At 43.1% G+C, this 72,089-nt stretch overlaps 1 protein-coding gene and 2 pseudogenes across 2 annotated transcripts; 2 read left to right on the top strand and 1 right to left on the bottom strand.

The window, feature by feature from the left end:
* Window positions 1-26,744: 26,744 nt before the first annotated feature.
* Window positions 26,745-71,622, bottom strand: CHMP3 (charged multivesicular body protein 3). Of its 2 annotated transcripts, XM_059659223.1 has the most exons (6): window positions 71,465-71,622; window positions 54,012-54,072; window positions 45,332-45,511; window positions 33,127-33,248; window positions 31,767-31,881; window positions 26,745-27,259 (listed from the first exon to the last, which is right to left on the bottom strand). In XM_059659223.1, exons 1-6 carry the CDS (start codon window positions 71,507-71,509, stop codon window positions 27,114-27,116), a joined length of 669 nt encoding a protein of 222 aa, XP_059515206.1. In that variant the 5' UTR covers window positions 71,510-71,622; the 3' UTR covers window positions 26,745-27,113. The 2 variants fall into 2 exon arrangements, with proteins under 2 accessions (XP_059515206.1, XP_059515207.1); XM_059659224.1 differs by lacking the exon at window positions 54,012-54,072 and having other exon boundaries at window positions 71,465-71,602.
* Window positions 54,923-55,677, top strand: LOC132213123 (small ribosomal subunit protein uS9-like; annotated as a pseudogene).
* LOC132213871 (zinc finger CCHC-type and RNA-binding motif-containing protein 1-like) lies at window positions 57,603-63,077 on the top strand (annotated as a pseudogene).
* Window positions 71,623-72,089: the final 467 nt, after the last annotated feature.

The following is a 72,089-nucleotide window of genomic DNA, read 5'->3' as shown; positions in this document are numbered from 1 at the left end:
GGATTCCTTTTGTTTGGGGCTCTCTGCGCTTCGTAGACTTGTAAGTCTCTTTCTTTCACCAGGTAGGGGAAGTTTTCTGTCATTATTTCTTCAAATAGGTTTTCAAAATCTTGCTCTCTCTCATCTTCTGGCACCCCTATAATTCGGATGTTGGTACGCTTGAAGTTGTCCCAGAGGCTCCTTACACTATCTTCATATTTTTGGATTCTTTTTTCTTTTTGTTTTTCCACTTGGGTGTTTTTTGCTTATTCGTATTTCAAATCTTTGATGTGATTCTTGTGATCCTCTAGTCTGCTGTTGGGAGTCTGTATAATATTCTTTATTTCAGTCAGTGTATGCTTAATTTCTAGTTGGTCCTTTTTCATAACCTCAAGGGTCTCACTAGATTTCTCGAGGGTCTCACTAAATTTATCGGCAGTCTCACTAGACTTATTGAGGGTCTTACTAAATTTATTGGCGGTTTCTAGAAAATTCTTGAAAAACCTTAAAAGTGTGGTTTTGAACTCTATATCCAGTAGTTTGCTTTCCTCCATTTCTGCCATTTGTGACCTGTTTCTTTGTCTCCGCATTTTGGCTGCTTCCCTGTGTTGATAGAGTGGCTTTCTGTGCTAGGTGTCCTATAGGGCCCAGTGGCTCAGCCTCCCCAATTACTGGAGGTAGACACTCTTGGTGCACCTCTTTGTGGGCTTTGTGCATAGTCTTGTTGTAGTTAAGCCTTAATTATTGTAGGTATCACTGAGAGGAATTGCCCTCCAGGCCAATTGGCTGTGAGGCTCAGCTGTGTCTGCAGTGGGAGAACTTCTGTGCTGGAGACACCCTTCTAGGGCAAGACTTGCTTCAGTGGGGCTTTGGTGCTCACTGAGTCTGCCCCCTGAAGTGTCCCTTATGGATCTGAGGAGTTGTAATCTCGATGGTCCCACTCTGACCACTGGGTACACTGGCTCTTGGATCACTAAGGAGGTGCTAATTTAGCCTCTGCCTGAGGCTTCCCAGCAGGAGCCCAGCTGTGAAGCAGTGCAAGCTGCTGTGGGGCCTTGGGCCTTCTTTTGGATGTTCTGGGTTTCTCTGACCCAGCTGCAGTTTGTTAGGTAATTTTCAGATTGCAAAGGACCAGGCCTTTCATACGCAAAAGCTTCTGCGCACAGCTTGGATGGGGCGGGGTCTCGGGCTCAACAGGGCAGAGCAAACAGCTATGGCTGCTCCTCAGTCCTGCCCTAAGAGATCCCGCTTCTCAGTGTCCCGGTAATCGCTGCAAGCACCTCTGAGAGAAAGCCGCCTTCGAGTTCTGACCAATGCCAGACAGTCCAGTTTCTCCCGTATGAGTCTGGGTTCCCAGAGACTCGCCCGGGACTGGAGCTCAGAGCCTGAGACTCCCTCCCCATTGAAAAAGACAACCGCGTCCCCAGTTGCCAGTGCTTTCCACATGCGCCTCAGTACCTCTGCACTTTACTTCCGTACCTCCTCTGAGTCTCACTGTGCTTTTCTCTTTCCTTCTAGTTGTAGAATTTCCACTCAGCCAGCCTTCCTGTGGTTCTTGATGATGTCCATTCTCTCTTAGTTGTATTTTTGAAGTGGTTGTGCAAGGCAGTAATTTCTGGTGTTTACCTATGCCGCCATCTTGGTTTCTCAGGAAGCCACCTTTTTATAGCTCACAGGTTCTCATAGTTTCTCTGTCTACACTAAAAGAAAGTACATTGAAATCAAGTAGTATAGACAAGGCTGAGAGCCTGGATTTTTACCTTTGGGAGGTCAAATATAAATAAAATTCCCTGAAAATAAGTAGATTTATCTGCCTAACTCAGTAGAAAAAATAATCCCCTTTTAAGTATACAATTTAGTGGTAGTACGAAGCTCTTCTATATAGGGTTTCATCTAGAATTGGCACCATTGCTTAGAAATCTCCCTAAGTCAAAGAAAGCTTATATCTTCTTTAGAGTAAACCCCCCTTCAAGTCAGATCTCAAAAGAGTCAGAAGTCCAAGGACTGTTATATAATCAAATACTTTGTAATAACAAATATAAAAACAGAAAGCCACCATGAGCAAGAATCAAAAGAATCTTCATATGTATCATTAAATTTGCGAAGTTTGCAGATTCTGGAACAATCCGATATTTATTTTGTATTATGAAATGTTAAGTTTAAAGAAATGAGAGTATAGGAAATCTGATAAAAGAATGAAATTGCCTGAAATGATCAGACTTGGAAAGTCAGTAAGTAGAATTTACAGAGTGAATTCTGTTCATGTAAATGCTGGCATGATGGTTAAAATTGGAAATTTAGCAGATGAATTAACAGAAAAATGTTCTTTTACAAACTGGAAGAGTGGTAAAAATACACAATACATCACTGAAAAACAGATAGAGATGTCAACTTAAAAGCAAGACACAGAAAAATATAGGTTTGGTAACAAAGAACCAAGACAATGGTGGGGTGATGTTCAGAGACTGAACCTTTTCCAGTATTGATGACAGACACCATCGGACTGAAGAAGCCCAAGCAAGATGGATGGGTGGATGAATGAATGAATGACTAAATACAGCAAGATAAATAAAAAACACACCTATGTGATGTATGGTAATAGAAAAATACCTCACGAAACAGGTTCTTAGAAGCAGCCAGGGGGAGAAAAACATGATCTTCAAAAAAGTGACAGCTTAACACTTGCCTTTCAACAGCAACAGTGGGAACCAGAAGAAAGTAGATGCCATTCTTAATTATCAGATTTGAGAACATATCTGAAAACAAAAGTCTAGACACAGCAAATTCTCTTCCATGTTTTTTACAGACATCTCTAAACAAACAAACAAAAAAGCACAAGTTTATTTTCAGGCTCTTGCTGAAGAAACTTTTAAAGATATTCTTAGAGCCAGAACCGGTTTGGCTCAGTGGATAGAGCGTCGGCCTGCGGACTGAAAGGTCCCAGGTTCGATTCCGGTCAAGGGCATGTACCTTGGTTGCGGGCACATCCCCAGTAGGGGGCGTGCAGGAGGCAGCTGATTGATGTTTCTCTCTCATCAATGTTTCTGGCTCTCTATCCCTCTCCCTTCCTCTCTGTAAAAAATCAATAAAATGTATTTTAAAAAATAAATAAATAAAAATAAATAAAGATATTCTTAGAGCCCAGCCAGTGTTGAACCATGAATCGGGAGGTTATGGTTCAATTCCCAATCAGGGCACATGCGTGGGTTGCTGGGTTCAATCCCCAGTAGCAGGCATGCAGGAGACAGCTGATCGGTAATTCTCTCTTCTCATTGATGTTTCTCTCTCCCTCTCCCTGAAACCAATAAAAACATTTTTTAAAAAACGATATACTTAGGGAAGAAAATTAAGCCACATAATGCAAGGGGAAAAAATGGTATACAAGGGACATTGTAAACTCTTGGGTAAAATTAAACAAAAGTGGTATGAAAAAGTATTTTTTAGAAGTCTAGGTAAAGCTCCTCCAAAAGTTAAACAGGATTAACATATGACCCAGCAGTTTCACTCCTAGGTATATACTAAAAAAGAACTGAAAGCAAGAATTCCAACAGATACTTGTACACCTTTGTGAAACAACCCAAAAGTCCTTCAAGAGATGAATGAAAAAACAAAATAGCATATACATACAATGGAATATTTTTCAAAAAAAGGAAATTTTGACTCAGGATATAAAATTGGATGAATCTTGAAAATAGGCTAAGTATGCCCCCATACAAAAGCACAAATTCTGTATAATTCTACTATGAATAATCATATTCCCAGAATAGTCATGTTTCATAGAGCCAGAAAGAAAAATGATGGCCCTAGCTGCTTTGGCTCAGTGGACAGTGTTAGCCTGTGGACTGAAGGGTCCCAAGTTCGATTCCAGTCAAGGGCACATGCCCGTTGACAGGCTCAATCCCAAGTAGAGGGTGTGCAGGAGGCAGCTGATCAATGATTCTCAGCTCATCATTGATGTTTTTATCTTTATCACTCTCCGTTCCTCTCTGAAATCAATTTTAAAAAAAGAAAGTAGAATGATGGTTACTGGAACAGGAGGAAGGGGAACTGGGAATTATTTTTTAATGGGTACAGAGTTTATGTTTGGGATGATGAAAAAGTTCTACAGATAGATGGTGGTGATGGTTGAACAGTGTACACTGTAAATGTACTACCACTGAAATATATATTTTAAAAAATGGTTAAAATAGTCAATTTTATGCATGATTTACCAAAACAAAAATTAAGTAGGAAAAGGATTTGGAGTTGAATGAGAAAATGACATTTAAAAAAAAATTTTTTTTCTTTATTGATTAAGGTATTACATATGTGTCCTTACTGCCCCATTGCCCACTCACCCCTCCAACCCCCACTTATGCCCTCACCTCCGTTGTCTGTGTCCATTGGTTGGGCTTATATGCATGCATACAAATCCTTTGGTTGATCTTTTCCCCTTACCCCAACCCTTCCCTACCTTCCCTCTGAGGTTTGACAGTCTGATCGATGCTTCTGTTTCTGGATCTGTTTTTGTTCATCAGTTTATGTTGTTCATTATACTATACTATTGGACCAGCACTCGATATCACACGCAATAGGCCACCCACCAGTTCCGTGGGAGCCGGCGGGAGCCACAGTGTGCCTGGGGGAGCGGGCGGGAGCCACAGTGCACCCGCGGGAGCTGGCAGGAGCCATGCTGCTTCTGCGGAGCCGGAAGGGAGCCACACAACTTCCGTGGGAGCTGGGAGGGACTCGCGCTGCTTCCACGGGAGTCAGGAATGAGCTGCGACACTTCTGCAGGAGGTGGGAACAAGCCACCGCCACCACCCATGGGAGCGGGTGTGGGGGGTGGGGAGGGAACCTGGAGGTGCTCTGGCATCTCCTGGTGACCGGTTGTGCACACAGCCCCGCCCCTCGCCACGCACAGCCTGTTGAATAGTCATTACTGTGACGCTGTAACAGACAACTTGCATATTACCTCTATACCATATATATATAGATTCCATAAATGAGTGAGATCATGTGATATTTATCTTTTTCTGACTGGCTTATTTCGCTCAGCATAATGCTCTCCAGGTCCATCCATGCTGTTGCAAATGGTAAGAATTCCTTTTTTACAGCAGCGTCGTATTCCATTGTGTAGATGTACCAGTTTGTTAATCCACCCATTTGCTGATGGGCATTTAGGCTGTTTCCAAATCTTAGCTATTGTAAATTGTGCTGCTATGAACATAGGGGTGCATATATCCTTTCTGATTGGCGTTTCTGGTTTCTTGGGATATATTCCTAGAAATGGGATCATTGGGTCAAATGGGAGTTCCATTTCTAGTTTTTTGAGGAAACCCCATACTGTTCTCCACAGTGGCTGCACCAGTCTGCATTCCCACCAGCAGTGCATGAGGGTTCCTTTTTCTCTACATCCTCGCCAGCACTTATCATTTGTTGATTTGTTGATGATAGCCATTCTGACAGGTGTGAGATGATACAGCATTGTCGTTTTGATTTGTATCTCTCAGATGATTATTGACTTTGAGCATGTTTTCATATGTCTCTTGACCTTCCTTATGTCCTCTTTCAAAAAATATATATTTAGGTCTGTTGCCCATTTTTTGATTGGGTTGTTTATCTTCCTTTAGTAAGTTGTATGAGTTCCCTGTAAATGTTGGAGATTAAACCCTTATCGGTGATACATTGGCAAATATGTTCTCCCATGCAGTGGGCTTTCTTGTTGTTTTGTTGATGGTTTCTTTTGCAATCCTTTGTATTTTTTAAAAAATATTTTTATTGACTTCAGAGAGGAAGGGAGAGGGAGAAAGAGATAGAAATATCAATGATGAGCATCATTGATCGGCTGTCTCCTGCATGCTCCCTACTGGGGATCAAACCCACAACCCGGCATGTGCCCTGACTGTGAATAAAAGCAAAAGCTTTTTATTTTGATGTAGTCCCATTTCTTTATTTTCTCTTTAGTTTCCATTGCCCTAGGAGCTGTATCGGTGAAGAAATTGCTTTGGCATATGTCTGAGATTTTGCTGCCTATGGATTCGTCTAGTATTTTTATGGTTTCCCGTGTTATGTTGAAGGCCTTTATCCATTTTGAGATTTTGTCTATGGTGTAAGCTGCCTGGTTCTGGCACAAGAACAGACATATAGATCAATGGAATAGAATAGAGAACCCAGAAATCAACCCAAACCACTATGCTCAATTAATATTTGACAAATGAGACAAGAACATACAATGGAGTCAAGACAATCGCTTCAATAAATGGTGTTGGGAAAATTGGACAGATACATGCAAAAAATGAGACATTCTTATTAATTGATTTAAAAGCAGAAAAGAATGAACAAATGGGATTTTTCCATTCCAGTTATAATGTAAAGGCTGGATTATACAAAAGACTTGACTATATGATATTTATAAAAGATACAGTTTGACTATCGGTTAACAATAAAAAGAGTTGTTCCTCACACAGCCAGTGTGGCACAATGGTTGAGCATCAAACTATGAACCAGGAGTTCATAGTTCAATTCACAGTCAGGGCACATGCCGGGTTGTGGGTTTGATCCCCAGTAGGGAGCATGCAGGAGACAGCCGATCAATGATTCTCATCATTGATATTTCTATCTCTTTCTCCCTCTCCCTTCCTCTCTGAAGTCAATAAAAATATTTTTTAAAAAATACAAAGGATTGTAAGAAAATACTATGAGCAACTATATGCCAACAAGCTAGACAATGGATGAAATGGACAAATTTCTAGAATAATACAATCTTCCAAAACTGAATCAGGAAGAATGAGAAAACATGAGTAGGCCGATACAATTAAGGAAATTGAAGCAATAATCAAAAACCTCCCACTCAGCAAACAAAAGCCTTGGTCCAAATGGCTTCACAGGGAAGTTTAACCAAACATTTAAAGAAGAATTAACACCTATCCTCCTCAAACGATTCCAAAAAATCCAAGAGGAAGAAACACTTTCAAACTCTTTTTATGAGGCCAGCATTATCCTAATTCCAAACGCAGATAAAGACACTACAAAGAAAGAGAAATACAGGTAAATATCCCTGATGAACATAGATGCTAAAACCCTCAACAAAATATTAGCAAATTGGATATGGCAATATATTAAAAAGATCATACACCATGACCAAGTGGGATTTATTCCAGGGATGCAAGGTTGGTACAATATTCAAAAACCAATAAATGTGATATATCACATAAACAAGTTGAAAGACAAAAATCACATGATCATATTAATAAATGCAGAAAGAACATTTGACAAAATCCAACACCCATCTATATGTATAAAAGCCTAATATGCAAATTGTCCCCATGGGATTTTGACTGGGAGACTGATCGCTTGCTATGATATGCGCTGACCACCAGGGGGCAGCGCAGAACGAAGGAAGGCCCTGGCCGACAGCTGGCAGTCAGGGAAGGAAGGCCCCAGCTGGCAGCTGGAAGGCCCTGATGAGCCCTGATTGCCGGCCAGGCCTAGGGACCCTACCAGGACATGAATATCATACACTGGGCCTCTAGGTTTTTATAAAAACTCAGCAAAGTGGGAATAGAGGGATCATACCTCAACATAATAAAGGCCATATTTGACAAACCTACAGCCAACAACATACTTAATGGGCAAAAACTAAAACCATTTCCCGTAAGGACAGAAATAAGACAGGGATGTCCACTCTCACCACTCTTATTCAACACAGTATTGGAAGTCCTAGCAACAGAGATCAGACAAGAAGAAAACATATAAGGCACACAAATTGGAAAGGAGGAAGTAAAACTCATTATTCGCAGACGACATGATGCTATACATAGAGAACTCTAAAGACTCCACAAAAAAACTAGATTTTAATAAATGATTTTGGCAATGTAGCAGGATACAAAATCAATACCCAGAAATCAATGGCATTTCCATAAACCAATGATGAATCTCAGAAAGAGAACTAAAAAAAAAAAAAATTCAATTTACCAGTGCAACAAAAAAATTAATATACCTAGCCTTAGCTGGTTTGGCTCAGTGGATAGAGCATCAGCCTGTGGACTGAAGGATCCAGGGTTTGATTCCCGCCAAGGGCACATGTCCAGGTTGCAGGCTCAATCCCCAGTAGGGGGCCTGCAGGAGGCAGCCAATCAATTATTCCCTCTCATCATTGATGTTTCTATCTCTCTCTTCCTCTCCCTACCTCTCCCTTCCTCTCTGAAATCAATAAAGATATATTTTTTAAAAAAAGAAAGAAAAAGAAAAAAATTAAGATACCTAGGAATAAATTTAACCAAGGAGGCAAAAGACTTATACTTGGAGAACTACAGGATGTTGAAAAAAGAGACAGAGGAAGATATAAACAAGTGGAACAGTATATCGTGTTCATGGATTGGTAGAATTAACATTAAAATGTCCATACTTCCCAAAGCAATCTAGTGTCAATGCAATTCCTATTAAAATACCAACAGCATATTTCACAAATCTAGAACAAATACTCCAAAAATGTATATAGAACCAAAAAGGAGCCTGAATAGCTGCATCAATCTTAAGAAAAAAAGAACAGCCCTAACAGGTTTGGCTCAGCGGATAGAGCGTCGGCCTGCAGACTCAAGGGTCCCAGGTTCAATTCCGGTCAAGGGCATGTACCTTGGTTGTGGGCACATCCCCAGTAGTGGGTGTGCAGGAGGCAGCTGATCAATGTTTCTCTCTCATCGATGTTTCTAACTCTCTATCCCTCTGCCTTCCTCTCTATAAAAAATCAATAAAATATATTAAAAAGAAAAAAGAACAAAGCTGGAGGAATCACAATACCAGATATCAAGTTATACTTCAAAGCCACTGTAATCAAAACAGCCTGGTACTGCCCTAGCTGGTTTGGCTCAGTGGATAGAGTGTCGGCCTACAGACTGAAGGGTCCTGGGTTCGATTCCATTCAAGGGCACATGCCCCAGTGGCAGGCTCAGTCCCCAGTGGGGGACATGCAGGAGGCAGCCAATCAATGATTCTCTCTCATTATTGATGTTTCTATCTCTCCTCCCTTCCTCTCTGAAATCCATAAAAATATATTTTAAAAAACCAAACAAACAAAAAAACAGATTGGTACTGGCACAAGAACAGGCATATAAGATCAATGGAACAGAACAGAGACCCCAGAAATCAACCCAAGCCATTACACTCAATTAATATCTGACAAAGGAGGCAAGAGCATACAATGGAGTCAAGACAGTCTCTTCAATAAATGATGTTAGGAAAATTGGACAGATACATGCAAGAAAATGAAACTAGACCACCAACTCACACCATACACAAGAATAAACTCAAAATCGATAAAAGACTTAACTGTAAGTCATGAAACCATAAAAATCCTAGAAAAAAACCATAGGCAGCAAAATCTCAGAAATCTTTCGTAACAATATGTTTACATATACTTCTCCTAAAGCAAAGGAAACTAAGGAGAAAATAAACAAATGGGATGACATCAAAATAAAAGCTCCTGCACAGCAAAGGAAACCATCAACAAAATGAAAAGGGAGCCCACTGCATGGGAGAACATATTTGGCAATGACACATCTGATAAAGGGTTAATATCCCAAATATAAGGAACTCATACAACTTAACAAAAGGAAGACAAACAACCCAATTAAAAAAGGGGCAAAGGACCTAAATAGACACATCTCCAAAATGGACATACAGATGGCCAAGGATATAAGAAAAAATGCTTAAAGTCACTGATCATGAGAGATGCGAATTAAAATGACAATAAGGTATCACCTCACACCTGTCCGAATGGCTACCATCAACAAATCAACAAACAAGTGCTGGAGAGGATGTGGAGAAAAGGGAACCTTAGTACACTGGCGGAAATGCAGGTTGGTGCAGCCATTATAGAAAACAGTATGGAGTTTCCTCAAAGAAATATGGAACTGCCACTTCTAGGAATCAATCAGAAAAAATGTATGTACCCCTAAGGTCATAACAGCACAATTTACAATAGTTAAGATCTGGAAACAGCCCAGTGCCTATCACTATACGAATGGATAAAAAAGCTGTGGTACATCTATACCATGGAATACTATGCAGCAGTAATAAAAAAAGGATCTCTTACCCTTTGAGACAGCATGGAGGGACCTGGAAAGTACCATATTATGCTGAGCGAAATAAGCCAGTCAAGAGAAAGACAAGTATCACATGATCTCACTCTTATGTGGAATCTAATGAAGAAAACAAACTGATGAACAAAATAGTTCCAGAGACACAAAAGCACAGAACAGACTCTGAAATCTCATAGGGAAGGTGGGGAAGGGTAGGTGGGTGGAAAGAGATCAACCAAAGAACTTGTATGCATATATACATAACCCATGGACACAGACAATAGGGCGGTGAAGGCCTGGAGCAGGAGGCAGAGGTGGGCTAGAAGGGGTTAATGAGGGGGGAAGGACATATGTAAAGACTTAATTTTTTAAAAAGCAGAAATCAAACAATGGAAATTATCAATATCAAAAGCTGAGTTTGAAAAAACTAGTAAACTAGGTAAACTTCTCCAAGATTTATTAAGGGAAAAATACAAATGAACAATATTAGGAATGAAACTATAAATATGGTAGATAATTATTTTAATGTTTATTTAAATCAATTTTAAAACAATAAAAGTGGACATTATTCTAGGAAAATAACTATTAAAATTGAATCTGATATCTAGATATTATTAAAATAACTGAATTTTGCCCTAACCAGTTTGGCTCAGTGGATAGAGCCTCGGCCTGTGGACTCAAGGGTCCCAGGTTTGATTCTGGTCAAGGGCATGTACCTTGGTTGTGGGCACATCCACAGTAGTGGGTGTGCAGGAGGCAGCTGATCGATGTTTCTCTCTCATCGATGTTTCTGACTCTCTATGCCCCTCTCTTCCTCTGTAAGAAATCAATAAAATATATATAAAAAAAATAAAATAAAATAACTGAATTTTTAGTCAAAAATATCTGCACCATCCTAATTCCCCAAAAAGCACCAGCCGCAGACAATTTTACAAATGAGTTTGTACTAAACTTAGAAAACAGTCTTTATTTTATGCAATATAACCAAGAGAAGAGAAAATTATTCAATGGATTTTATAAGGCTTAGTATAATTGATGCCAAAATCATATAAAAGCACAAAAAAGAACATATAGACCAATATTACGTATAAACATACTTGCAAAAATCCTAGATAAAATATTGGCAAGTTCAAATGCAGCAGAGAAAAAAAAAAAGGTAAAAAATAATTAAAGGATACAAAGCTAGCTTAGTATCAGAATATTTACATATTAAAAGTTTAAAAATCCATATGACCATTTCAAACATGCCAAAAAGTTTATTTAGAAAAGTAAAAATAGATTTTAAGTATTATTTTACTATTTTTGTTGTAAATATATATAACATAAAATGCTATTTTAACCATATTTGAGTGTACAATTAAGTGGCATTGACAAGTCTTAACCATCACCATTATCTATTTCCAAAATTTTCTATTTCTAAAATTTTTTATCCCAAACAGAAACTCTGTACCCATGAAAGAATAAACCCCTTTACCCGCAAACCCTGGTAGCCTCTAATCCAGGGGTGGGCAAACTTTTCGACTCGAGGGCCACAATGGGTTCTTAAACTGGACCGGAGGGCCGGAACAAAAGCATGGATGGAGTGTTTGTGTGAACTAATATAAATTCAAAGTAAACATCATTACATAAAAGGGTACGGTCTTTTTTTTTTTAGTTTTATTCATTTCAAACGGGCCGAATCCGGCCCGTAGGCCATAGTTTGCCCACGGCTGCTAATCCATTCCTACGAATTTATAAATTCTAGATTTTTCATGAAAGTGGGATCATACAATCTTGATCTTTGGCTTCCTTCACTTAGCATAATGCTTTTAAATTTCATTCATCCTATATAATAAAAGCCTAATATGCTAAGTGTCCAACTGTTTGACCATTCGACCAGTTGCTATGACGTGCACTGACCACCAGGGGGTAGACTCTCTAACCGGTAGGTTAGCGTGCTCCTGGGGTCCGGCTGATCGGGACGGGGCACAAAGGGCCGGACATGCCCTGGAGCCCTCCTGGCCCAGATTGTGCACTGATGGGGTCCCTTGTCCTGGCCTGCAGTGATCTGGCCGAAACTGGCTCTCCAACATCCCCCAAGGGGTTCCGGATTGCGAGAGGGTGCAGGCCAGGCGAGGGACCCCACCTGTGCACGAATCTGTGCACCAGTCCTCTAGTATCCTATATAGTAATAGAAGAATATGCTAATTATACAGGATGCCCTCACCGTAATGACAGGCAGGAGGGGGTGGGTTTGACTACATACCACATGAGGCCGGGGCACATGAGGCTGCTTCAAATAAAATAAAATGCGTTCACATGCCCTAAAGCACAAACATCCCAGCAGATAACTCAATGATTACACAATAAACTTATTTTCACCGGAAAAAAAAATAACATCTTCACTTAAAGATGCCCCAGTAAGGCTGCTGAGGCTTTCGTCTGTCCCTTTCTACACCGAAGACGACAGGGTTCAAGGAGGAAGGGCTCGTTTTGTTTTCTCAGCACCCAGCCAGGAGGCCCCCCTGGGCGGCTCTCCCCTCCGAGCCCTGCAGGATGGGCGCTCCGCTCCGGCCCGAGAGCCCCGAAGGGAGGCGGAGCGAAGTGCTTTCCCTCCGGACCCCGTTCTCCCTGGGAACCCAGAAATCCGCCTCCCGGGACGACTGCGCAGCAGCGGGGCCTGGCGAGCCGCGGAGAGGGCGACCTACCCATGCGATGTGTACGCTGGCGGAGGCCCCGCAGCTGCCAGAGTTGGAGTCGTCCTCGATGGAGGACGGGGTAGTGGGGATCGGAGTCGGCCAGGTCGGCAATGGAACCCCAGCTTCACCGAATGACTAGAGCACACGGACCTCAACGGTCCTCGGTCACTTCCTGAGCAGCAGCAGCCCCGACCCGGATCAAACCCGAAACCTAAGTAGGTGCCCCGACAGAATGAACCCAAACCTTAGGAGCTGTGGCAGAGGAGCTGTGGCAGAGGAGCTCCGGCCCACAGCAGGGGCCAGGGCACCCAGAGGCGTTTTGTTGGGGGGCCCTGACAGGCAGCCCCCAGCACAGTGGGTTAGAACCTCCTCCTGATACAGCAAGGTTGCAGGTTGGGTCCCTGGTCAGGGTACAGACAAGAAGCAACCAAAGAGAGCATAGTAAGCAGAACAACACACTGGTGTTTCTCTCGCCCCTTCCTCTCTCTAAAATAATCAATCAGCCCTAACTGGTTTGGCTCAGCGGATAGAGCGTCGGCCTGCGGACTCAAGGGTCCCAGGTTCAATTCCAGTCAAGGGCATGTTCCTTGGTTGCGGGCACATCCCCGGTGGGGAGTGTGCAGGAGGCGGCTGATCGATGTTTCTCTCTCATCGATGTTTCTAACTCTCTATCCCTCTCCCTTCCTCTCTGTAAAAAATCAATAAATAAAAATTAAAATAAAAAATAAACCCTCTGGCTTGCAGAGTTGCTAAAACAGTTAGAAAGCAAAGTCCCATCCCTTCCCATTCATTCAACAAATACTTCATATGCTCCTTCAATAACCACACTGGGGATGGGTGTTTGTTTGTTTTGGTTAATCCATACCTGAGGACATTTCTGCATTGATTTTTTTTTTTTTTTTTACAGAACGGAAGGGAGGGAGAAAGACAGAAACTAATGTGTGAGAGACATCAATTGGTTGCCTCTTGCTGAATCCCCAACCAGGGCCCCGGATTGAGCCTGCAACCCAGGTACGTGTCCGCCTGCAGAAGCACTATCCACTGAACCAAACCAGCACTTTTTTTCTTTTTAAGTCCTCCTTAAGGATATGTTTTTTTCATTGATTCTAGGGAGAGAGGAAGGGAGAGGGAAAGAGAAAGAGAAACATCGATCAAAGCAATCCGACAGGGATGGAACCCACAACCTGTGTATGTGCCCTCACCTGGAATCGAACCCATGACCCTTTGGTGCATGGGAGGACACTGATCCACACGGCAACCCAGCACTGACTTGCGGTGTTTGGTGGAGCCTTAGGTTGTTGTGGATGTTACGGACCCTCTTTATATCTATAAGTGTATATCTATCCTCTGACAGCACAGCACTGTTTTGAATCATTTGAAATCAAGAATGGAGTCCTCTAACTTTGTTCTTCGTTTTTGGATTGTTTTGGATTCAGGGTCCCTTTAAATTCCATATTCATGTTTGGTTTCTCTATTTCTGAAAAAAAAAAAAAAAGTCATCTGGCTTTGACATAGATTACACTGAAACTATATATATACTAGAGGCCCAGTGCATGAAATTCATGCGGGGGGGGGGGGGGGTCCCCTCAGCCCAGCCTGTACCCTCTCCAATCTGGGACCCCTCAGGGGATGTCTGACTGCCGATCTCCAGATCGGGCCTAAACCGGCAGTTGGACATCCCTCTCACAATCCTGGACCACTGGCTCCTAATCACTCACCTGCCTACCTGCCTGGGCGCCCCTAACTGCCCCCCTGCCGGCTTGGTCGTAGGCAGCCATCTTGTGAGGATGTGAGGGTCAATTTGCATATTACCTCTTTATTATCCTATATAAAAGCCTAATATGCAAATTGACCGAACGGTGGAACGACCGGTCACTATGATGTGCACTGACCACCAGGGGGCAGACGCTCAACACAGGAGCTGCCCCCAGCCCACAGGCCCCAGGCCAGCCAAGGTGGGTGCCAGCGGGTGGCTGCCAGTCGCCCTACAGATCGGCCCTGATCACCAGCCAGGCTTAGGGACCTTACCCATGCACAAATTTTGTGCACCGGGCCTCTAGTATAGGATATATTGCTTCCAATAGTATTGTCATCTTACCAATGTTAAAATTAAGTCTTGTGATACATGAACATATCTTTCCATTTATTGGTATCTTCCTGCCCACCCCCTTCATAGAGATATAACATAGTATATGTTTAAGATGTGTGTGACTTGATGCATCTATATATTGTTAAAAAAAAATCACCTACTGGTATCTTCTCTAATTTCTTTCAAAAATAATTTTTAATTTTCAGTGATCAAGTCTTGTGCCTCCTTGGTTAAATTTGCTCCTAAGCGTTATATTGTTTGGGAAGTGGAATTGTTTTCTTAATTTTTTCGGATTGTTCACTGCTATAGAAATGCAATTGATTTCTGCATGATTTTGTATCCTGCAACTTTGCTGAATTTATCAATTCCAATAGTTGTGGGTGTGTGTGCGTGTGCACCCGCATACATGTAAATTATAGCGTTTTCTATGTAAAATCGTGTCATCTGTGAAAAGAGATAATTATATATTTTCTTTTCAATCTGAGTGCCTTTAATTTCTTTACCTTGCCTAACTGCCCCTGATGGAACTTCAAGTTCCATGTTGAGTAAAAGTAGTGAAAGCAGACATCCTTGTGTTATCTTAAGGGGGAAAGCTTTCAGTTTCTCACTGTTGAGATGTTAGCTGTGTGGTTTCCAGATGTCCTGTGTCATGTTGAGGAAGTTTAGTGTTTTCTTTCCTAAAGGGTGTTGGATTATGTGACATGCCTCTTTTGCATCAATTGAGATGACTCTGAGTGTTCCCTCCTTTGTTCTATCAGTATGATATAGCACTCTGCTTGATTTTCATATAGTGAAACATCCTTGCATTCCTGGGATAAATCTCACTGGGTAACGGTATGCAATCCTTTTAATATGCCACTGGATTTAGTTTTCTGGTATTTTGTTGAGGATTTTTCGCAGCTGAAAGGGCGAGGACTACGCCCTCCATCTTACCCTGGGTCCTCCATTTTTGGGCAGAGCCATGTGCTCGGCAAGGCTTCTTCCCAGAAGCCCAAGCCTCTGCTAGCCACACCCAGAATTTCTCTAAACTAACCAATGATAATCAAGGGAAGTGCACGCCATGGAGATGACCACATCCTATGTAAGGAGACACCGACTTGCGCCTGGCCAATCGGCGGGGCCCACAGTCCCCTCTCCTGCCCTTACTCCACGCCCCCCTATAAAACTCCTCTTCCCATCGGGCTAGGTCTCTCTCTGCCACCTGCTGCTGTGTCAGTAAGGAGGGTAGGGGAGCCAGACCCGGGTTTGAATAGAAGACTCTTTGCTTTTGTATAGGACTCGCTGGCTCCCTGGTGGGCTCTTGGGAATCTTGAAATCTGGGCATAACAGCAGCCATACCCATAAGAGATATTTAGTCTTATTTTCTTGTAGTACCTTTGACTTTGGTATTGAGATATTTGCTGGTGCTACAGAATGGATTAAGTAATGTTCCCTCTTATTCAGTTTTTTTGGAGGGAGTTTACGAAAGATTGGCACTAATTCTTTCAACACTTGGTGGAATTTACCAGGGAAGTCATCTGATCCTGATGTTTTCTTTGTTGGGAGGTTTTGGGGTTTTTTTATTACTAATTGTCTCCTTACTTGTTGTAGGTCTATTCAGAGTTTCCGTTCTTCTAGGTGTGTTTCTAGGGATTTGCCCATTTCACCTGGTTATCCAAGTTTTTGGCATACAGCTGTTCATAGTATCATTTCTTATAATCCTTAAATTCGTATGAAGTTGGTAGTAATGTCCCCTCTGATTTTTGTAACTTGAATCTTCTTGCTCTCTCCTTCTGCCTCTCCTCCTCCTTATAATCAATCTAGCTAAAGATAAGTTCTGTTAAACTTTTCATAAAACCATCTTTTGGTTTTGTTGATTTTCCCTTTTTTTTAATTTCCAATTTCATTTCTTTCCACTCTAATGTTTTTATTTTCTTCCTTCTAACTTACCTTCTTTATTTACTTCCTTAAAGTGTACAGTTAGGTTACTGATTTGAGGTCTTTTTTAATGAAGGCATTTACAGTTATTTTCTGCTGCATCCCTATATTTTGGCTTGTTGTCTTTTCATTTTCATTCTCCTCCAAATATTTCTAATTTTCATTGTAATTTCTTTTCCTTGATCCTTGAGATGGTTGTTGTTGTTGTTGTGTGTGTGTGTATTTCCTCACTTTATTTTTCCTCCCTTCATTTGTGTTTTTTAATTTCACATATTTGTGAGTTTTCCAGTTCCCATGTTACTTATTTCTAGTTTCTCTCTCTGTGTGTGTGTGTGTGTGTGGTCAGAAAAGATATTTAGTATGATTTCAATCTTTTAAAATTTCTTGAGACTTGTTTTGTGGTTGTGCATATAGTTTATCCTGGAGAATATTACATTTGAGAACAATGTGTGATCTGCTGTTGTTGGATCTATTCTGTGTGTGTTCTGAGTACCTAGTGTTCTTCAAGTCCTCAATTTCCTTATTGTGTGCTTAGCTATTCTGTTAATTACTGAAAGTTCTATCATTGTAGAACTATTTCCCTCTTCAGTTCTGACCATCTTTGCCTTATATATCCTGGCGCTCTGTTGTTAGGTGCATATATTATGTCCGCTTGATGGATCCACCCTTTAGTCAATACTTAATCTCCTTTACTTGTAACCTTTTTTATTTAAAACCTATTTTGTCTGATAATAATGCAAACACCCTGGCTCTCTTTTGATTATTATTCCCATGGAGTATTTTTTTCCATTTTGTTACTTTCCGTCTTTTGTGTCTTTGTATCTAAATTGCGTCAGCATATAGCTGGATTTTGTTTTACTTATTCATTCTCCCAATCTCTGCCTTTTACTTGGGGAGCTCAATTTATATTTAATTTCTCAATAAGAAGGAGTTGCTTCTCCTGCTTAGCTACTTGTTTTCTGTATATGCTTTATGTCCAATTCCTTCATTACTACCTCTTCAAATTTAGTTAACATTTAGTTAAAAGTTTGTGCTGTACCACTTTGCTTCCCTTTTTCTTTCCTTTTCTGTGTATTTTTAGTTATATTTTAGTAGTTACCTTAGTGATTATAAGTAACACCTTAAAGTTACAGCAATCTAGCTTTAATGATACGGATTTCCTTTCAGTAATATATAAATACAGTCGTAAGCATCCCAAACCGCACACACGGAAGCGCCTGCCCATCGGGCCAGGCCTGGAGCCCCGCGCGCCCGCACACCTGGGAGCTGCCAGGGGTCGGCGGGGCTCGCAACACCGGGCTCCCCAACAGTTAAATGCCGAGTGATTTTCCTGCGGAGCAAACAGTGCAGCGGGGTCCCCGCCGTCGGCAACAGCAGTTTATCCTACTTAACCCACGGCACGGCCGCGCACGTCCCCAGGTGTCCCCAGGTGTCCCCAGGTGTCCCCGGCCGCTCCGGGAGCGACGGGGACAGCAGTCCCGCGCGTCGGGAACGGAAAGTAGGGGCCGCGGTGCGCGGGGCTGGCCAAGGACGGCAGCGCTCTGCCGCGGGGGCCCCGCGGTCTCTGCGCCGGACCGAACCGGTCGAGGGTCTTCGCCCAAGTTAGACGGCTGCTTTGCCGCAAAGTGGAAAGGGCGAGAGTCCGAAGCCCCCGGAAAAGGGTGGGAGCAGGAAGCGCAGGTCCCGGCGGGGAGGGAGACCGGGCTGCAGGGCTACCACCGGGGACGCACACAGCCCGCCGCCCCCCGCCCCCCGCCCCGCCTCCCGGGAACGAGTGAGGCCCCCTCGGCCGCCGCGCTCACTCACAGGAGGTGGGCGAGCAGCGCGATGCCCAGCAGAAGCTCCGTCCTCCTGTGCGTGACACCAGGCACGAGGCGCGGCAGCACCTGCTCCCACTCCCGGAGCCGCCCGTCCACGGCCAAGCGCGCGGGGCCGCTCGGCACGGTGCGCAACCCGAGGCCCCGCCTCCGCGCGCTGGGTGGCTAGCCGGCAGCACCACTGCGCACGCGCGAGCCCGCCCCGCCGCCTCCCTCCGCCCCCCGCTCCCGCCCCCCGGCCCTCCCCCCCATCCCCCAGCCTCGTGCCCCTCTGCCTTGCACCTGCGCGGGCTCTCTCACCGGGGAGGGGTACCGTGGGGCAGCTGGGTACCAGAAAGGTGCCTCTCCAATCGGAGGGCGGCGTGGGGACGCCAGGTTTCTGGACCCAGCCTGCTACAGGCACCTCTCACGGGCACCGGAGGGGTGCTACCCCTCAGGACAGCCCTCTGAGTCAGTGGGAGAGAGCTGTTCCCACCCTCGATCCTTGTCTTCTCACATAAATGAATTTATACGAGACTTTGAGTTGTGAAAAGCCAATTTATTAAGGCAATTGAAGCATGCACCGTTATTGAAAAAACAAAGCAAGCCAACTATACACCTGGCTTACGAAGCGCAAACGGGCTCTCAGCTCATCGGAAGAGCCATTTTTTGTTTTGTTTTGTTTTGTTTCTTTTGGGGGGGGGGGGGGGTTTACAAGGTGTTATATACCTTCCTGTCTATAGGTTTCAAAATTCCTCTGCTGAATATTTTGGTACAGATTAAGTCTCAAGGTACCCCCCCACCCCCCCTTTTTTTTAGGTTGTTGTGGCCTATCCAGAATTCATGAGAAACACCTGGTAATTTTATCTCGCCAAGCCTTGAAACTGCTGGCTTCTCTGCTTAGGGAGTAAAACTGCCCTTTTTTCCTTCCCCCTTCCTCCCTCCCTTTCTATATTCTCTCCTTGGGGAGATTTTTTTAAAACCATGTGCTTTGTGTCCCGACTGGGAAGGATAATGGCTTGTAAGTTGCAAGCTGGCTGCAAATTACCTGCACTGCTTGGCCTTGTTTTAACTTTCCTGTCTCCGTTTCTCTATTCCTCCTGCCCTGAATCCTATAACAAACCCACCTGGTGCCACGTGGTGGGCAGTCAAATGTTGCCATGAAAAGAAATACTCCTGGCCCTGACCGGTTTGGCTCAGTGGATAGAGCGACGGCCTGCAGACTCAAGGACTTGTGGGAGACCATAAAGCTCACCAACATATGCAATATGGGAGTTCAGAAGAAGATGAGAGAGAAAGGAGCAGAAATAGTACTTGAAGACACAATGGCTAAAAACCTCCCATATGAAAGAAAATATATTTTAAAAAAAGAAATACTTGTACCAAATTTGGCCATGTCTTTGCAGTTCTCTGGAGGCCTCTCCTCAGAAACTTGGCTAGTTCTCTGGGCTGTTTTGTTGGCTTCTTTAGTTACAGTAGCAGCAGAGAAAATTATTAATTCCTGAAACATTGCTAAAGGGGGTTGGAGGAGAAGGGGGTCCTAATATATGGTGACAGATTTGACTTTGGGTGGTGGGCACATGGTGCAATATGCAGATCTCATAACATAGAAACCAACACCTGAAACCTATATATTTATGTTGACCAATGTCACCCCAATCAATTTAACAAATATTTCTTTTTTTATTTTATTGAGTTTTTACAGAGAGGAAGGGAGAAGGATAGAGAGTTAGAAACATCGACGAGAGAGAATCATCGATCAGCTGCCTCCTGCACACCTCCCACTAGGGATGTGCCCACAACCAAAGTACATGCCCTTGACTGGAATCGAACCTGGGACCTTTCAGTCCCCAGGCTGACGCTCTATCCACTGAGCCAAACCGGTCAGGGCTAACAAATATTTCTTACAAGAAAAAAGCAGTTAATCTTATTAAAGATCCCTTGTACATGAGAAGTTGCTTCTCTTCTGCTTTCAAGATTTTCTCTTTTCTCTATTGTTCAACAACTTGACTATACTTGTCTCGGTGTGGATCCCTTTTATTTTATCCTGCTTGAATTTGTTGAGTTTCTTGGATATGTAGATTCGTATCTTTCATATGGGAGGTTTTTAGCCATTGTGTCTTCAAGTACTATTTCTGCTCCTTTCTCTCTCATCTTCTTCTGAACTCCCATATTGCATATGTTGGTGAGCTTTATGGTCTCCCACAAGTCCTTTAGGCTGTGCCCACTCTTCATTTTTCTTCCTGCTCCTTGGTCTGGATCATTTAAGTTATTATACATTAAGTTCACTGATCGTTTCTTCAGCCTACTCAAATCTGATGGTGAGCCCCTCTAGTGTATTTTTAAAAATATATATTTTATTGATTTCAGAGAGGAAGGGAGAGGGAGAGATAGAAACATCAATGATTGACAGGCTGCCCCCTGTACATTCCCTACTAGGGATCGAGCCTCCAACCCAGGCATGTGCCCTTGACTGGAATCAAACCCGGGACCCTTCAGTCTACAGCAGCGGTTCTCAACCTGTGGGTCGCGGCCCCTTTGGCAGTCGAACAACCCTTTCACAGGGGTCGCCTAAGACCATCCTGCATATCAGATATTTACATTACGATTCATAACAGTAACAAAATTACAGTTATGAAGTAGCAACGAAAATAATTTTATGGTTGGGGTCACAACATGAAGAACTGTATTTAAAGGGCCAGAAGGTTGAGAACCACTGGACAGGCTGACACTGTAACCATTGAGCCAAATCAACTAGGGCTGGTATATTTTTTTTTTCTTCATTTCAGTTATTGTATGTTTTCGTTCCAGAATTTGTGGTTCCTTTCTTTTATTAATTTGCACAATATGTTTCCATTGATTTTGAGAGAAAGAGAAACATTGATCAGCTGCCTCCTTTACACGTATCAAACCTACAGCTATTAGGTGTATGGGCCGACACTCCAACCAATGGAGCCACTTGGCCAGGGCTCTGTGGTTCCTTTCTAAAATCCTCTATTGATATTCTCATTTTGTTCACACATTGTTTTCCTGATTTTCTTTACCTCTTGAGCATATTGAAAACAGATGGCTTCAAGTCTTTGTTTAGAAAGTACAATGTCTGGGCTTCCTCAGGCATGGTTTCTGTAAATTTTTTTCCTTGGAATGAACCACACTTTCCAGTTTCTTTGTATGATTTGTGATGTTTCTTGTTGAAAACTGGACATTTGAAGATTCCATAATTTAGACTCTCTCTCCTCCTAGGGTCTGCTGTTAAAGGACTAGCTGTGTTCAGCCAACCAGTGTTTTGAGATTTCCTTGAATGCCAGGACCTTAAAAAAACCCATCAATACCTGTCCCTGTCCTTATGGACTTTGTGCTGGGGCAATCTTTAAACAGTTAACCAGTTATGATTCTACCTCACAGCCTGTAGATTAGCCATGGAGAATGTTTAGGGACTTCTCAGGTTTTTCTGAGCCTATTTCCTGTCCTGGCATGCATGTGGCTTTCTAAAATCCCCAGTATACACTGATGCTTGTGAACACTTTAGTATCCCAAAGAAACCCTCTGCCTGGCCTTTCCTCCCAGTATATTTTCATTTGTTTGTGTATGTTTTTCAGCAAAAACTTATTGGCCACAGCAAAAGCACGCTTAGATGGGATGCTTATTAAAGTTTATTAACATAGAAGCAACAGGGAAGTCAGAGAAAAGGGGGCCTTGGAGACAGGTGTAGGGGGTTAGCTTGGGATGAGCTGCCACTGCCCATTGCTCCCCTAATTGCAAGCTTTTGGGGTCCCTGGGAGTTTAGGAGATGTGTGCCTGTGGGGGAAGGGGGAAGGGAATGGCAAGGACATGCTCCCCCAAGGGAGCACATTTTAAAAATTTCCTTAACATGTTTTAAAGTAATGACTGCTGCTTTTCCACCCCAAGTTCCAAGACAGGCAAACCAAAGGTGAGCACCTTATGTGAGTTGTTCAGAATGACCCCTGGACAGGTTAGGGCAGGCACCCATAATTCGTGAGTACGGTCTGCTCCGTTCCTCTGGATTAGGAACCAGGGCTCCATGCTGATAACGTGGGCTGCTGCTTTCCAGGCTGCTGCCAAGCTTGGAAACAGACGCGGCAAGGACAAGTAAAGATGCCACCGGCTTTGTTTTTAAGTTTCTCTTTTCCTTAATACAGTATCCATTTGGATAGTGTCAATTGTTTGCTTTCCAGAGTTCTGACAAAATTGGTTGGCTGTTTGTTTTTTTCTCAATGTTTCTTTGGAGGGCTGAGTGTTTGGAGTTGTCTACTCCATAATTTTGCTGACATCACTCTATAAACATATTTTTTAAAACTATAATTAATTATGTGTAGAATTTTCTTAGCTTAAAAATAGATATTTCCCTACTGTGGTTTAAAGGCTTGTATTTTTTAAATGGCTCAGTAGCTAGAAAATGTTAATTCTGCTATCTCAAAAGAAACTATTTTGGTCAAATACATTTGGAAAAAGCATATGAAAGGCTCTGAAAAGTTGAATAAAGAAACCTGATTTATGTTTACTTTAACCAAACATTTCCCAAGTTTATTTCACTTAAGAGCCTTGCTAACCGGTAACACGTATTAGCATTTGAAGAGCATCTGTCACTAGGGTAGGACAAGAAAAACAGTCCCAGTTCTTCAGAGCTTTGAAAGCTTTGTGATGTTTTACAGTTGTTTTCATAGCTGGGTGTCAGGAAGAGGTGAAGAGGCAGGCATGACGAGTACTAATTGAGAACAAATATGAGTCATAACCCCTTCTCTCCAGGAGTAAGGAGACACACCTGGAAATATGCAAGACAAGAGGCCTAAGGCCATGTGAGCCGTGGGTGCTAACAGCTATCATCGCTGATAGGTAACACGGGGAGAGGTTACCATCTACCTAGAGCAGTGATGGCGAACCTTTTGAGCTCGGCGTGTCAGCATTTTGAAAAACCTAACTTAACTCTGGTGCCGTGTCACATATAGAAATTTTTTGATATTTGCAACCATAGTAAAACAAACACTTATATTTTTGATATTTATTTTATATACTTAAATGCCATTTAACAAAGAAAAATCAACCAAAAAAACGAGTTCGCGTGTCACCTCTGACACGCGTGTCATAGGTTCGCCATCACTGCCCTAGAATAAACTGCTGAGTGACTACCACAAGCTAGACAGTGATTTTTACCAAGCAAGCTGTGTTTAAAAACAAACAAATGAGTTGGTGCTGTGGAATGCTATTCTGGGTGCCCTTGACATTATTTCAGGGCACCAAATAGATTCGATCAGTAGTTAATGTGGGACGAGTGGGAGCTGGTGCCACCAGGGCTGGACCTACGTGGAAGGCCTGAGCACAGAGGAAAACTTTTATTGCAGTTGTTTACATCACTCGTTCCCTTCCTGGCTTGTGGATCCTTCCAGGGCCAGAGAGGATCTGGCTCACCTTCATTTCCAAGATGCCCAAGAGAGTACTGAGGGGAAATGGAATATTAACATGACACTGAGCCAACATTGTACTTCCCAGGCCTCAAAGCAGGAATGAAGAACACAGAACCCCTTTAAACAATTAAAACAAGCCCTAAATTTAGACCCTTTTACTTGAATGGCTGGAACAGTGGTTATTATTTATTCTGACTGTCCATCCACCCGCCTGGATAAATTCTGACTATCCACATAAGATCCAAAATGCCCAGGGGTTACGAGCATTTAATTCCAATATCATGCTGTGAATAAACTAGCCAGACAAATGCAATCATAAAACAATATCCTGTCAACAAGTTAGTGCTTCTCAATTTGATTTATGGACTTAAATGCAATCCCAATCCCAATCCCAGCAAGTAAATTTGTGGATGTTGACAAATCAATTCTACTGTTTGTTTGAAGAGGTAAAAGACAGAATACCTGACACAATACTGAAGGGGAAAAACAAAGCTGGAGCTTTGATTTGACTTTAACATTTACTGTAAAGTTACTTGAATCAACAGAGTGGAAAGTAAAAACACAGTGTGGTATTGGTAAAAGAATAGGCAAATACATCAACGAAGCAAAATAGAGCCCTTAAATAGGCCCACATAAATACAGTAAACTGGTCTTTGACAAAGGAGCAAGGATAATAAAATGCAGCACAGACAGTCTTTTCAACAAATGGTACTGGAACAACTGGACATCCATGTGCAAAAATGAAAATCTAGACAAAGACCTTAAATTATTCGCAAGAATTAAATCAAAATGAATCACAGACCTAAATGTAAAATACAAAACTATAAAACTCCTAGAATATAACGTAGGAGAAAATGTAGGTGACCCTGGGTATGGTGAGGACTTTTACAATCCAATACCAAAGGCACAATCATGAAACCAGTAACTGCTAAGCTGGACTTCAGTAAAATGAAGAACTTCTGCTCTGTGAAAGACAATGTGAAGAGTATCAGATGAGAAGCCAGAGATTGGGAGAAAATATTGGCAAAACACACATGTGATAAAGAACGATTACCCCAAGCACACAAAGAACTCCTAAAACTCAATAATAAGGAAACGAACAACCCAATTAAAAAATGGGCAGAGGGTTTGAGCAAAAAAGAAAAAAAAGAGAGGGAGAAAGAATTCATGGACATGGACAACAGTGTGGTAATTGGGGGGGGCGGGGTTATGGAGAAAAATAAAAGAAAGAAAAATGAGTAAAAGATCTAAACAGACCCCTCTCCAAAGAAGATCTGCAGATGGCAAAAAAACAAACAAACAAAAAAAACAACAACAAAAAAAACAACACATGAAAAGATATTCCACATCATGCCATTAGACAATTGCAAATCAAAAGTGAGATACCACTGCACAGTTGTTAGAACGGTAAAATCCAAAACACCACACCACCAAAGCTGGTAAGAATGCAGAGCAACAGGAGCTCTCGCACATTGCTGGCGGGAATGCAAAATGGTACAGCCACTTTGGAAGACAGTTTGGCAGTTTCTTATAAAACTACACGTACGCTTACCATGTGATCCAGAAGCTGTGCTCCTTGGTATTTACCCAAATGAGCTGAAACATGTATCCACACCAAAACCTGCACATGGCCATTTACAGCTTTATTCGTATTGCCAAAACTCGAAAGCAACCAAGATGTCCTTCAGTAGATGAATGGATAGCGTGATACATCCAAACAATGGAAATTCAGCAATAAAAAGAAATGACCTACCAAGCCATCAAAAGACATAAAGAAAGCTTACACGCATATTAGTAATGGCAAGAAGCCATTACTAATGTAACAAATGTACTTCTGTGGTGTGGGATGTGAATACACCAAGTGGGAAGTCTGTGCATGGGTTGGGGAGGAGGTATATGGGAATGCTGTATTTCCCAATCATTGTGATATGAACCTGAAACTGCTCTAAAGCATGTTTACTTAAAAGACAAAGTGGATCCTGACGATAAAATCCAGAGTAACAGGACGGTCCCTGGATTCAAGATTTCCATTTTGCATGATGAGACTACGGCCTCACTGCAGCGACAGCTGAAACTTCAGGATTTCTCTATACAACCTGTGATGAGTGGCTGGGTTTCTTCCTATCTGGTTTACTATACATAGGACTTGGACCACAGGGATCTGGGTTGCATCCTGTGCAAGGTGAGCTCTTTTTCTTACTTGTGAAGACTGAGTGAGATCACGTGTCAAAAGAAGAGCTTTATAAACTGTCAAGCACAAATATAAACTGCTCCTGAATTATTTATAAATGTAACGCAGGAATATTTCAGATGTGTGAGAGTTGATTATAATGCATGGCCACACCATGCCTCTCACTGGTCAGCCCTGGCTTAGAGAAAGCACTTATGGGTAGACCCATATCCCATGCACCCGAGACAACCAGCTCAAAGCAGGATCAGGCAATCTGAAAAAGTCCTAATCTCACAGCTCTCTGCTCTGGATACAACTTGCAATGGGAAGGAAGGGAAGAAAAGCCCACCTACCCTCCCTCTACATACCCTTCAGGACATTAAAACAGCCATTGAAACAGGACAAAGGGTCATAATCTCCAAGTATCTTTTTAGTTAAACAGATGGCAAAAAGCGCACAGTGGCTCCCACGCTACGTCTGCGAAGGCTGGGGAGAAGCAACTACAGGGGAGAAGCCCTTCTCCTGAGCTTCCAAGTCTTATGCTCTCTTTCCAAATTACTTCCATTATGAAATAACTTGGAAGAGCAAACACCTGGAAAGTTCATTGCACATGACAACCTAAAAGGAGACCAAGTGTTAAAGCAGACATTTATTAAAATCCATTCATATAGTGTTTTACAGACAAAAAAATGTACAGAGTCCTCAACATCAGGCAATGAACTCTATTCTCAGAAGTGTTTTGCGAGGAGACCAAATTCTTTGCCCTCCCTCCGAAAGGATTCTTCCGTTTCTACTCCTGTAAATGATGCATTTATTACAGCACGTCCCCAGAACAATCCTTTGAGACCCCAAACCTCTGCAGAGAGTGAAAAAAACCTCCTCCAGAATGCAAAGCTTCCTCACAGAGGTGTAGTGCAAGACACATAAATAGCGGCCGTTCAGCGGAGTGCGCACCTGGCGGGCGGGCCATGGAAGAGCTTCGGGGCACAGCTGGGCGGCCCTAGCTGCGGAGCGTGGCCAGCCGCGACTGCATGGCCTCCAGCACCTCCTCCTCCTCCTCCTCCTCCTCTGAGGCGGCCGTGGCTCCTGGAGGCTCAGGCTCTGGAAGGGCATCAGTCACTTTACTAGGTGCTTTGCCCAAGGCCCCTGGAAAGAAACAGCGAGCAGATCAACAGCACATTGGCTTAGACATGGCCCATCCTCTTCCCGCCTCCCAGGCCAGGGCCAGTCTGACAGAGAAGGGGCAAGGAAACAAGCTGTTCTGGTGAGGGTTTGCTCGTGATGACAAACGTGCAAATACCAACTGTAATGACACCAAAGTCATAATAACTATAAAGATTTTGATTTTAAGAATTTTGGTTCTGAATGAACAAACTGAACTACCAAGCACAATAGGGACAGACTCATAAAAGCAGGCAGACAGATCTGGTGGCAGGGGCAGAGGTGATGGAGGGACTAAGGAAGAGAGAGAGAGAGAGAGAGAGAGAGAGAGAGAGAGAGAGAGAGAGAGAGAGAGAGATATCATGGACATGGACACCAGTGTGGTGATTGTGGGGGGAGGGGGAGGAAGAGGTGGAAGAGGGCACAGAGGGGATAAATGGTGATGGAAAAAATAAAATAAAACAATTTTGGTTCTGAAGCTCTTGATCTAAATTCCTAAACACTATTGAATACTTAATTTTCAAGATTCATGAAGATTTCAAATCTAACTAAATTGTTTCTAAATCTTCAAAAAATGTTTTTCTGGAGTATGGAGTAACTACTCCTCTCTCCCCCAACAAATTAAAACAAATGAAAAAACAGTAATTAAATCTCACCAATTATATATATATATATAAAAAATATATATATATATATTTTTTTTTATCAAACAAAAAACTCAGAAAATCCAGAAAAATAAAGATTAAAAACTCAACTTCTGATCAAGATGGCAGAGTAGATGCTGTACTCGCCTCCTCCCACAATCACATCAAAACTACAAGTGAATTATAGAACCATCACTGAGGACCCCTGAAGGCTAGCTGAACAGAATTCACACCCAGCTGAACTGATGTGAAATGGGCGGATCTCACAAGCACGGTGTGGCAATTAAGAAACGGAGGGAACCTAGCCAGTGTGGCTCAGAGGTTGAGCGTTGACCCATGCACCAAGAGGTCACCGGTTTGATTCCCAGTCAGGGCACATGCCCAGGTTGCAGGCTTGATCCCCAGTGTGGAGCATGAAGGAGGCAGCTGCTGATTGATGTTGATGTTTCTCTCTCATCGATATTTCTATCCCTCTCTCTCTCTCTCTCAAAACATATTTAAAAAAAAGAAAAGAAATGGGAGGGGTATCTCGGCTGCAGAGGTCCCCCTGGAGAGTGAGGGAACTCAGCCACAAACCAGACTTTCCAGTGCTGGGAAGGAAGTGCCCATAATATCTGGCCGTGAAGATCAGCAGGGGTTGCTTCCGGGAAACACGAAGGGCCACTAGAGACTGAGGTGCTGACTGTGTGGGGCCCACATGGACTCACTCATTCACAAACTCACTGGCTCTAAGTTCCAGCACAGGGGCAGTGGCTGGAAAAGCGTCAGGGGCACATGGGGAGGAGGGCATGTGGGAAGGAACTGAACTGACTAATTTCAGGGAAAGAGCTGGGGGGATAGGGGAGAAGGCAGCTCTCCCCAGGGGTTGATACTGGAAGGTATCAAATTTGTTCTCTCGTTTAAATTGACTAACACCGCTCACCCTGCCTTGGTGATACCCCACCCTGCCCCACCCCCCGCCCAAATCCCTTGCCTGGCCTGAGCCCCTTCCAGCAGCTCTTTCACACAAGCAGCCCACCTCGGCTCAAGCTACAGCCTTTCCCCTAAATCTGCACACCTCACATGAGTGGTGGGCGCCACAGACTTGCACTGCAGACTTTTTCAAAGGTCCACACATCTCACACATGTGATGGCTGCCTCAGCATGCATTGCATCCTAAGACCAGCACAAGTGCTAAGAGTCTCCACATACACTGTAACTCCTATCAGGTGGCCCCAAGCCTGTCCTAAGTGGAGCCAGTTGTGGCCTATCGAGTAGCTCCAACTAAGCAGCCATAGCCAGGCAGGCACGCGTCGCAGCTGGCTGAGCTCACCTCGCAGTGCCCAGCACAGGGTCACAAGCCTGGCACAAGTGGCAGCCAGCCTTGGTTCACAGTGTGCCCCCCTCTCAAACACCTCCAAAACCAGCACAAGTGCAGATCACTTTAGCTCCTACCAAGTGGTCCCAAGCCCAGCACAAGGGGTGGCTGACCTTGGCCTGCACCGGAGCCACTCCCAAGAGGCCTCACACCCAACAAACCTAGTGGCCAGCTTCAGATCAGACCAGAGTCGGAATCAAACGGCTCCACCACTGACACACCCTAGGGTCAGACTTGGCTGCCCCAGAGCCCACCAAAGTGACTCCAGCTCTGTGGGGTCAGCCCTGCACCACACCTCGTCCATTATACTGGTGGCAGCACTCACAGCCGGTCAGCCTGAGGGTCAAACCAAACCGCAGACATGCTGGCAGCATTCGGGGCTCAACTACAACTCATGAAGGGGACACCCCCGGAGCACCTGGCTTAGATGACTAAGGAGACTGTGTCAATGAGCCACACAGGACACTTTCTATGTAACTTCACTCTGTCAAGACCGGGAGGCCTAGCAGATCTACATAACACATAGAAACGAACACAGGGAGTCAGCCAAAATGAGGAGACAAAAAACATGCCCCCAAGGAAACACTAGGACAAAACTTCAGAAAAAGAATTAAAAGAAATGGAGACAAGCAATCTACAAGATACAGAGCACAAAACATTGGTTGTAAAAATGCTCAATGAATTTGGGAGAAAAATAGATGAACTCACTGAGAACTTCAACAAAGAGACAGAAAACAGAAAAAAGGATATAGATTGAAAATATATTTTAAAAGTCAATAAAAAAAATAAAAATAATAAAAAGTCAGAACTGAAAAATACAGTTATTGGAACGAATATACTAGAGGGAATCTACAACAGATTAGATGAAGCAGAGAAAGAATATACTAGTGAGAATCTACAGCAGATAAGATGAAGCAGAGGATCACATCAGTGATCTGGAAGACAAGGCAATATATGCTGCCAATAGAGACCCACTTTAGATGGAAAGACACACAGACTGCAAATAAAGAGATGGAAAAAGGTATTTCATGTAAATTTTAAAAAAGCTGGGGGTAGCAATACTTATATCAGACAAAGTAAGACTTTAAAACCAAGGCTATCATAAAAGACAAAGAGGTCATTTCACATACAATAGGTGAGATAGGGAAGCCACCTAAGTGTCCATCAATACATGACTAGATAAAGAAGATGTGGTACATACATACAATGGCCATAAAAAAGAATGAAATCTTACTATTCACAACAACATGGATGGACCTGGAGGGTATTATACTAAGTGAAATAAGTCATACAGAGAAAGACAAATACCACATGATTCCATCTATGTGTGGAGTGTAAAAAACAAAGTACATGAACAAACAAAACAGAAACAAACTCATAGATACAGATGGGAGAAGGGTTGGGCAGATGGGTGAAAGTCATTATAAAGTACAAACTACCAGTTATAAAAATAGTCACAGGAATATAAAGTACAGCATAAGGAATATAGTTAATAATATGTATGTGCCCTGGCCGGGTAGCTCAGTTAGTTAGCGAATTATCCCAATACACCAAGGTTATGGGTTTGATCCCTATCAGGACACATACAAGAATTAATGAATGAATGCCTAAATAGATGGAACAACAAATCAATGTTTCACTTTCTCCTTTCCTTTCTCACTAACAATATCAATAAGTGAAATTTAAAAGAAATGTATATATGTATATATTGTGTCAGATGGGTACTAGACTTATCAGGGTAATCACTTCAAAAGGATATAATTGTCTAGTACTATGTTGTATACCTGAAACTAATATAATATTGTATGTCAACTGTAAGTGAAAAATAACTTTAAAAAAGAACAGGGAAAAAAATCCAAATAAACCTCATTAACCATCACTCAGAGATAACTACTATTTTTCTATAGATGTGACTTTTACATAAAAATGTTTATTTCCATAGGTTTTTTTCACATAATGCATAGTGAACATATTTACATGTCACTAATATATTAATTTCTACATTACCTATCACAACTATAATGTATTCCACTAAAACATATATAACATACTTGACTTAACCAATATTCTGTTTTTAGGCATTTAACTTGTTTAGAACTTTTCAGTATTATAAACAAGACTACTACAGACATCCTTGAGTTAAATCATTCAGCCCTCTTTAATTACCAGAGTAAACTACCACAAGTCAATCTTCTAGGTCAGTTAGTTAGAAATTTTATACCAATTCAAACTCCCAAATGCAGTTTTTGACACCAATACTTCACCTTTCACCTTTGAAAACTCTAGGAATTAAAAAAAACTCTTTATTTCTGTGTCTTAAAAAAGATGTTTACAGATAATGTGCCTATTTTTCAAGAAATAACTTGCACAATCTAAAATTAAAAATGTAGAAGGAAGTTATAGCCTAAAGAAAAAGCTGTTAGCTAATTTAGTGAGTGCAGGAAGAATGGCCATGAAAGGAGGTGAGAAGGGAAGAACGTCAGGGTCCTACCTGCTGTAATTTCAAACAGAATTTTGTCAATTTCCATTTCTGCTTCTTCTTCCATTTCTTCCTGGTCTTCCATGCTTTCAAAAGTGTCCTCCAACATCTCTTCTATGATCCCTGCCTAAACACAGAATAAACCAGGTCACTTCCAACAGTTAAATCTGTTCTCAAAAGATACCTTTAAGGGTGAGTGCCCAGTGAACTTCAGGGTCTCCCAGGCCAGTCCACCCTTTTGCGGGCTCACACACAAGAATGTGGCCACAGGAAACCCTGGAGCTGCCCTCTCTGCAGAAAGGCGAAGGGTGAAAAGGAAACTCTTCTCCCAATTTAGCACCAAGCGTGGAGGTGGGCCTCTCACTGCTCTCGGCAGAGCTTCACAGAGCACCCCACACTACAACGGCGGTGCTTGGGGAACACCTTGCAGACAGATGCCTGAGCGTCCCCACCCGTCTGGGCAAGCACTGCACAAGGCACTTCCTACACCACTTCCTCCGGGGCAGCTCAGGTGATAAGGTCAGACAAGCCCCGATCTGTAAGTTACTTGGCAACTTCAAGGTTCAGGTTCCTCCTGTGTAAAAGGGGATAAAACACCTACCTCACAGGGTCGCTGGGTGGGCTTGAGAGGACAGAATGCGAGATGCACCAATGGCTAGCAGAGGCTCAGGAACAACACCCTCCTGAGCCCCGTCCAGCAGCAAGGTCCTTGCGAGGCCCGTCCTGGACGGCAGGTGTTCACGGCTTTCTATTTGGTTTTCAGCCTCCCCTTCTCTAGTCTAACGGGCACCAGCCAACCACAGCCCTCAGATTCCAATCAGCCCACTCCCTGCTTTGTAAATCAAGTTTTACTGGAACACAGTAACTCTCAGGTGTTTACATATTATGTATGGCTGCTTTTACACTACAAAGCAGCGTTGAGTAGTTGTAACAAAGATATAGGTCCACAAAATAGAAATTACATTTAATATCTGGCCCTTCACAGAAAAAAAATTACCAAAAGTTTGCTGGCGAGGGAGGGAGAACGACCCCCCATGCCAGCTTCTCTAACAGTCCCCTGGAGCAGACGGAGGAACCCGGGCTCTTCTTGTCTCTGTACTCCTGTCGGAGCCTGTAAACCCCAGCTTCCCGTTCCCTGGATCCCAACCTCCCCTGAGGTCTGGGTACACTTTCACTTCCTCTAAGGGGCACTCTGGCAACCTGACCCACCTCTGCCATGCTCAGCTCAGGTGGTTTCAACCGATATTAACTGCTGTTCCTCTGTCCTCAGTGTCGGGCCACAGCGGTCCGCCCATTCCTGCCCAGCCCAGCCCAAGCCTCCGCCACTTGCTGAGCGTGACACTTAGCGGGATCAGGGTGAGCCCCAGGTCACCTTCATCATCTCTTTGGACAGCTCCCGCATGGTGGCCTGGATTTCTGGGATCTTCACGAGGGTCTGCATGGCCTTCATCACTTCCGTGCTCTTCTGCAGGGAACCAGCCACTCGCAACACCGCTGAAAGAGAAGGACTACTCAATAGAAGGGACCAAGGATGAAAAAAGAGAGTAAAATGACAAGCCATTCTAAGAAAAGGAAACAGCAGTATGTGAATTTCCAAAGCCATTAATGTATCTGCGGAATACACGACTGCACAAGGAACTGACTTTCCTAAACTGTGTGCTCCTTTGCTAACACTGAGCACGCACTTCACCCGGCCAGTGCGGAGGGACCCGAAGGCCTGCGGCTAACCTTAGGGAAGGACGCCGGCCAGGAATGACCACGGCATCCAGGGGAGTCACACAGGTGAGGAACAGCTCTGGACCTGGCCAGGGTCACACTGGAAAGCAAGGCTTTAGGCTACCCACGCAGTGCTCTTCACAAACCAGCATGTGGACTACAGCCGCTCTGTGAGGAGCCTGCTGCTGGATGTCAGGAAAATGAGAGAAATCAGGATAAGAGGCAGTGAGTATATGTGCGTGTCAACGTAAGATGGTTACAGTTCCCTGCTAGGCAAAAACTGTATTCTGAGATCATATGCATATCTGTATATCACAGACCAATTATTTTTTATCCATTCACCTACTGATACCTAGGTTGCTAACGATGTCCCAGTCACGACCGTTCAACAGGCTGTGTGCACACTGGAAATGGTGGGTGGGAACGGGGCCGGGGAATTGCGGCTACCACTGGCCCCCCCCCCGCCCCTGGTCCCCCCCTTCACCAGGCCCACTGCGCAGCCCAGCCCAGATGGGGGCGTCAGGATGGGGGCAGGGCCTCGCCGGAGAGCTCTCAGCACTCCTGGCACCAGAGTCTCAAGGCGAGGAGAGGAAGGGAGAGCAGATGGGCAGTTAGGGGGATCAGGCCAGGAGGGGAGTGCAGGTAGGCAGTTAGGGGGATCATGCCAGGAGGGGAGAGCAGATAGGCAGTTAGGGGGATCAGACAAGGAGGGGAGAGCACTGAGGGGGATCAGACTGGCAGGGGAGAGCAGTTAGGCAGTTAGGGGGATCAGGCTGGCAGGGGAGAGCAGTTAGGGCCATCAGGCAGGCAGGCAGGTGAGCACTTAGGAGCCAGTGGTTCTGGATTGCGAGAGGGATCCCGGATTGGAGAGGGTGCAGGCCAGGCTGAGGGACGCCCCACCCCCGCCCCCGGTCACGAATTTCATGCACGGGGCCTCTAGTTATAAATAGTACTGCAATGAACACAGGGCTGTGTGTATCGTTTCTTTGAATTCGTGTTTTGTTTTCTTTGTATGTATATCCAGAAGTGTAACTGCTGGGCGGTATGGCAGCTCTATTTTAGTATTTTGAGGGACTTCCACAGTTAACCACAGTGGCTGCACATCCTCCTCAGCATTTATTTGTTGATTTAAAAAAATTTTAATATATATTTTTATTGGTTTCAGAGAGGAAGGGAGGGAGAGAGATAGAAACATCAATGATGAGAAAGATAATTTTTTCCCAGCACTAGGTTCTAAAATGATGACATGATCACAATCTTTACTGACTGTATCAGCAACTGTATAGAGGTTATAGAAATCTTCTTAATATGGCTGATTATTTTCCATTAAATAAAGCAAAGGAATACTATCAAAACATAGCTCAGTAAAGGCATTTCTATGGGAATCAAAGCTAAGGTGGGAGGAGTGTGAGAATGTAGCTTTCTGATTATCTAGGTGCTAAAGGGACAGGACTTTAAACTTTTAGAGGAACGACCCTCTTGTGGCACTCTCAGTTCAATGCCAGCTGTGTGTTCTTACACACTATTTACAGCTGCATAAACACAGCATTCATAAGATTAACAACTAAAACTGAATATGAAACAAATGGAAACAATCAATTTGTTAGGGAGGTGGATGTTTCTAACCCTTTAAAACATTTCAGTGTTGTATTTTGTTTGTTCAAGGGAAAATAATTTTATTGGAAAAAGATAATTATGCACTATAAAATCTGAATTTGTAAAAGTTTTGAAGAAAAACATTTAAAACCACAAAATAAACACTACTATGGACGATACATAACACAGATATATATTTATTTTAGAAGATTATTGCTCAGCAAGCCTTAAAAAAACTGAATTTTAATCTTTCATATGCTAGAAGACAGTTAAATGTTTAATGCCAAATAAAGAGAAAAGTCTGTTCCTGTTAAAATGACAAACTGTTAGGCTGAAAAAAGCAAGCTGCATAACAGTCCCTGTGGTTACTGGTGGGTAAGAGGGCTGAGGCCGAGACAGGGGATTGGTGAACGTTCACTTTTTATTTTGTGGTCTTGTTTATTGTAGTGGCTGCTTTATACATTCTAGGATGTTCAGCAGCATCCCTGGCTTCTACCCACTAAATGCCAATGGCAACATTCCTCCTTCCCCAGTTGTGACAACCAAAAATGTCTCAAATCTGCCCAATGTCCCCTGAAGGGCAAACCTGCCGCCCGCTGAGAATCACTGACTAAGCCAGAAGAGCCACTGCAATTGGAATTAAAGTTACAGCAAGCCTACATAACTTTTAAGTTAGAAATACTAATAAATTATTAAAAATGTGCTTTGATCAACAAATCAGTTTAAATTTCACAAATGTGATGTTTTACCTCAAAGATCCACACTTTGTACACTCACTTTCAAGTACTCCAATCAAAGCATGGAATGAAACAAAGAGAGAGAGAAGGAAATCACAACGGGTGCCTAGGAGAGTGCTGCCCTGTCTGGCCCTCTAGACACTCTGCCCCCAGCATTCAAGGGCTTAGAGCTCCATTCAGTCCCTGCTGCAGGGCGCACCATGGCTGAGCACCCAGGCCTGCCCGACCTTTTTATTTTTATTGTGGCAAAACATTTATAGCATAACATTTACTGTTTTAACTAGTTTTAAATGTACAGTTTGATGGCATTAAGTACATTCACATTGTACATCACCACCACTATCTCTCCAGAACTTTTCTCAAACTTCCCAAACAGAAATTCTGTACCATTACCTTCCTATCTCCCACCTCCCTCCAACTCCTGGCGCCACCATTACACTTTCTGTCTTTATGAATCTGAGTATTTTAGGTACCTGATAGGAATGGAATCATAGTATTTGTCCTTTTTTTAAAAAAAAAAATCTTTATTGTTCAGATTATTACAGTTGTTCCTCTTTATCCCCCCTCCATCCGGCTCCCACCCCACCCTCTGCCCTTACCCCCCGCCCCACTGTCCTCATCCATAGGTGTACAATTTTTGTCCAGTCTCTTCCCGCACCTCCCACACCCCTTCCCCCCCTAGAATTGTCAGTCCACTCCCTTTCTATGCCCCTGATTCTATTATATTCACCAGTTTATTCTGTTCATCAGATTATTTATTCACTTGATTTTTAGACTCACTTGTTGATAGATATGTATTTGTTGTTCATAATTTTTATCTTTACCTTTTTCTTCTTCTTCCTCTTCTTAAAGAATACCTTTCAGCATTTCATATAATACTGGTTTGGTGGTGATGAACTCCTTTAGCTTTTTCTTATCTGTGAAACTCTTTATCTGACCTTCAATTCTGAATGATAGCTTTGCTGGGTAAAGTAATCTTGTTTGTAGGTTCTTGCTATTCATCACTTTGTATATTTCTTGCCACTCCCTTCTGGCCTGCATAGTTTCTGTTGAGAAATCAGCTGACAGTCGTATGGGTACTCCCTTGTAGGTAACTAACTGTTTTTCTCTTGCTGCTTTTCAGATTCTCTCTGTCTTCTGCTCTTGGCATTTTAATTATGATGTGTCTTGGTGTGGTCCTCTTTGGATTCCTTGTTTGGGGTTCTCTGTGCTTCCTGGACTTGTAAGTCTATTTCTTTCACTAGGTAGGGGAAGTTTTCTGTCATTATTTCTTCAAATAGGTTTTCAATATCTTGCTCTCTCTCTTCTTCTGGCACCCCTATAATTCGGATGTTGGTACACTTGAAGTTGTCCCAGAGGCTCCTTACACTATCTTCATATTTTTGGATTCTTTTTTCTTTTTGTTTTTTCAGTTGGGTGTTTTTTGCTTCTTCGTATTTCAAATCTTTGACTTGATTCTTGTGATCCTCTAGTCTGCTGTTGGATCTCTATATAATATCCTTTATTTCAGTCAGTGTATACTTAATTTCTAGTTGGTCCTTTTTCATAATCTCGAGGGTCTCACTAAATTTATCGGCGGTTTCTAGAAAATTCTTGAAAAACCTTATAACTGTGGTTTTGAACTCTATATCCAGTAGTTTGCTTTCCTCCATTTCTGTCATTTGTGACCTGTTTCTTTGTCTCCGCATTTTGGCTGCTTCCCTGTGTTGATAGAGAGGCTTTCTGTGCTAGGTGTCCTATAGGGCCCAGTGGCTCAGCATCCCCAATTACCTGAGGTGGACACTCTTGGTGCACCCCTTTGTGGGCTTTGTGCACAGTCTTGTTGTAGTTAAGCTTTGATTGTTGTTGGTATCACTGGGAGGTATTGACCTCCAGGCCAACTGACTGTGAGAATCAGCTGTATCTGCGATGGGAGAACTTCTGTGCTGGAGACACCCTTCTGGGGCAAGACTTGCTTCAGTGGGGCTTTGGTGCTCACTGAGTCTGCCTCCTGAGTGTGTCCCTTATGGATCTGAGGAGTTGTAATCTGGATGGTTCCACTCTGACCACTGGGTACACTGGCTCTTGGATCTCTAAGGAGGTGCTAATTTAGCCTCTGTCTGAGGCTACCCAGCAGGAGCTACGAAGAGATCTGCAGGTTTCTCTTCCTTGTTTGGGGTTTGGAGGTGCCCAGATGAGGCCCAGCTGTGAAGCAATGCAAGCTGCTGTGGGGCCTTGGGCCTTCTTTTAGATGTTCTGGGTCTCTCTGATCCAGCTGCAGTTAGGTAATTTTAGATTGCAAAGGGCCAGGCCATTCATATGCAAAAGCCTCTGCGCACAGCTTGGGTAGGGCTGGGTCTCAGGGGCTCAACAGGGTGGAGCAAACAGCTATAGCTAATCCTCAGTCCTGCCCTAAGAGGTCCCGGGTCTCAGTGTCCCGCAGTAAAAAAAAAAGGCCGCCCTTGAGTTCTGCCCACCAGACAGTCCAGTTTCTCCCTGTATGAGTCTGGGTCCCCAGAGATTCGCCCGGAACTGGAATTCAGAGCAGTCGGGAGCTTGTGCCTCCCTCCCGAATGAAAAAGACAACTGTGTCCTCAGTTGCCAGCCCTTTCCACGTGTGCCTCCGTACCTCTGCACTTTACTTCCACACCTCCTCTGAGTCTCAGTGTGCTTTTCTCTTTCCTTCTAGTTGTAGAATTTCCACTCAGGCAGCCTTCCTGTGGTTCTGGATGATATCCGTTTGTCTTCTGGTTGTATTTTTGAAGTGGTTGTGTGAGGCAGCAATTTCAGGTGTTTATCTATGCCGCCATATTTGTCCTTTTGTGACAGGTGTATTTCACTTCACATAATGCCTTCAAGGTGTAGCCATTTATAATGTGTGTTAAAGACGAAGAATATTCCATTTTGTATATAAACCACATTTTATCTCTTCATCCTTCAGTGGACACTCAAGCTGCCTTTACCTTTTGCCCATTGTGAAAACACTGCTAGGAACATGGGTGCACAATTACCTGTCTGAATCCCTGCTTTCAATCCTTTTGAGTGGACACCCAGCAGTGGAATTGCCAGATGATATGGTAATTCTATTTCCTGCCCCACCTTTGAACCTCTCTCTTCACTTTCTCCTCTCAATCAAAACATACTCATCATCTGTCTTATTCTGTGGGAAGCTGCTGTCAGAAAGCTTCACCTGGAAAGCATCTGATCATGACAACGTATTCATAGCTGGCAAGGCTTAGCATTTCACCCTCCCAGGGACATCTGCATTTTAACAACTGCATTTTAGGAAAAGGAATGACTGCATCAAATGGTGGGTTTTCAAAGCAGCAACAGGCCTGGGGGGGCGGGGTGTGTGTGTGTGTAAGGCACATTTGAAGCAAGACCACTCAGGAACTCTCATTACACCATTTCTGGTTTTCTCCTTTCTCACTCCCTAAATGTAAACTCCTCCCTCTTGCCTGTCCCAAGTCCTATCCTCACGTACCTTCTCTGCTGTATTTAATTTATCAACAAGCAACACCCTATTATAAACTCTCTCAATTCTCTCCCTGGGGGTTCCTCTCACCAGGCAGCGCATTGGTGCTGGGGAAGCCAGGTGATCCTCATCCAGCGATCTGGACAGCCCAACAGAATCTCCTTTCCTCCCTTCCTCTCCCTAGGTTTCCAGTGTCTTAATGGCCCTGCAGTCTTTCTACGTTCAAGAGTTTGGCGCATCTCTGGCTTGTTTACACCTTCACCAAGTCCCGTTTACCCTTCATGCAGAACAGTGCCTCCTCTCGCCCTCTCTTCCATGCCATCTCAGTGGACTGACTACTCAGGCTCTGCCCACTACCTCCCTGGTCCCACTGCCCCACTTGCTGCATCTGCAGTCTGTGCTTAAGTGTGCCAAGGCTCTCCACTGCCTAGGAAATGAATGACAATTCCTCAGCTTAACTCTCAGCTCGACTCCAAATTACCTTTGCAGCGTTACCTCCCACTGCTCCCCTTAATGCACTCTCATCAAACTGAATCAAGTGCTGTTGGCTGAACACAACTTGAAATACTTCACCTGCACCCTAGTTCCTCTACTCAGCTGCCTCCCTGATTCTCCCCCAAATACTTTTCCTCTGAACTCCCACTGAATTTTATCTGCTCCGTAGCCCCAGCACAACTCAATTTGAATGTGTCTCTAAGAACTCTTGCTTTTAATAGCTGTAAAAACTGCCTTCTTACCCTAGCCAGTAGATAGATTGTGGGCCCGCAGACTGAAGGGTTCCAGGTTTTTCTCCGGCCAAAGGCACGTACCTGGGTTGTAGACTCGATCCCCAACCTTGGTCAGGGTGCATGAGGAAGGCAACCAATCGATGTGTCTCTCTCACATTGATGTTTCTCTCTCTGTCTCTTCCCCTCCCTTCCACTCTCTCTAAAAATCAATGGGAAAATATCCTTGAGTGAAGATTAACAAAAAATAAAAAACACCAAAAAAACCCCATCTTCACTTCCCTGCTCATCCTTACTGGCCATCAACTTGAGAGTTGGGGTACCCAACCTCCCAGACCTTCCTTCAGAGTGGAGTACACTATTGTTTTTGCCCCATGACCATTACACATACTGACACTCTAGTTGGAACATCCCACCAACACATACACTTAATTGCTCCTCCTCCTTCAGGTTACATCCGTGCCTTAAGGAGCCACCTTTCACTGCATTTCCCTTTTCCAGTCTCCTAGTGCTTAACACAATTATACATATGCATGTATTTTATTACTTTATTAAACTTATTCAATTATTTGCTTTTCACCCCATACCTAGAGGGCAACACTGTGCCTGTAATGTTCATTATTTTATCTCCAGTGCCCAGCAATATATATGGCACATAATAGGGGCTAAGAGAATGTATTTATTAAATTTATGAAAACATTTTGCTCTTTGTAGCTTAGTCCATTTGCTGAAGAGACTGGAGAAGGTTCTCATGAAGCTTACACTTAATCCAACCTCCTCCAATTACCCTCTCTGCCTCCCTCTCTCTTCTTAAAAAAAAAAAAATACATTTTTATTGATTTCAGAGAGGAAGGGAGAGAGAGAAAAAAACATCAATGATGCTAGAGAAGAAATAACCAGCTGCTTCCTGCACGCCCCCACTGGGGATCGAGCCCACAACCTGGGCATGTGCCCTGATCGAAAATCGAACTGTGACCTCCTGGTTCATAGGTCAACGCTCAACCACTGGGCTATGCCAGCTGGGTTCTCTTTCTTTCTTAAAAAGGGAGAGAGAAATAGAGAAGCAGCAGCTCTGAGAACCAATGCAAGGAACAAAAAGTAATTTATTAAAGAAAACTGTCAAAAATAAGGGACAATACTGCATTCATGAAATAAAAACAGAATTTTTTTTTAAGGGGACTATCACAGAATTCTTTCCTGTAAATAAAAATCAAGCTAGCCAAAACAAAAAATTCAATAGAATAAATGGAATATAAAGTTGAGGAAATTTCTCAGAAAGTAGAAAACAAAGACTAAATTGATAACAATGATAACAACATTTAAACCTATAATATGTAGCAATTACCATGTGCCAGGCACTAAATTAAGCCTCACACTACCCTATGAGGAAGGTACTATTATTATTCTCAAAACAGAAAATAGGAAACCTAACAAATTAAAGGACAAATCTAGGAAATTTAACAACTGACTAAAATCTTTTGCTTTCATTAACCGCCCCCCCCGGCCCCGCCCACAACAAACAGAAAAATGCAGTGCGTGGAAAAGAAATGATCACAAATCCCAGAACTGAAAGAACAAGGAACAGAAGGGGTAGAACCCTTGTCTTTTAAAAATCTAAGTGCAAACATTTACAACTGAAATTATATGATGTCTTGGATTCCTAGAGGAGAACATAGGGAGTAGGTGGGGATACAGATGAAGTAAGACCAGCCAAGATTTTGTGTGGGCATATTAATTTTGATATACTCATTAAGACATGAGTGGAGATGCCAACTATACATTTAGTGATGAAGTCAGGCTGAAGACAAAACTTCAAATATCAACAGCATTTAAAGGCATGAAGCTAGATGAGATCATGATGTTAGAAGATGGAAGGGAGCAGAGGGCCAAACAGAGCCTTATAGCACTTTAACATTTAAAGATCAAAGAGCAGATATTTTACTTTTAAGTTGTGATAGAACCACAGGGTAATATATGTTTTAAAAAACATTACATATTGTTAGGAATGTATATTTAAAGGATAACAAGCTCTTGACTTGAGCAGTACCTGAGAAAGCTTTCGTCATGTTTACCACTGAAAGTACATGCTATGGGAGGAAAGATTTTTTTTTCACGTAAATTAATGGTGATCTGTGAGTTATAATTGCTTGAAAAGATTTTTCGGAATCAGTACACAGGGAGAAAAGGTGACAGAAGAGAGTGATCAAGTTCACTAGTTCCCACAGATGTTAAACAAGATAACACTTCTTAAAGCAGCGGTTCTCAACCTGTGGGTCACGACCCCTTTGGGGGTTGAACAACCCTTTCACAGGGGTCGCCTAAGACCATTGGAAAAAACATATATAATTACATATTGTTTTTGTGATTAATCACTATGCTTTGTGTTCAATTTGTAACAATGAAAATACATCCTGCATATCAGATATTTACATTACGATTCATAACAGTAGCAAATTACAGTTATGAAGTAGTAACGAAAATAATTTTATCGTTGGGGGTCACCACAACATGAGGAACTGTATTAAAGGGTCACGGCATTAGGAAGGTTGAGAACCACTGTCTTAAAGGTTAAAAAGTCGGACTATAAAAAGATATGGAAAAAAGAACTCTCATCTGCTGCTGGTGGAAATATATATTGGTAAAACCTCTGTAGAGAGTAATTTTGCAATTCTAGAATAACTTAAATTCAGCTATTCCACTCTGCGTATATAACTGTCCTAAAGAAACCACCTGACGTGTGCAAGAGTGAAAAGACATTCACAGCAGCACTGTTAGTAACAGCAAAAACTGGAAATAGCCTAAATGCTCATCAATGGGGGAAACAAAAATAAAATATGACACACCCATATAATGGAATACCATCCACTAGTTAAAGTGCGTATTTATCATTGAGTATATTTCAAAAGTACAACAATACATGGTACAAAGATACCGAATGGTGTATATAGTATAATACCATTTATACAAGTTTTAAGATTCATGATACTGGTTTCCTCTAGGGAGGTTGAGAGAGAAGGGAATGGAATTGGAAAGGTATATTAAAGGAGCTTCAAGTTTAGTAATAATGTTTTATAATATAAAAACTGAGGCAAATATAACAAAATATCAAATTTTATTGGTTCTAGGCAATAGGTACATAGTATCTACTATATTATCCTGTATACTTTTACTTTGCAATTGGGGAAAAAAAGAGACTATGCATACAGTGCTGAATTCCTAGGTGGGGTAGGGGAGAGAAGGCACAATAAGCAGAATGTTTTCTGATATTGATTCAGTAACAAAAATAATGAAAAAATTTAAAGTAAGTTTCTCATGGTCAACTGAACTTGCATCTTTTCAGCATGTTGCATAAAAATAGGGAATATGAAAATAGGGAATAAACATGAAACGTTCAAAGCTGGCTGTAAAAGGCAAGGATATTTTACTTGAGCTTTCAAAATGACAGATAAGCCCAACCTGTGTGGCTCAGTGGTGAGCACTGACCTATAAACCAGGAGGTCACAGTTCAATTACTGGCAAGGGTACATGCCTAGTTTATGGGCTCAATCCCCAATAAGGGGTTGTAGGAGGCAGCCAATTGATGATTCTCTCTCATCACTGATTGATGTTTCTATCTCTCTCTCCCTCTCCCTTCCTCTCTGAAATCAATAAAAAAATATATAATTTTTAAAATGACATAAGATTAAACTATTTCTTCATGGTACTGAACACTTGGTTTGTTCAAAGGCACAGAGATAAGTGATATAGCCAGTACTGAACGAGTCTAAATACATTACTCTAGGGCTGAAATAACAGTTTTTAAAAGTTAAAAAGATGTGGCCCTGGCCGGTTTGGCTCAGTGGATAGAGCGTCGGCCTGAGGACTCAAGGGTCCCAGGTTCAATTCCGGTCAAGGGCATGTACCTTGGTTGCGGGCACATACCCAGTAGGGAGTGTGCAGGAGGCAGCTGATCAATGTTTCTCTCTCATCGATGTTTCTAACTCTCTGTCCCTCTCCCTTCCTCTCTGTAAAAAATCAATAAAATATATTTTTAAAAAAAGTTAAAAAGATGTGGTACAAAGAGTTTGTCACATTTTTACTCTTTCCCAACCCATGATTATTTTCGCCAGTATCTGGGGAAAGAAACTGATGATGTAGTCCTTACACATACTAATATTTAAAAGCTACATCCAAGTGTTAAATTAAAACTGAATGTAAAGAAATACCTTCAGAGCTAAATACAATCAAATAATGGATTAGGTAATAATTTGGAACCAGCCTTTAAAATGAAAATTCAGTCTTCTAACTTTTGAGTGTGATGTGCTCATCAATGTAGTATCTGACAGAGAGTTGACAATACTCTTTAGTGAAAAGTTTCTCCATAATTTCTGAGCCCATACTAAGTATAAATTTCTGACAGTCACTTGCTGCCATTCTGAGCAACTACAGTTCTGCATTAGGATGTCTTCATTTAACAGAAATTAAGTAAGAACAGAAACCAACTGGATGCAAAGTTTAACTATGACTCAACTCTCAGGTCACTCTGTAACACTGTTCACATGAGGAAATACATTCTGACTTTTTTTTTAAAATATATTTTATTGATTTTTTACAGAGAGGAAGAGAGAGAGATAGAGAGTCAGAAACATCGATGAGAGAGAAACATCGATCAGCTGCCTCCTGCACATCCCCCACTGGGGAAGTGCCCGCAACCCAGGTACATGCCCCTGACCGGGATCGAACCTGGGACCTTTCAGTCCGCAGGCCGACGCTCTATCCACCGAGCCAAACCGGTTTCGGCACATTCTGACTTTTAAAAAAATATATCTTTATTGATTTCAGAGAGAAAGGGAAAGATAGACACATCAACGATGAGAGAAAATCATTGATTGCCTGCCTCCTGCACTCCCCCCACTACCGGGAGCTGAGCCCGAAACCCAAGCATGTGCCCTGACCAGGAATCGAACCGTGACCTCCTGGTTCATAGGTCAATGCTCAACCCCTGAGGCACGCCAGCCAGGCACATTCTAACTTTTAAACAAAGCAGTTTTATGTGTAGACTGCCATTACTTCAACAACACTGGCAAAAAGAAAAATAACAATAAAATGAATGATAGTAATATTTTGCATTTTATATAACACCCAAACTAAGACAATGATAAAAAAATTAAAGCCCTGGCCGGGTGGCTCAGTTGGTTGGAGCATCATCCCATGCACCAAAAGGCTGCAGGTTCAATTCCCGGTCAGGGTACATGCCTGGGTTGTGGGTTCGATCCCAGTTGGGGGGTATACAGGAGGAAACAAATAAATGTTTCTCTCTTTCTCGCTTCTTGTTTTGACTAGGTGGTGGTAAGGCAATGGCCTTCTTACCCAGCTGGTTCTTCATCCCCATGAGTACAGAGTTCATGTGAGCTTTGGATGCATAGAGCTTGCTTACAGCCTTCCTTGACCTGATCATTTCCTTGGCCAGGACCACACAGACGTCTTTCTGACCCTTCTTGGCAGCATCTTTCACAGATCGTTTCACTTTTTCTTCTTCTCTTTGAATATCTAAATTTAAAGCAAAACAACAAAAATTAAGGGTAAACCCCTTAATTATTGGTTCTCAAATCTGTTCTGATTGTGATCTAAATATGTCTGTTAAATAGGAAAACAGTTAGAATATAAACAAAAGTAAGCTAATTAATGTGATGGGTATTTGTTATTTCCAGATACAACGTTAAAGTAATTTAAGAGTAAAAGTAAAAGTTGCCCGGCCAGTGTGGCTCAGTAGTTGAGTGTCAACCAATGAACCAGAGGTCATGGTTCAATTCCTGGTCAGGGCACATGCCCAGGTTGTGGGTTCAATCCCCAGTGTGGGGCATGCAGGAGGCAGCTGATCAATGATTCTCTCTCATCATTGGTGTTTCCTTCTCTCCCTCTCCCTTCCTCTCAGAAATCAATAAAAAACATATTTAACAAAAAATAAGTCTAGCAAATTTTTCATTTCAATTATTATTCCTTTAAGCTGCTGCTTTTCTTTTTGGTTTCTTTTCATGTTTTCTATCATTTAGTGATATTCCCATTTTGTTCATACATACTTTTCTTAATTTTGTCCACATCTTACTTTATACCTCTTTAAGGTGGCTGTGTTAAAGTCTTTGTTTAGTAAATCTGTCATCTAGTCATTCTCAGGAACAATTTCTGCTGATTTACTTACTGTTGAATGGACAATACTTTAGGTTTCTTTGTATGCCTTGTGATATTTTGTTAATGGGACATTTGAATCATCACATAACTCTTGAAATTCTACCACTTCCCCAGAATTTGCTATTTTAAAAATTTTTATTGTCATAGGATATCTGTGCTGAGAATCAGCTTGAGGTGTAAACTTAGACTTCTCAGGTCTTTTCAGAGTGTACATCTTTCCCTGGGCATGCACAGTGACTTTCTTCTATATTCTTTTTATGTGGTTGCTTTGAATCTTAGTCCTGGATGTTAAAAATGTAAAATGGTACAGTCCTGTGGAAAACACTACAGTTTTTCAAAATTTAAATAAAGAATTACTATTTGACCCATTTCTGGGGTATATACACAAAAGAATTTAAAGCAGGGACTGAAACAGATAATTGTACACTCATGTTCATAACAGCATATTCACAACAGCCAAAAGGTAGAAATAACCCAGATGTCCATTGATAAATCAATAAACAAAATGAAGTATATACATACAATAGAATATTATTCAGTTTTAAAAAGGAAATTCTGATATATGTTATTACATGGATGAATCTTAAAAGCATTATGGTAAGTAAAATAACCCAAATTCAAAGAAAAATATTGTTTGATTTCACTTTTATGAGGTAACATAACAGTCAAATGATAGAGACAGAAGGTAGAACAGTGATTACCAGGGAAGGTGGGAGAGGGGGAAATGGAGAGTTACTGCTTAATGGTACAGAGTTCAGTATGGGATGAAAGATTAGTTCTGGAAATAAACAGTACTGATGGTTACACAGCAATGTGAATAGACTTAATGTTACCGAACTGTACACTTAGTTAAAATTGTCAATTTTATGTTATGCATATTTTACTGTAAGAAATAGAAGCAGCAACAAGAATATTATAATCCATTTATAAACAAATGCTTGTGTATAAATGCAACTATAGACAGACATATATCTGGAAGGGATGATCACCAACATGCTCTCTCTCAATGGTTCTCAACCTTCCTAATGATGCGACCCTTTTATACAGTTCCTCATGTTGTGGTGACCCCCAACCATAAAATTATTTTTGTTGCTACTTCATAACTGTAATTTTGCTACTGTTATGAATCGTAATGTAAATATCTGATAGGCAGGATGTATTTTCAGGGGTCGCAACCCACAGGTTGAGAACCACTGATAGGATTTCAGGGTGATTTTAACTTTCTTATTTATACTTTTCTGCCTCAATATGTGTATTATTTCCTTTATAGTTGGGGGGGGGGCAGGCTGTGTTCATCTCAGAGAGGCAACATGAATGATCTAAATTGTGATATGCCTTGGTATGGTTTTGTGTTGATCCTGTTTGAAGAATTACTTGTATCTCTGTGTTTGCAGTATTCATCAGTTATCATTTTATCTGACTCCTCTCCTTCTGAGACTCAAATTACATGTTGGACAACTTGATATTGTTCCACAGGTTCATTCTTTTTTTAAAAAAAAACTTTTTCCTCTCACCTGGCCAGTGTAGCTCAATGGTTGAGCATCAACCTATGAACCAGGTCATGGTACGATTCCTGGTCAGGGCACATGCCTGGGTTGCAGGCTTGGTCCCCAGTGTGGGGTGTGTAGGAGGCAGCTGGTTGACGATTCTCCCTCTATCTCTCTCTCCCTCTCCTTTCCTCTCTGAAATCAATAAAAATATATTTAAAAATATTTTCCTCTCTGTACTATAGTTTTAAAAGTTTGCATTGGTATCTTCAATTTCACTGATCTTGTTTTCTGTAGTGTCTAATCTGCTTATTAAACCCATTCAGTGACATTTTTATTTTATTTTTATTTCAGATCTTTTATTTCTAGAAGTTCCACTTTGCTCTTTTCTTTTTTTTAACTTTATATATATTTTTTATTTATTTCAGAGAGAAAGGGAGAAGGAAAGAGAGACCGAAGCATCAATGATGAGAGAGAATCATTGATTGGCTGCCTCCTGAACGCCCCCCACTGGGGATCAAGCTGTCTAAAATTCTTGTCTGCTTTCAATCATTATTGTGGGTTTTTTTAGTCTATTTATATTTCCTGATTTTGATTCCCACTGTCCTGCTTCTTCCCAGTAATTGCTAAGTGTCTAAATTTTTTGTTCTTCTTGTAAAGAGCAGCTTTATTTGGAAGACAGTTAAATTGCCTGCAGATCAGGTTTCAAGACTTGAATTTAAGCTATTGCTATGGACTTATGGCGGCCTTTAATCTAGGGCTATTTAGCCTTAATATCAAGACATAGCCCTTCTGGGGTCTCTATTAACTGTACCAGATGTTCAAAAAGGTCTTATTACTGTGTGGGATCAGAAGTCTACCATCTCTCAATTCCTTGTTAGTGCTGGGACTTGTTTAGCCTATAGCTTCCTAGTAGTTTGTACTGTCCTCAGTAATTGTTCTTTGCCCAACCACTTGAAATCTCATTCTAAGAATACAGGGCACAGTATTCAGCTAGAGACTAATGAGACCCCATGCAGATGTGTGGGGCCCTTTATCTGGGCAATGCCCTTCTCTCTGATACACTGGCCCACAAAGTCCAGCCACTGCAGCCTCCCTGATCCCCATTCTGTTCCCCAACTCAGTGAGACCACCATGCTCTGCTTAGAATCCCCTTCCATGTACTATGTATGGTCCAGAAAGTTGCTCCAGGCAGAAAATCAGGGACATACATATTAGGGCTCACTCCCTCTGTTTTCCTTCTCTCAGTGATCAAAATTCTGCATTGCCAGTTGTCCAATGTTTGCAAACTTGGGTTTCATAGACTCTGTCCAGTTCTTTATTTACAATGAGTGCAAGCCTGAATCCCTCACTCCACTGTGGCTGGGAATGGAATTCCCCTCTCCAATTCTTTTTTTAAGAAGGTGACATTGGGATATTTTCATGGTATTAATTTTACTCCAATCATGAAAGTGTTAAAAATCATAAAAGATTTAAATGTCATTATCTCTTTGCAAGTCACCTTAATTTTAAGTGATACTCAACAACAATTTACTTATAAATATATTTTCCTCAATTTACAGCCATGCTTAGAGTAGTGAAAATGGAATTGCATTCCTTACTTATGTAACAGTTTATTTAATTTGCATTCCATAAAATCATCCTATCTAATAAAGAGGTAATGTGCAAATTGACCATCACTCCAACACACAAAATGGCCGGCAGGGGAGGGTGGTTGTGGGTGATCAGGCCTGCAAGGGAGGGCAGTTGGGAGGGACCAGGCCTGCAGGAGAGAGCAGTTAGGGGCAACCAGGCTGGCAAGGGAGGGCAGTTAGGGGTGACCGGGCCAGCAGGGGAGGGCAGTTAGGGGTGACCAGGCTGGCAGTGGAGGGCAGTTAGGGGCAATTGGGCCGGCAGGGGTGCAGTTAGGCGTCGATCAGGCTGGCAGGGGAGTGGTTAGGGAATGATCAGGCAGGCAGGCAGGCAAGCGGTTGGGAGCCAGTAGTCCTGGATTGTGAGAGGGATGTCTGCCTGGATCGGGCCTAAACGGGCAGTCAGACATCCCTTGAGGGGTCTCAGATTGGAGAGGGTGCAGGCTGGGCTGAGGGACCTCCCCATGCACGAATTTCGTGCACCAGGCCTCTAGTTTCTTTGTAAGTAGCGTTTTCTTTAGTTCTTTATTATTAACTAGTGGCCGGTGCATGAAATTCCTGCATGGGGGAAGGGGTGTGCCTCAGCCCGGACTGCACCCTCTCCAACCTGGGACCCCTCGAAGGATGTCCTACTGCTGGTTTACAGGGATCGGGCCTAAACAGGCAGTCGGACATCCCTCTCGCAATCTGGGACTGCTGGCTCCTAACTGCTCACCTGCCTGCCTGCCGGCCTGCTCACCCCCAACTACCCCCCCACCGCCGGCCTGCTTGCCCCCAAATGCCCCCCCGCCAGCCTGATCACCCCCAACTGCACCCCCTGTTGGCCTGCTCACCCCCACCTCCCCTCCCCACTGGCCTGCTCGCTCCCAACTGGCCCCCTGCTGGCCTGCTCACTCCAAACTGCACCCTCCACTGTCCTGATCACCTCCAACTGACCCCCACTGATGGCCTGCTTGCCCCCAACTGGCCCCCCTGCTGGTCTGCTTACCCCCAATGGCCCCGCCCTCCACCAGCCTGATCACCCACAACTGCCCTCCCCTCTTGGCCTTGAAACCGCCTCTACCTCAGCCCTGCCACCATGGCTTTGTCCAGAAGAACATCAAGAAGGTCTCCTGGAAGGTCTCCCAGTCTAATTAGCATATTACCCTTTTATTAGTTTAGATAGAGGCCTGGTGCAAGGGGGGGGTCGGCTGGTTTGCCCTGAAGGGTGTCCTGGATCAGGGTGGGGGTTCCTGTGGGGTGTGGGGCGGCCTGGGCGAGGGGCCTGTGGTGGTTTGCAGGCTGGCCACGCCCCCATGAGGTGAGAGTCCCTGCTGGGGGGGTGTGGCCTGTCAGGGTGAGGGGCTGATGGCTGTGTTCAGGCTGGCCACACCCCCTTTAGGATGGGGGTCCCCGCTGGGGTGCCTGGCCAGCCTTGGTGAGGGGCTGATGGCTGTTTGCAGGCTGGCCAAGCCCCCCAGCAGGGACCCTCACCCCAAGAGGGTGTGGCCAGCCTGGGTGAGGGGCTGAGGGCCATTTTCAGGGTGGGGGGGTCCCCGCTGGGGGGCGTGGTCAGCCTGGGTTAGGAGCTGAGGGCTGTTTGCAGACTGGCCACAACCCCTTCAGGGTGGGGGTCCCCGCTGCGATGCATGGCCAGCCTGGGTGAAAGGCTGAGGGCCGTGTTCAGGCTGGCCACACCCCCTTTAGGATGGAGGGGTCCCGTTGGGGTGCCTGGCCAGCCTTGGTGAAGGGCTGATGGCTGTTTGCAGCCTGGGTGAGAGGCTGATGGCTGTTTGCAGGCTGGCCAAGCCCCTAGCGTGGACCCTCACCCCATGAGGGTGTGGCCAGCCTGGGTGAGGGGCTGATGGCTGTTTGCAGGCTGGCCAAACCCCCCAGAGAGGACCCTCACCCCATGAGGGTGTGGCCAGCCTGGGTGAGGGGCTGATGGCTGTTTGCAGGCTGGCCACACCCCCTTCAGGGTAGGGGTCCCCACTGGGGTGCCTGGCCAGCCTGGGTGAGAAGCTGATGTCTGTTTGTAGGCTGGCCAAGCCCCCAGCGTGGACCCTCACCCTATGAGGGTATGGCCAGCCTGGGTGAGGGGCTGAGGGCCATTTACAGGCTGGTCACACCCCCTTCAGGGTGGGGGTCCCTGCTGGGGAGCATGACCAGCCTGGGTGAGGGGCTGATGACTGTTTGCAGGCTGGCCATGGCCCCGGGCAACCCAGGCTCCCAGACCCTCCTTGAGCGGAGGCCACAGCAGCTGGAAGCAGGTATCTGGGATTTGTTTATCTTCTATAATTGAAACTTTGTAGCCTTGAGCGGAGCCCACAGCCAGCCAGGGCAGGCGGGAAACTTGGTTTCCTCCATCACCAGGGGCAATGCAAGCCTCCTGTTTGCTCCAGCTCCATGGCCACTGCCATCTTGGTTGGGTTTATTTGCATAGTTGCTCCTGATTGGCTTGTGGGTGTGGCTTGTTGTGTGTAGCAGAGGTATGGTCAATTTGCATGTTTCTCTTTTATTAGATAAGACTAGAGGCCCAGTGCACAAAAATTTGTGCACTCGGGGGGGAGGGGGGGCCCTTAGCCCAGCCTGTGCCCTCTCGCAGTCTGGGACCCCTTGGGAGATAACAACCTCCTGGCTTAGGCCTGCTCCCGGGTGGCAGAGGGCAGGCCCAATCCCTAGGTGCAGCCCCTGATTGGGCTCAGAGCAGGGCCAATTGGGGAGTTGGGGCGCTGCCCCCTGTCATGCACAGAGCAGGGCAGATTGGGAGGTTGCAATGCCACCCTCAGTCACGCTCAGGGTAGGGCCGATTGGGGGGTTGGGGCACCGCCCCCTGTCAGACTCAAGGCAGAGTCGATGGGGAGGTTGTGGCACCACCCCCTGTCACGCACAGAGCAGGGCCAATCAGGGGGTTGGGGCGCTGCCCCCTGTCATGCACAGAGCAGGGCCCATCAGGGGGTTGGGGAGCTCCCCCCTGTCACGCACAGAGCAGGGCCCATCAGGGGGTTGAGGAGCTCCCCCCGTCACTCACAGAGTAGGGCCGATAGGGGAGTTGGCACACCGCCCCCTGTCACACACAGAGCAGGGCCGATCAGGGGGTTGGGGCGCCACCCTCTATCACCCACAGAGCAGGGCCGATCAGGGGGTTGGGGTGCCGCCACTGTCACACTCAGGGCAGGGCCGATGGGGAGGTTATGGCTCTACCCCATCACACAAAGAGCTGGCCCGTGGGGGGTGGGGGGTTTGGGGCGCCGCCCTCTATCACCCACAGAACAGGGCCGATCAGGGGGTTGGGGTGCCTTCCCCTGACACGAACAGAGCAGGGCAGATAGGGAGGTTGTGGCCCCACCCCTGTCACACACAGAGCAGCAGGGCGATCAGGGGGTTTGGGCGCTGCCCCGTCACGCTGATCCCGGTGCCGGGAGGCCTCGTGGCTCCGCTGATCCCAGTGCTGGGAGGCATATTACCCTTTTACTATATAGGATAGAGGCCTGGTGCACGGGTGGGGGTCGGCTGGTTTGCCCTGAAGGGTGTCCTGGATCAGGGTGGGGGTCCCCACTGGGGTGCCTGGCCAGTCTGGGTGAGGGGCTGAGGGCTGTTTTCAGGCTGGGACTGAAGCTCCCAACCGCTCCTTTTTTCTTTTTTTTTTTTTATTCTGGGCCAGCTTTAGCTCTGAGGCTCCAGCTCTTAGGCCTCCGCTCCTGAAAGCAGGTATCTGGTTTGTTTCGGTTCTCGAAACTCTGTATCAACTCCAGCTCTGAGATCCCAGCCGGCTGAAAGCTGGTTTCTGGAGTTTTGTTTAGCATCTGTATTTGTTACAATGTTTGAACCTGCAGGCTCAGAGACCTGCAAGGCAGGCGGGGAACGTTGGTTTCCTCCGTCACTGAAGCAAGCAAGCCTCATGTTAGTTTCAAGCTGCCTGGCTGCCGGCTGCCATCTTGGCTGACAGTTAATTTGCATATCTTGCTGATTAGCCAATGGGAAGGGTAGTGGTCGTACGCCAATTACCATGTTTCTCTTTTATTAGTGTAGATGGCTCAAAACAACACATTTACTCTTCTATAATTCTGGTGGTTAGGAGTCTGAAAAATCAATGTGTTGGAAGGACTGTGTTTCTTCTGGAAGCTTCATGGGAGAAGCCACTTCCCTGTCTTTTCTAGCTTCCAGAGGCCAACTGTGTTCTTTGGCGCATGGCCTGTTCCTCCATGTTCAAAATACATCACTCCAATACCTGGTACTGTGGTCACATCTCCTTTCCTCTCACTTTCCTCAACATACTGCTTCCGTCTTATAAGGACTTAGTGATTAAATTGGGCCCACCCAGATAACCCAGGATTATCTCCCCACTTCAAGAGCCTTAATTTAATCACATCTGCACATTTCCTTTTGCCACGTAAGGTAACGTATTCCCAGGCTGTGGGGATTAAAATGTGGACATCTTTGGGAGGACATTATTCTGTCTACCACAGTATGTGAGCACCTGCTTTGTTTCCAACACTAAGCTCTAGAAAACCAGAAATGAATGAACATGACCCCTCTCCCTTGAATAGCTGAATTCCAGGCAAGAGAAAGATTTAGTTCTAACAAAATATGAAGTTTCTTTGAGTTCATTAGGATTAGTTTTTCTTATAATTATTAGAAAGCAAATAGAATAATTATAAATAATATAAGAATCAACTATGTTTTGAAGCAGCTTATTTTTATGAACTAATGCAAAATACACTAAGGGAGTGAGGGAACAGGAGACATAAAATGGTAATTTACCTCTTATTTGCCTGTCAACAACTCTCATTTCCTTTCTTATCTTCAATGACCACTCATTGACCTGGGAAAGATTTTAGAAAAGGAATTATAAGAGAAGCCAACCTCCTAAGTCACCAAATTTTAAAGAATTTTATATTAATTCTATATTTATTCTAGTACTAAATAAATAAAGTCATTTTCAAAAAAGAGTTTTAGGGCAAATTCCATTTTTCATCTATTTAATCACAGTACATAGAAGTCCCAAGCTATTCAAAGATTCCTATCTGAAGGTAGGCAGTAAAAAGCATTTTATACAAAATCGCAGAGAGAGTTCAGTACCCTGCAGGTACATAAAGATTTTGCAAGAGTTGCATGGGTATAGAGAGGTTTTAAGGGTATCAGATTTTCAACTCCTACAGATAATTATTTCAAACACTGCTCTGCCTGTGTCACGAGAGTTCACCTTCCTTCCCCTTTTCCCTTTTAACAATGCCTTTTCATTTCACAAAAGAAAGATAGTCCTCTAACCTATGTGTCTTATTACCTTGATATATTTCCCTGAGAGGCAAAATCCCTAAAGCCATAAAAATACGGGCAACTGGAAATGCTGGCAACTGGAAATGCTGGTATAAGTGTTGAGGCAGTAGTGAAAATGACTGACTCTAGTGATTATCAAATTCTTATGCAAGTATAAAGTGTTTTCCAATTCTTCAGTTTCAAAAAAATTGAAGGAAAAACTGAATTATCAACTGATAAATCACTACAACTAAATTTTACAGTAAATCACACTATGTGTGGGGTTTTTTTGGCATATGACATAGAAATTCAAAGAACTGAGTGACACAGACATAACAAAAAGTCCATCACCATCTACTTATTTATATTAACAATGTTTCTCAGCTCTTATGTCTAACAAAACATAAAATAGGACTTTTTTTCTGCTTGCAGCGCCTCACAATGAGGATATCTCATGTACACCTGCAGCCATGCCATCCGAGGGTCCTCTGCAGTTGGGGCAGGTCTTAGGACACAAGAAAACTGCCAGTGCCCTGGCACATGGCAAACGGGGCACCTGCCTCGTTAGATGAATGGGTGCTCCCTGAACATGATCCAACCACACCCTGCAACACAAGCTACTGGAGCGTGCTCTGCCTCTGGGCAAGGAACAACGAGCTGGCTGTGTCCATGGGAAGGGTGGTGGTCACGCGGCCCAGACTTATGCAATCGGCCAGTCCACTTCCAAAGCCCTGGTGGCCTATTACCAAAAACATGTGGATAGGCTTCCAAGAAGGAGATCAAAGACATTCTCCTCCAGTACGACCAGACCATTCTGGTAGCTGCCTGCCTCACAGCAAACCCCAAGAGTTCAGGGCCCCTCGTGCCCATGATCACTACCAGAAATTCTATCAAAAAGCCCATCATGAAGATCAGGATTCACCTTTCTAATAAAAATGGTTGTGAGAGTTAAGGTTAAAAATAATAACAATAATAATGAAATAAAACAGGAATAAAATTGATGTTGAACTCTTCAGGCTTCATTCATGGATACATGAACTACATGGCACTAAAAAAATCCATACTATTAAGAGAAGATGTATTTCCAATAAATCTGACTCTTAATGATTTAATTAAAATCATTATTTAACAAAATCTGTAAAACATTTATTATACAACAACGATAGTAACTCCACCCATAAGAAATATTAAAGAACTTAAAGCTGTTTGGTTATACAATATAAAAAACTTTAACATTAGGTTTATATATACGTTTTTAAGTGAAATTCACATATCACAATTAGCTATATTAAAGAGTACAATTCAGCGGTATTTCGTGCCTTCACAATGTTGTGCAATTACCGACTCTCCCCAGTCTCAAAACTTTTTCAACATGTCTAAAGAAAACATTTCTACATTTTCCTTCTATATTTTTTAAAGCCCTTTAAATAATCTCTTCCTATGTCCCCTTTCCCCCATTCCTTTGCAACTACTAACTGGCTTTTTATCTCTTTCGATCTGCTTATTTTGAGTATTTTATTTAAAGGAATCACACCATTTGTGGCCTTTTATGCCTGGCTTCTTGCATTCAATATATTGTTTTTGAGGCTCATCCATGTTATATATAGCATGTACCAATACTTCAGTTCTCTTCTATGGCTGACGTATGTATATACCACAACCTGTTTATCCATTCATCTGTTGATAGACATTTGGGTTGCTTCCATCTTTTGATTACTGTGAATAATGCCACTATGAACTTTTTGTACAAGTATTTGAGTGCCTATTTTCAATTTTGGGGGATATATACCTATGTGTGAAATTGCTGGGTCATATAATTCTATGTTTATCTTTTTTAGGAACGCCAACGCTGTTTTTTAAAGGGTCTTCATCATTTTACAGTCCCACCAGCAATTTGCAAGGGCTCTTATTTCTCCATATCCTTGCTGACACTTATCTTCCAATATTTTTTACTACAGTCAAACTGCTGGACCTGTTAAGCAGTACCTCAATGTGGTTTGATTTTCATTTCCTTAATGACCAAGGAAGTTGAGTATCTCTTCGTGTGCTTGTTGACCAGTTGTGTACTAGTATCTCCTTTGGAGAAAAGTCTATTCATGTCTTCTATATTTTTTAAAGTTCAGTTGACTGTTATTAGGTTCTTTATATATTAGAATTTTATCAGATATATAATTTGCAAATATTCTCTCCCATTCTGTAAGTTATCTTTTCACTTTCTTGATAACACTCTTTTATGCACAAAAGCTTTAATTATGATGAATTCCAATTTGTCTGTTTTTTCTTTTGTGGTTTGTGCTTTTGGTGTCATAGCTAAGAATCCATTGTCAGATAGGAGGAGGTCATGAAGATCTACCCCTATATTTTCTTCTAAGAGCTTTATGGTTTTATGTCAAAGACTTTAATTTAGGTTTTTGATCCATTTTAAGTTTTTATATTTGGAGTGAGGTAGGGATCCAGCTTCATTCCTTTGCACATGGATATCCACTTGTCTCAGCACCATTTACTATTCTACCCCCATTGGATGGTCTCACACTCTTGTAGAAAATCAAATGGCCGTAGGTGTATGGGTTCACTTCTGAAGTCTCAATTCTAGTCTATGGGTCTATATGATGGAGCTGTCCAAATTTGTTTTTCATTTTCATTTTCATTACTGTTATGGTTATTTGGAATCTACTGTATTCCATATAAATTTAAAGATTAAACTTTTCTATTTCTGCAAGAAACAGACTTGGAATTTTGATAGGCATGACACTGAATCTAAAGATCACTTTGGGTGGTACTTCTATCTTAGCAATATTGAGTCTTGCAATCCATAAATTTGAATTTTCCTCCAGTTTTCAGTGTACAAATGCTTTGCTTTCTAGGTTAAATATATTCCTTATTTTCTTTTAAAAATGTTTATTGCTAGAGTTAAAAAGCAATACCCTGATATTGTGAAACCTGCAACTTCTCTTAATTCACTTATCACTAGAATTTTTGAAGTTTTCTATATATGGAATCATGTCATCTGCAAATACATAGTTTTATTTCTTCCTTTTCAAAATGAATGCCTTTTATTTTTCTTGCCCAATTGCTCTGGCTAGGCCTTCTAGTACAATGTTGAATAGTAGTGGCAAAAACAGGTATCTCTGTCTTGTTCCTAATTTTAGAGAAAAGCTTTCAGTCTTTTACAGTTTAGTAAAATGTTAGCTATAGTTTTTCATAAATGTTTTTTATTATGTTAAAAAGGGTCCTTTTTCCTAGTTTTTGAGTGCTTTTATCATTAAAGAAATGTACATATCTTTATTACAAGAATAATAGAATTACTACCTTATTTCAAGCATAAAAGTATTACATTAGAAGAAATCTATGTGGTGAAAGTAGAATGGAAATAAATGGAAAGTTTCCTTTAAAGGAGAAAAAGAATAATATAAAATGTCTAACTATAAATAAAAACTTGTGCATGTATAGGGTGTCCCAAAATTCACGCAAGAAGTAATTTTGATAGAAAACACAGGTTTATAATTAAAAATTGTAAATTTTTTATTGATTCATAAAGTATACAGTATAGGGTTATGTATGGAATAGCACATCGGGTAAATGGCCTCCATGGCTTTGCTGGCACATACTCTTCATTGTCCCTGCTCCTGGGCCATAATTGGTACTTGGTAATGCTTATCAAATTGAAGGGATTGAAATCAAAGGGCAACAGATATTAGAATCTGATTCAATAAACCAAGTAAAATTAGGCTTTTATTTTTTGTTGTTGTTGTTAATGCTCACACAAAATTCAAATCTTGCGTGAATTTTGGGACACCCTATATATCAACACTAATAAAAGAGAAAAATGGTAATTGGCGTACGACGATACCCTTTTCATTGGCTAATCAGGGCTATATGCAAATTAACTGCCAACAAGATGGCGGCTAATTTGCATATGTAGGCACAATGCAGGGAGGCGAAAGGGAAAGCAGGAAGAAGCCCCCTGCCACTGACAGTGATCGGAAACCCAGGGGGGAGCTAAGAGCTGGGGGGCAGGGCAAAGGCAGCCCTGGGGCCGCCTTTGCCCTGCCCCCCAGCCATGATTGGAGAATCAGGTGCCTTTGCCGCCCTGGCCAGTGATAGCAGGAAGTAGGGGTGGAGCCAGCGATGGGAGCTGGGCACGGTCGAAGCTGGCAGTCCCAGGAGCTAGGGGTCCCTTTCCTGGGCCTAAAGTGAAGCCCACGATCGCGGGGCCGCTGCAGCTGTGGGTCCCCGCTGCCCGGGCCGGACGCCTAGGCCAGAGGCGTCAGGCCTGGGCAAGGGGCCGATCCTGCGATTGGAGGGTGATGGGGGTCAACGCCTGAGGGCTCCCAGTATGTGAGAGGGGGCAGGCTGGGCTGAGGGACACTCCCCCCCACACACACACCCAGTGCACGAATTTTGTGCACCGGGCCCCTAGTTTTAAATAAGTATTGATGGGAATCAAATTGCCATGATACTTTTAACAGATTGATACAACAGATTTTATTTAAACAGCATTTTTATAGCATGTCAAAATGACATACTATGTAACTCTATTTAAACTTATAATAAAAAATACAAAATACTGATTTACAACTGTATGAGACAGCACACGAGTACTCAAAATTCTTTCAGGTGATATATGAAGACATTTAAAGACAATGTTATGATCTAAGGAGAACTTTCAGAAATGGCAGGAAAGGAAATCCAAGGTTCATACATTCATTGAAATGTTTACTGAGCAACTGCTATGTGCCAGGCACTGTTTAATGTGTTAGTGATATAGTAGAAGACAAAAGAAAGAGTCCACCTTAAGAATTTACATCTGATAAGAAGAAAATAAAGACAATAAGCAAATAAACATGTAAATGTACTATGTCAGAAAATGAGGGTTAGGGAGAAAATAAAGCAAGGAAAATAAGAGGAGGGCAGTTGGGGGAGGATTGCTATTCTATATAGGGTGATGAAAGATCAACTGCTAAGGTGACTTCTGAGCAGAAACCTGAAGAAGTCTACAAGGGAGCAATACGGCTATCCACTATGTAGGTGGGGGAGGCGCTGTGTCGTTTTATGTTGAGTGAAAACAAAAGCCACTAAGGGACTAAATAAAAGTGTAATGAAGTTACAGACTAAGGGATGGAGTACAAAAATGGATTTCGTTAAATAATTTTTGACTCAACTAGTAACTTTGATGGGTAAAGCTACTTAAATTCCAGTAATCCTCACATATAAGGCAGTGAATTATATTATAAGGCACTGAGTTACTAGTACTCCTAATCTTGTTTCTTATACAGGTAAATATAAGTGTAGTTTAGATTTTTTTTTTTTCTGGAAAAAATACTGATTGGCTCCATTGCTTCTACTTTTAATTGCTAAGGATAGCGAATCTACTGGAAGCAATGCACCAGACTGTAGCAGCTACTAGGATTCTAGGAACAATGCCTAGGGTAAGTTTCACAATTCAAATTTAAATCTTAAAATGAGACAGAATGAACTAGTGCCTTAAGCAGTTTTCGGTAGCAGAATCTTTCAGGTATGTCTAACACGGTACTCTACAGATATAAGAAGTATTATGTTAATACCACATTTAATCATGTAGATTTGTATTAAAACTTTCACTAATATTAATAAATGAGAATAATCTGTCCTCACGAAAGATAAAACTTTAAATTAGTTGTTATAATGTTATATCAACCTTAGCATCCAATGTATTTCCATATTTGGTTTTACATGTTTACCAGTATTGAGAAAAGTCTAATTCAAAGAAATAAGAAACTACCTCATTGCATCTGTTTATGATTATAGCTACTTAACAGTTTGCCTTTTTTTGTTGTTGTTGTTAACCCTCACCCAAGGATATTTTTTCCATTAATTTTTTAGACAGTGGGAGAGAAGGGGGGAGGGAGAGGGAGAGAGAGAAACATCTATGTGAGAGAGACACATCAACTGGTTGCCTCCCACATGCACCCTAACCAGGGCTGGGGATCAAACCTGCAACCCAGGTAGGTATATGCCCTTCACCAGGAATCAAACCCGCAACCCCTTTGGTCCGAGGGCTGGCACTCTAACTACTGAGAAAACTGGCCAGGACAACAGTTTGCCTTTTAATTTGAGGTTATGAGATTAAATGAATCCAGAAGTTTGAAAGAAAATTCATAAAGAAATGCTTGTCTTAAAATTAATCATTATACTACTTAACTGCTCATACTCCTTAAGAGGTGAGTATTCAATCTAATAGATGACAAAAGTGAAATTACTTTTATAAAAATGCAATAGCAAGACAAGAAATTACCAAATATACAGGGTGTCCCAAAAAATGTATACACTTTAACAGCTAATAACCGTCAATGAAAATAAAATGTATTTTAATAAACACTGCCTTTATAATTATATTCAAAGTGTGTATGTCAACAGGAGACTATTAAACATATTAGAGAATTTCCATAAATGAAAATATGTTCTAAAGAGAAAAAGGCAATACAATAAGGACTACCAATGGAATTAATTCTCAAAATATAAGTGAAAATAGCAAAGTAATGAACGTGTAATGAATGACATTACTTATGTTAAAAGGAGAAAATGAGGAAAGAAGAAAGGAAGAGGAGAAAAGAAAGAGGGAAGGAGCAGGAAAGGAGAGGAAGAGCAGGAGGTAGAAGAGATATAAAGATATTAATATGTTCATGTATTACAGAATATCAATGGAAGCATACATAAGAAATTAGGCTGCTTTCAAGAATGGAAATTAAATAATTTGTAAACAGGAGTGAAAGGGAGATTTACTTTTTAATCTTCACCCGAGAATATGTTTTTATTGATTTTAGTGAGAGGGAGGAGACACACACACACACACACACATTGATGTAAGAGAGAAATATCTATCAATTGCCTCCCGTACATGCCCCAATGGGATTTCAAAGCTGCGACCTTTTGGTATACGAAACAATGCTCCAACCAAGTGAGCCACACTGGCCAGGACTAGATTCATTTTTTAAAAAAAATATATTTTTATTGATTTCAGAGAGGAAAAGAGGGAGAGTCAGAAACATCAATGATGAGAGAGAATCATTGATTGGTAGCCCCCAACCTGGGCATGTGCCCTGACCAGGAATCGAACCATGACCTCCTGGTTCATAGATTGATGCTCAACCTCCGAGCCACACCAGCTGGGCAAGATTTACTTTTTACTCTATATTAAATCTGCTGCTTTTTGAATTTTATGTTATGTACAAATATTTAAATAAATTTTTAAAAAGGATTATGAAAAATCCAGGTTCATAAACTGCTTTAAATCATCCTTGTTGGGAAGAAATATTTTCATTAAACTCTATCTTGAAATATTTGGAACATTCATATTCTCTCCTCTGTTAGACAATCACCCCAAACTTCAAAACAGTTCAATGGTGAACCCAAATTGTTTCAGTTTTATAACTGAACACTTGTATATTTCTGGTGGGACTATAAAATGGTGAAGCTACTATAAAAAACAGTTCTGGAGTTCCTCAAAAAGGTACAAACAACAACAACAAACTACAAGAAGAGTCTGGCCAGTGTCGCTCAGTGGTTGAGTGTTGACCCAGGAACCAAGAGGTCACGGTTCAATTCAGAGTCAGGGCAAATACCCGGATTGTGGGCTCAATCCCTAGTAGGGAGCATGCAGGAGGCAGCCGACCAATGATTCTTTCTCATCATTGATGTTTTTATCTCTCTTTCCTTCTCCCTTCCTTTCTCTGAAATCAATAAAAACAACAACAAAATTGCCAGAAGAGCCAGGAAAAGGCATTGTTGCTGCTACCTTTTCATCTACAGTGCCCAATCCCTTCCAGTATTGGCGATGCCAAGGCCATTGTAGGCAGGGCTGAGCCCCCTCTGAGCTGATCTTCTGATCTCTCTGCCAGCTCCACCTGAAGAAAAGAGCGCGGTGGATTGGCCCCAAGAAAAAGCACAATGTATCTACTTGCCCTTTTCTCTGACCAACAATGTCTTATACCCCGAATTTTTCAAGTTTGGCGAAGTTATAAAGGTTATTATAATGAAGCAGAGACACCAGGAAGAGTAAAGGGTTGCCTTTATTTTGTTTAGAAAAAGATTCTGCACAAAATTGTACCAGGGCAATAATCAACAAACAGTTATTTGGAGGAGTGATAAAAGCAAGATTTGCTACTGACAATGGAAGAGCAGCTGAGTTGATCCAAAGACAAAATTATTTTTTATAAATCGAAGTGTTATGAATGTGAGGAAAGTAGACACTTAAATTATGTCTGTCCTAAAAATATGCTTGGAGAACATGTACCTCCAAAGAATAAAGAAAAAAAAGAAAAAGAAAAAAAATTCCTGAACCAGAAGAAGAAATTGATTCATCAGATGATTCAAGATGCCCAAGGATAAAGAAAAGCACATATTTCAGGAATGAGAAAGAACTTAGTGATTAAAATTATATTTATTGTGTAAATATCAATACAAGAAACTTTTAAAATTTTGGAGTACGAAGTTTAGTTGGGACTAAAGATTACTTTTAGAATCTGAGTGTAAAAACACCTAGTACCAAATAATTTTTTACTATAAAATAGCTCATAGGAAATTGAGAAGAATATTTAAAGTATCACATTTCTATCTTGCTTTAACAGAGTAATAAAAATCAAGATTTGCTAATAACCATTAATATTAAAGTTGATTTAAATGAAAATAAAAAAACAATACTATCATAGTAATGCTATTTTCATACCAAGAAAAAGATACTAAAAAGATTTGAGAGTTCATAAAAGTTTATTTACATCTTGAAATGTGGGGCTCGGGGTATAGACTTTTCCTCAGTGGGTCCTTGCCCTATGAAGTTTGAAGATTAAACTCGCAGACTAAAGGCTTCTTTAATAAAAATGTGGAAGTTTACTGGAAGCACATACAACTCCATCTGGGCAGGGGTGTCCCCAAAAGCGATCCCCTAGGGAAGGGGCCCCAAATGGGAGAGATAGAAACATCTCTGATGAGGGAGAATCACTGATTGGCTGCCTCCTGCACACACCCAATGGGGAAAGAGCCCACAACCTGGGCATGTGCCCTGACTGGAATCGGGAATCGAACCGTGACCTCCTGATTCATAGGTCTGATCAAACAATTGAATCAATACCCTCTCCCAAGGGAACAGACCTTTAGGCTACTTCACAATAGACATTCTCTTTTGCTTAGACCACATCCCACTTGCTAAAACCACATGCCATTTGCTAAGACCACATTCCACTTGCTATGTCATTATCTCTCCCCTCCAGACCTTCCCAGGATCCGGACCTGCAGAGTTCTCCGCCCAGAAAAAGCCCGCCTAGAGTCCTTTAAAAACCTCTGACTCCCCATCCCTGGGTGCTGGCACCATTTGGGGGCTCAGCCCATCTGGTATCAAGAGGACCTAATAAATTATAACCCTTACCACTTCAGCCTCATGCGTTCCTCCTTCAGTGACCCTAATAGTATCCAGAATATATAAAGACTTCCTATCAATCAACATCTCTTTTTTTCTTTAAAGGTGAATTCTGAACACTGTACATGAAAATTGGCTGGCTAATCTGTCTCTGGATGATGTCATTCTTCTTCCAGACAAGACTTATATTTGCTTCTGGTAAACATCTAACCTAAGAGCACTGAAAACAGGTTCTTAATTAAGCTTAATGAATCCAATCAGGGATAGAGATAATTTGAAACTGGACTTCAATCTGTGAAGGTCGGTTTATTTCCTGCTCACTGTTACTGCTAAGGTGTATCACAGTCTCAACCAAAACCCTGAGATTTACCCGAGTCCCTTATCCTTGGTGAACTCTAATTTTTGAACCTTCTAACCACAGGGTTTGTCAAAAGCTCTACTCAAATTCCGTTTCTCAACCACTGCATTAGGAATTAGAGCAGGGGTGGGCAAACTTTTTGACTCAAGGGCCACAATGGGTTCTTAAACTGGACCGGAGGGCCGGAACAAAAGCATGGATGGAGTGTTTGTGTGAACTAATATAAATTCAAAGTAAACATCATTACAAAAAAGGGTACGGTCTTTTTTTTTTTTTTTTTTTTAGTTTTATTCATTTCAAACAGGCCGTATCCGGCCCGCGGGCCGTAGTTTGCCCACGGCTGAATTAGAGGATCTCTTTAGGGCAAGCATGTCAAACTCGTGGCCCATGACGAATATTTTATATAATGGAATGTAAGAAACGTTTTAATAAAAATTTCATAACTTAGTTTTTACAATATCCTATTATACATAATCTATATATATTAAAGTCTAAGCGACTGGCTGACCAGCCGACAGGTATGACGCGCATTGACCACCAGGGAGCAGACACTCAACACAGGAGCTGCGAACTGCAGTGACTTGGCAGCGGACCTGAACCAGAGAGGAGAGAGCCCGATTCCTCATGGGGGCCACACGATTCCACCTTCGGGTGCAGGTTACGTTGTTGCTGGGGCACTGTTGGCCCGAATCTGGTTTACTGCACACTTGTCCCTCAGCTCAGCCTGCACCCTCTCCAATCTGGGACCCCTCGGGGGATGTCCAACTTCAGTCAGAAAGACATCCCTCTCGCAATCTGGGACTGCTGGCTCCTAACCGCTTGCCTGCCTGCCAGCCTGTTCGCCCTAACTGTTCCCCTGCTGGCCTGGTTGGCCCCTAACTGCTCTCCCATGCTGGCCTGATCATCTCCTAACTACTCTCCCCTGCCAGCCTGCTCGCCCCCTAACTGCTCTCCCCTGCTAGCGTGATCGCCCCTAACCGCCTCTGCTTCGGCACCCGCCACTGTGGCTTTGTCCAGAAGGACATCTGGTCTAATTAGCATATTACCCTTTTATTAGTATAGATGTCAACTATAATCCTATATAATAAAAGGCTAATATGCAAATCAACCAAACTGCAGAACAACTGGTCGCTATGACGCGCGCTGACCACCAGCGGGCAGACGCTCAATGCCAGAGCTGCCCCCTGGTGGTCAGTGTGCCGAAAGCTGGGTTCACAGCTGGTGAGCACAGTGGTGGTGGCTCTCCTGCCTCCACAGCAGCGCTAAGGATGTCCAACTGACGAGCGGGCCTAAGCTGTCAGCTGGACATCCCCCAAGGGCTCCCAGATTGCGAAGGGTGCAGGCCGGGTTGAGGGATCCCCTCCTCCCCAAGTGTACGAATTTCGTGTACCAGGTCTCTAGTTGAAAAATAAAAAATTGTTTTAAAATAGAAAAAAAGAAACCTAATCCCCATATGTGATGGTATTTGGAGGAGGGCCTTTGGGAGGTAATTAGGTCACAACAGTAGAACCCTCATGAATAGGTTTAGTGCCCTTATGAAAGAGACCCCAGAAGCTCGACGACTCCTCCTGCCATGTGAGGATACCGTGGAAAGATGGCGGTCTATGAACTAGGGATGGGGTCTTCAGTAGACACCAAATCTGTGGGTGCCTTGATTTTAGACTTCCTAGCCTCCAGAACTGTGATAAATTTGTGCTGTGAATAAACTACCCAGCCTATGGTACTTTGTTACAGCAGGGGACCAAGAGAATATACAGTGACAATTAAGTTGTTCTCCCACCTTTGACCCTCACCTATCCAGCTCCTCTCCCTAAAGGCAATCTCTGTAAACTAGGATTTTGTGTATCCTTCAAGATTTAAAACATTATGTAAAACTAGAAATTAGCCGAAAGCAACAAATACAAGTGAATTCAGGCCAGAGTTTGTCTATTCTGATCACTCTCAGATGGGTACATAGGAGATGGTCAACTAGGCTGTCCTTCAAATGTGTACACATATTCTCTCCCCAACTGTACTTCAGTTCATCAATCCAATATTTGATAGGCACTTTATTCTTATTAAGAGAGTTCAACACTGTGCTGGCCCAGTGGACGACAAAGAAAAACATGATCCTTTCTCTCAAGCTTACACTTTTGCCGAGTAGGCAAAGTAGAAAAGAAATATATTTTCCCAGGATAAACCACTCTCTAATGTCTTCCCTCATCTCCTGAATTCTGCCTAAAACTGAGCTTTGTGGCTCCTCCCCCTCCACCCACCACCATCCCATCAAACCTGCTCTTTTCCTGAATTATCTCAATCTCAAGTTCAGTTCATGGTACGGACCTCAGAGGGAAGGTAAGTTTGATTAAGGGTGGGATTAAACAGAAACCTAATAGTAATTTTTGCACTCATCCCACATCCAATAGATGAGCAAATTCTAACTGTATATCCTAAATATTTCTAAAACTCATCCTTATCCTCTCTATCCCCATTTTCACTTAGTTGTAAATCCACATCATCTCTCAGCAGGGTCATTAACTGGCTTCCATACCTAAGTCTCTTCCCTCCAATTCTTACTCCAAATCACTGAATGCTCCCCATAGGCATGGCACACGGCCCTTTGCTAACCTGCCCTCTAACTTACCTCTCCCTCACTCCTGCATCCCACTCCATATAACAGTATCTCTTCTTCCAACCACTCTGAACTTTTTTCTGGTTCCTCCAAGCTCTGTTTCACACCTCCACACCTTGTATATGCAGTTAACTTTGCTTGGACTGCCTCCCCTTTCCTATCCTACACCAACCCGTCCACCTAGCTACACCTCTTATGACAAGACCTGATACCCTGCCTGACCAGTTAATCACGCCCTCCACTGTGAGATCACAGATCTTATACTTCTATTATTCCTTGCTGTTGCTGTATTTAACCTAAAATATAAGTAAATGTGGTATTCTTTGAAGTTCTCATCAACACTAATAAAAGAGAAAAATGGTAATTGGCGTATGAGCTACCCTTTTCATTGGCTAATCAGGGCTATATGCAAATTAACTGCCAACTAAGATTGGCAGTTAACTGCCAACAAGATGGCGGTTAATTTGCATACGTAGGCACAATGCAGGGAGGCGAAAGGGAAAGCAGGAAGAAGCCCCCTGCCACTGACAGTGATCGGAAAACCAGGGGGGAGCTAAGAGAATCAGGTGCCTTTTCCGCCCTGGCCAGTGATAGCAGGAAGTAGGGGTGGAGCCAGCGATGGGAGCTGGACACGGTCGAAGCTGGCAGTCCCGGGAGCTAGGGGTCCCTTGCCTGGGCCTAAAGCGAAGCCCACGATCGTGGGGCCGCTGCAGCTGCGGGTCCCCGCTGCCTGGGCCGAACGCCTAGGCCAGAGGCATCCTGCAGGGGCAGGGGCGGAGCCCACTGATCGCGGCACCCCCCGCTGCCACTGCAGGTCCCCGCTGCCTGGGCCGGACGCCAGAGGCATCAGGCCTGGGCAAGGGGCCGATCCTGCGATTGGAGGGTGATGGGGGTCAACGCCTGAGGGCTCCCAGTATGTGAGAGGGGGCAGGCTGGGCTGAGGGACACTCCCCCCTGCCACCTAGTGCACGAATTTCGTGCACCGGGCTCCTAGTACAGTTTTATAAACCTGGTATCCAACCCAATGCATACCAAAATAAACATTTAAAAATGAAGAAACAAACAAAATAAATGTTATATAAACTGAGTGAAGCTTTATCTTTTTCTCCATATTCCCTTCTCATTTTCTTCCCTTTTATGATTAGTGCCCCACAACCATGAATCATGACCCAGTCTAAGTTATAAGTTAGTAAGATAATTTCAGAATTCTGATGCCATGGAAGGAGACAACTCTACTCAAAGGCTAAATCAGTGAAGTCCCCGAGTAAAAACAGTAATTTTCCAACAGAACCTCAACTCCAAGAGAAGTATCTCTTTCCAGTACAATCTCATGTCTTCTTGCTTCCCATCCCAAGAGAGTGACAGGTTTCTAAATGAATTACAAGGTTCCTTCATCCTAAGCTGGCCCAATCTAGTCAGCTTGAACACTTTTTTGTTTAAGATAGGACAAGTTTCACTACGAGGATGTCTTCATCAAAGTGTCTGAGATGCCTGGGGAAAAAGACTTTAGTCTGTAAGGCTTCTTGTGTAGCTAATGTTCCTCCGAGTGTCCCTTCAACACTACTCATTTTAGGACTGCCTGACTTTAAACCTTACTTACTCTTATTCTGATACTCATTCATCACTCGATATTCACTAGTACTTAGCACCTACTCTGTGCTGCACACTGTACCAGAGCTCTGGGACCATCACCCATAATTTTCTTACTTGCCTGACCTGACTTAAGACCTAAATGACAACTATGATGGTGTGGCATGGCTACACCTGGCCCGTTTTTCCTGTGCTGGGACCAAGACCCGCATGCCCTCATCTTCCAGTCCCCAGTGGAAAGGGTACCATGAATTTATACTAACTCAAAAGGTGTCCAGCTGAGACCACAGCCTTTAGTAAATTATCTCCTTTTTTCTCTAACTTTGCTTCTCTGTCAATATTCTTATTTTGTTTTAAAATTTTTACCTACCTTCTTTTATTTTTTTAAAAAAATTTTTTTTATTGATTTCAGAGAGGAAGGGAGAAGGATAGAGACATAGAAACATCAATGATGAGAGAGAATCATTGATCGTCTGCCTCCTACATGCCCCACACCGGGAATCGAACCGTGACTTCCTGGTTCATAGGTCAATGCTCAACCACTGAGCCACACCGGTCAGGCACCTAGCTTCTTTTATAAAGTTGAACATATGATTTTTTCCCTTCTCCCTCTTAAAAAAAACACCAACAACCAAAACCTAAAATATCAGACAATACCTGTTTTCTTATTCATATACATCTCCCAGTACAGCGTCTGTGTGTCAGCAGCTCTACAGAGAAAAAAGCGATTCTCATCCCTGCTCTATTGGCCCTTTCTGGAATTACAAACTCTATGCTGAATAACTGCAGCAGGTGACAAAACACTTCGCTTGGTCATAAATCATAAGGCATAAAGAGGGCTTGGTAGAAGCTGAACCTAAAGTAAACACAGGCACTCTTCTGACAAATTCGAACAAGATATAATCAGAACTGAAAGGGAAGCTTGGAGGACTGTGAAGAGGAATTGGAAGAAAATGCTGGGCAGACTATGTCCAGCACCAGTTAAAGTAAAAAATCTAATACTAAATAGTCAAGAACCAACTCACACAGGCAAGAGGTGTGTGGAAGACATGAGAGTGAGGAGCCAAATCATTTCTGATTACCCCAGTGTGGGGGTAATCACTCCAATTCCGAATTCCTGTAACTACATATGTGGTACCCAATCCAGACTTGTTCTTGTAATGCTTATCTTACTTGCTTGGTAATTTCCCTGGCTGTCTATTTCATCTTTATAATTGCCCTTTGGCAGGCAAATTTTTTAAAAAATTGCATCGATTTTGATATTTTTCTAGTGTTATTTTTCAAGGTAGGCTAACTCACTGGAACAGTTTACTGACATCATGTTCTCAGCAATTACTTTTATCACCTAAAAATAGCCTAAGTGTTATGCAAATAATACATAAGCTAAAGATCAGTTTAATAGTAATGAGCCTGTTACCCCAGAATCGTATCTCATTTTATGAATGGCAAAGCTAAGGCCAAACAATGAAGGTTAATGACCTTTTCCTAAAATCAAAAATATACTTCTAAAACAACAAGCATCTTATAATACAGACATGCCACAAAATGTGCATCTATATACTAGTAGTGCTCTATATTGGCAAGTGCAATACACTCTTACCTCATGTAAGCTCCACAATTTTTATTTCACAGGGAGTGAAACAGTATTTACAGGGAGTAATTCCTGAGGGAATTAATATTTATTGAGTACCTACTGTCATATGATCGGTGATTAAAATATATAATAAAAATGAACACACTATACGCCAGCAACTTCATGATGCACATTGGTTTTTAAAATGTGCCTGCCAGCCCTGGCCGGTTTGGCTCAGTGGATAGAGCGTCGGCCTGCAGACTGAAGGGTCCCAGGTTTGATTCCGGTCAAGGGCATGTACCTGGGTTGCGGGCACATCCCCAGTTGGGGGTGTGCAGGAGGCAGCTGATTGATGTTTTTCTCTCATCGATGCTTCTAACTCTCTATCCTTTCCCTTCCTTTCTGTAAAAAAATCAGTAAAATATATATTTTTTAAAATGTGCCTGCCAGAGAGGAATGGGTGAGATGATTTATTAAATAAAGGATTTTAGGGATCTTGTCAGAATCCAAATTATTACTCATCAGGTCTTGGGTAGGGCCCGAGTTTCCCAAGAAGCTCCTAGGTGACGCTGGTGCTATTGGTCTGCACTTAGACAGTAATTCTGTAAAGTTTATAAACAATGAACCCTCGCCAGCACGACTAAAACAAGCATTAGAGTGCGCAGGTAGCGGGCCTCTCACATCCTCTCACCTTCAATGACTCTCAAGTCCTACTATTATCCTTTCTACCTGACAAACAAGACGAAGGCACAGAACAGTGAACTTTTAACAGATCGGCAAGTCTGATAGGTGGGGAACCAGGATTCACACTGAGGTAGACTGGACCCTGCAGGGCACTGTTACCCATTACACTGTATCTAAGTGAGCGGGCAGATCAGAATTCAAAGCCAGGGTCAGCGATCTTCGGCACCAACCTTCCGGGCCCAGTTCTGCTATAATGGTTGTGTCGGGACAACATGACGCCATGGGGCAGGGAACGGGGAAAACAGAGCCCCGGCGCAGCAGAAGCGGCGGGGAAGGGTCGGCAGTGTCCGGGATCTTCGCGCGAGAGGTCCGAGGGCTGGTTGCCGGCGGAAGTAGGAGGGCGGGGCCTGCGCCCGGGAAAGGGTCCGGGCGGGACTGAACCAACGAGCGCCGGGAAGGGGTTTCAGGGTTAGGGCTACGTGGCTGCGTCCGCGCCCTGTGCCTAGGCTGAGCGACACTCACTTCAGCCCTCGGCGCCCTTGGGTTGTGAGTGCTGAGTAGCGGGCTCTCTTAGGCCACAGCCGTCTCCTTAGAGACGCTTCCTCCCGCCCCTCAGTCGAGTGGGAAGCCCCGGAAATGGCGGCCCAGCGGTACCTGGCCAGTCGGGGTGGAAGAGCGTCCAGTCGCTGTACCAGCTCCACTGCGCCCCACGCAAATCCACCCCTTCCTTTGCCGCCACCGTAGCCCTTACCAGCTCTTTGGGCGGCTTCTCCTGGGTTTTTCCAAACAGCCCCATGGTTAATGAACTCGTCTTGCCCCTTCCGGCTTTTCGTTCCCTGCGCCCAGGCAGGTCACGGGCAGCCGCCTGGGCGGGGCCGTGAGAGGGTAGGAGACCGACGCCCGGAGAAGGGAGCGGCCGCAGTTAGGACAATGCGCATGCGCAACACGGTCAGGCGGCGCTTTGTCCAGAAGATTGACGCGATTGCGCAATTCTGGGCGGGGCTTTCTTAAGGGCGGCGGCGAAGGTGTTATTCCGTGCGTTGTAGAAGGGAGTCATCTGAAAGGTAGGAATTTATTGACCACACCTGGGGATTACAGCTGCTCCCGGTAGTTCACCTGCGCCTGGATGTTGTTGTGCCAGAAATCTGGATCTCCGCCCAGACCAGGTACAATGACCACCACTTTCCAAACAGCTTCACCTTGTGTGCCGTAGGCAACTCACTGGCAGCGACCGGCAGAGCTACTCCTCCCCTCTGTTGTCACCACCATCACCTGGTCCCTAAAACCTGGGCATCATCTTCTCTTTCCCCTTCTTACCAGTTCCCAGCGATTGTAAGCTTTTCAACACACTGAACTCCAGCCTTTTGCTTTCCATC

The sequence above is a fragment of the Myotis daubentonii genome, chromosome 12 (genome assembly GCF_963259705.1).
Source record: "Myotis daubentonii chromosome 12, mMyoDau2.1, whole genome shotgun sequence".
NCBI classification, from domain to species: Eukaryota; Metazoa; Chordata; class Mammalia; order Chiroptera; family Vespertilionidae; genus Myotis; species Myotis daubentonii.
The sequence above is the reverse complement of the archived record's forward strand: the minus strand, read 5'-3'. Positions and strand labels throughout refer to the sequence as shown.

Bases quoted from the DNA above. Each gene is read 5' to 3' on its own strand.
- CHMP3 (XM_059659223.1), bottom strand. From the start codon at position 71,509: ATGGGGCTGTTTGGAAAAACCCAGGAGAAGCCGCCCAAAGAGCTG. The intron at 45,512-54,011 runs GTAAATTACCAT...CTTTAAATTTAG, and splicing joins TGTTGACAGGCAAATAAGAG to ATATTCAAAGAGAAGAAGAA. The intron at 27,260-31,766 runs GTAGGACCCTGA...GTTTCTTTCCAG, and splicing joins TCTGTTTGAAATTACAGCAG to GGGCCTTGGGCAAAGCACCT.